Source organism: Lolium perenne, chromosome 4 (assembly GCF_019359855.2).
Source record: "Lolium perenne isolate Kyuss_39 chromosome 4, Kyuss_2.0, whole genome shotgun sequence".
Lineage (NCBI taxonomy): Eukaryota > Viridiplantae > Streptophyta > Magnoliopsida > Poales > Poaceae > Lolium > Lolium perenne.
The window spans coordinates 54,229,608-54,301,696 of record NC_067247.2 but is presented as its reverse complement, the minus strand read 5'-3'; the positions used below and the strand labels follow the sequence as shown (position 1 = coordinate 54,301,696).

At 46.0% G+C, this 72,089-nt stretch overlaps 1 protein-coding gene, 1 long non-coding RNA gene and 12 other non-coding genes across 14 annotated transcripts; all 14 read right to left on the bottom strand.

Annotated features, from left to right (window-relative positions):
- Positions 1-21,328: 21,328 nt before the first annotated feature.
- LOC127297697 (small nucleolar RNA SNORD18) lies at positions 21,329-21,408 on the bottom strand. The gene has a single exon (XR_007849390.1). It is a non-coding gene; the product is annotated as a small nucleolar RNA SNORD18 (small nucleolar RNA).
- Positions 21,409-21,488: 80 nt separating this feature from the next.
- LOC127297717 (small nucleolar RNA Z105) lies at positions 21,489-21,555 on the bottom strand. Its single transcript, XR_007849407.1, has one exon. It is a non-coding gene; the product is annotated as a small nucleolar RNA Z105 (small nucleolar RNA).
- A 59-nt stretch (positions 21,556-21,614) lies between these two features.
- Positions 21,615-21,701, bottom strand: LOC127297818 (small nucleolar RNA SNOR75). Its single transcript, XR_007849508.1, has one exon. It is a non-coding gene; the product is annotated as a small nucleolar RNA SNOR75 (small nucleolar RNA).
- A 75-nt stretch (positions 21,702-21,776) lies between these two features.
- On the bottom strand, positions 21,777-21,863 carry LOC127297817 (small nucleolar RNA SNOR75). The gene has a single exon (XR_007849507.1). It is a non-coding gene; the product is annotated as a small nucleolar RNA SNOR75 (small nucleolar RNA).
- A 121-nt stretch (positions 21,864-21,984) lies between these two features.
- Positions 21,985-22,073, bottom strand: LOC127297827 (small nucleolar RNA SNOR75). Its single transcript, XR_007849515.1, has one exon. It is a non-coding gene; the product is annotated as a small nucleolar RNA SNOR75 (small nucleolar RNA).
- Positions 22,074-44,754: 22,681 nt separating this feature from the next.
- Positions 44,755-45,387, bottom strand: LOC139838948 (uncharacterized). Its single transcript, XM_071828964.1, has one exon. It carries the CDS (start codon positions 45,385-45,387, stop codon positions 44,755-44,757), a length of 633 nt encoding a protein of 210 aa, XP_071685065.1.
- Positions 45,388-54,363: 8,976 nt separating this feature from the next.
- On the bottom strand, positions 54,364-56,278 carry LOC127292571 (uncharacterized). The gene is made up of 2 exons (XR_007845213.2): positions 56,143-56,278; positions 54,364-54,661 (listed from the first exon to the last, which is right to left on the bottom strand). It is a non-coding gene; the product is annotated as an uncharacterized lncRNA (long non-coding RNA).
- LOC127297696 (small nucleolar RNA SNORD18) lies at positions 54,783-54,862 on the bottom strand. Its single transcript, XR_007849389.1, has one exon. It is a non-coding gene; the product is annotated as a small nucleolar RNA SNORD18 (small nucleolar RNA).
- Positions 55,014-55,080, bottom strand: LOC127297715 (small nucleolar RNA Z105). Its single transcript, XR_007849406.1, has one exon. It is a non-coding gene; the product is annotated as a small nucleolar RNA Z105 (small nucleolar RNA).
- Positions 55,139-55,225, bottom strand: LOC127297816 (small nucleolar RNA SNOR75). The gene has a single exon (XR_007849506.1). It is a non-coding gene; the product is annotated as a small nucleolar RNA SNOR75 (small nucleolar RNA).
- On the bottom strand, positions 55,303-55,387 carry LOC127297819 (small nucleolar RNA SNOR75). The gene has a single exon (XR_007849509.1). It is a non-coding gene; the product is annotated as a small nucleolar RNA SNOR75 (small nucleolar RNA).
- LOC127297824 (small nucleolar RNA SNOR75) lies at positions 55,511-55,598 on the bottom strand. The gene has a single exon (XR_007849512.1). It is a non-coding gene; the product is annotated as a small nucleolar RNA SNOR75 (small nucleolar RNA).
- On the bottom strand, positions 55,680-55,767 carry LOC127297825 (small nucleolar RNA SNOR75). Its single transcript, XR_007849513.1, has one exon. It is a non-coding gene; the product is annotated as a small nucleolar RNA SNOR75 (small nucleolar RNA).
- On the bottom strand, positions 55,873-55,959 carry LOC127297814 (small nucleolar RNA SNOR75). Its single transcript, XR_007849503.1, has one exon. It is a non-coding gene; the product is annotated as a small nucleolar RNA SNOR75 (small nucleolar RNA).
- Positions 56,279-72,089: the final 15,811 nt, after the last annotated feature.

Below are 72,089 nucleotides of genomic sequence, written 5' to 3'. Positions count from 1 at the left end.
CTAAAAACTGAAGTACTTATCAGTTAAAACACGAGTACAGTTAGGTGCACACCACAGGTACAATCATAATATTATTGGAAGTACGAAAAAAATATATCTCCAAACCTATCAACATGGGATCTAGTTTTGAAGATCTCGACGCGAGGATCTCAAAAGTGAAAACGGTTCGCAATTTGGACTTACGGTTCTCAAGATATTTCATTTTGTAAAAACGAATCTAGAAGAAAAAGGGAAAAACTGACACAACCCAGTCTTCTCTCTTCTCCCCCATCCCCACATTGCTTCCCCTTGCGACACGTGGCGGGCAGGGAGACCACTTCCCAGGGATTTTCTGGCACCACAGCGCGCCACTTGTCGCGTGCGGAGCGAGTTGACTTCCTTTCGCGAAGGTCGGCCTTTTTTTAACGATTTCGGATTGGACCGTGCTGTCTGCAACAGCTCTTTTGCATCCAGGTTCGAGGAGTGTCACGTTGAAAATGTCATCACAACGTCGTCAGACCACTACGCCATTGTGTTAGATTTTGTTGCTGGGCCGGTGCGCTATTTTCAAACCCAGATTCAGCGGCCTTTCCACTACGAGGTTGCGTGGTGACGGGCGGATGATTACCATGACACTGTGAAGCAGGCCTGGCAGCAGGAACGAATTGGGTCGAATGCGCTTCAGTCCACCTGGGCCTCACTCAGTCATATAGCTGGTTCGCTCAAGAATTGGAGTCGTGATTCGTTTGGCTCTGTTCGCCGTCAGATTCAGCAGTTCGAGAAGAAGCTGAGGATGTTACGTGAAGCTCCTGTTTCTGCCGATGGTCTGGCCAAAGAAAAGGAGATCGAACAGAGTATGTGTGAACTTTTTGAGCGGGAGGAGATCATGGCCCATCAAAGATCCCGAGTTGAGTGGTTACGTGAGGGTGATCGCAACACGGATTTTTTCCATGTGAAGGCCTCTGCACGGAAGAAAACCAATCGTATAGACGTTCTGGTCCGGGACGATGGCTCCAAGTGCGAAGATCAAGATGGTATCAAACAGTTAGTTCACACTTTCTATGAGAGGTTGTTTTCCTCCGAGCCGTCGGTGTCTATGGATGAGGTCCTCGAAGCTATCCCGACCAAAGTGGATAGTCAGATGAATGAATCTTTGTGTGTTGGGTACTCGAATGAGGAGATCCGTGCAGCGTTGTTCCAGATGGGACCTACCAAGTCGCCGGGTCCTGATGGCTTCCCAGCGAGATTCGATGTTTTATCTGACTCGCGGGATTTGATTCAACAGGAAGTGTGTGATGCGGTCCGTGGCTTTTTGGGTGGTGAAGATATACCAGAGGGGTTTTGTGATTCTGTCATAGTTCTCATTTCGAAGGTATCAAGAGCCAAACATTTGTCTAAACTTAGACCGATCAGTTTATGCAATGTACTTTATAAACTAGCCGCCAAGGTCCTTGCAAATAGATTGAAAAATTTGCTCCCTGACATTATCTCGGAGTATCAGAGTGCTTTCGTTCCAGACCGGTTGATCACAGACAGTGCCTTTATTGCTTACGAGTGCCTTGACACTGTTCGCAAACAGAGGAATAACAGTCCTTTCTTCGTGCTGAAGATTGATATGATGAAGGCGTACGATCGCATCGAATGTGAGTATTTGCATGGTTGTCTATCTGGGCTGGGTTTTGCGGATATTTGGATCTCCTCGGTGATGAGATGTGTGACAACAGCTCGTTATGCTGTTAAGGTCAATGGGGAACTAACATCCCCGGTGGTGCCCTCCCGAGGTATTAGGCAGGGTGATCCGATCAGTCCCTATTTGTTTCTACTGTGTATGGAAGGGTTGTCGTGTTTGCTTCAGAAAATGGAGGATCTTGGTGTGCTACAAGGATTACGTAACGGAAAGCAAGGTCCTCCTATTTCCCATTTACTCTTCGCTGACGACAGCATTGTTTTCGCTTGTAGCGACGATAGGAGTGTGAGTACTCTAAAGGAGGTTCTCAATAAGTATTGTGATGCTTCTGGACAGAGGATAAATCTCCAAAAATATTATGTGTTCTTTGGTCACAAGTGTGTGGATCCAATAAAGCAAAGGGTCAAAGCATCATTAGAAGTTGGAAATGAGGTTCTCCAGGATTCTTACTTGGGTATGCCTACTGAGGTGGCTAGGGCTGCCTCGGCTTCTTTCAAATTTTTGCCTGATCGGGTTTGGAGGAGTGTGACGGGTTGATCTGATCGGCCAATGTCAAGGGCTGGCAAAGAGATAAAACTGAAGTCAGTGACTCAATCAATACCGAACCATGTGATGTCTTGTTTCCAAATTCCGATTGGTATATGCAACAAGATGAAACATAGTGTGGCCAACGACTGGCGGGGCATCGAAGATGGTAAAAAGAAGCTCCATTGGAGGTCTTGGAATTGGTTGACGACACCTAAGTTTCTGGGAGGGATGGGGTTCAGAGATTTTAGAATGTTTAACCATGCTATGCTCGGGAAGCAGTGCTGGCGGCTTGTGACTGATCCCAATTCTTTGTGTGCAAGAGTCTTAAAAGGTAGATACTTTCCGAACACTGACTTCCTCTCAGCGGTGAAGCCAAGATCATCCTCCTTTACGTGGAGATCTATTCTATTCTGTTCGGGAGGGATTTTCTAGTCCGGGGTCTTAGTTGGGGCATTGGAAATAGGGAGCATACCCGAATTTTGCAAGATGCTTGGGTACCTGGGTTTAAGCCTGGTACCTTCACTACACGGGAAGCTTTTCCTGCTAACTCCAAGGTGAAGTTCTTGTTTAATTCGAATGTTGATGGGTGGGACATGGACATGGTGCATCACTTCTTTTATGAGCCCATGGCTCTGGCTATTCAGAAGGTTCCGATCAGTAAATTTGGGGGCGATGATTTCGCCTCGTGGATTCTTGATAGGTTCGGTCAGTACACTGTCAAATCAGCATACAATTTGGCTAGAACTGAGAAGATCTTCACGAAGAGGTGCAGTAAAGGGAAGAGTGATTGCTCAGATCTCTCCTCTCAGGATAAGAGCTGGAAATCAATTTGGAAGATTATTTGCCCTAATAAGATGAAGATCACTATTTGGCGTATGGCCCATGATTTTTGGCAACGGGAGTTCAACTTCAGAGACGTAATATTCCAGGTGATGAACGTTGTGTGTTCTGTGCACGCATGGAGCATCGGTTCCTTTTCTGCCCGTTTCCAGTTCGGTCTGGACTGCTGTGAAGGACCATATACATATAAAGCTTGGTAAGAGCACCTTCTCGTGTATGAAAAATTGGATCTTCGAGTTTCTAGCCCGAGCCTCCGCGATTCAGGCCACCACTTTGGTGGTCACATGTTGGCTCCTGTGGGAAGCTCGCAATGATGCTCGAAATGGATGTGCGATCTTGCAACCTCAGCGTATCGCTAGAAAAATCGATGTCTATGTGGACAGTATCGTGCAACACTGTTTTAAATCTGGTTCGACTAACAGGTGTGTTTCCTCCTCCGTACCTCGTTGGAGTCCACCACCGGTTGATCTGGTATGTGTGATGTTGATGCTGCTATCTTTGAAAATAAGAACTGTATGGGCTGGGGTGTGGTGGTGCGTGATCACATTGGATCTCCGAAGTTGTCATGTAGCGAGGGGGTCAGTGGTGTTCTTCCACCTGAACTGGCTGAGGCCATTGCTATCCGGCGAGCCCTGGTGATCACGAAGGACAACGGCTTCAACCGAATTATTTTGGCTTCGGATTGTCTCTCGATGATCAAGAAAATCAATTCCTCCTCGAAAGATCGTTCGAGTATTGGTTCAGTGGTAGGCGATATCAGACGCCTAGCCTCTGGTTTCTCTTCTTGTGTTTTCATGCATGTTAGACGCAAGTTAAATGGCGCGGCTCATCTATTGACTAGGCGTAGTGAGTGTGATATTTGTAATATTTCCTTTGATGTTGTCCCAGATTATATCCTTGGAGTACTCTGTAATGATGTGTTTTAATCAATAAAGCGCCAATTTCCCTCAAAAAAATATATGCATCATTTGTGGCTGATATAGAGAATAACTGAATTCTCAAGCACCGCACCTTTAAAAGGCAGGTCGTACTCTGCCTACACCACGCCCTTGGCTCTTCCTTGTGCCTGTCTGAGCTCTACCTCCGACACGCACAACACCACACTCCGTTGTGTTCTGCCTACACCATGACTATTATTTTTTATTAATCAGAAAAGAGAAGATTGGATGAGGAAGGGTATTAGGAAGAACCTCCATTACCTCATTGGTTTATTCCTTCCTAACCTACATGATGTACAAACTCCAGCTACCGTGCAATATGAATGGAGTATTGTTTGATCTCTAGCTTGCATAGCAAAATTCTTGCGAAAACAACTGAACATAGGGCATAACACCGACAATTAATGCTTTGTCAAACCTAAATAAGAAACCTGCTGTCTCAAGCAAACATACCTTCAAGATGCCTAGTAGCATAGACTTTAGTTCATATTTTTCATTTCCTTGTATATTAAACAACAGAGAATAGTATAATGCCTGATCCTGGAATAACACAGATCAAATTTCATTGCTATGTGTCCCTGCTGGAAAGATCCTACGAACTATGGTTGCACAATGGTTTCTTTGCTTCATGGTGTTCAGGATGAAGGTGCTGTCTCTTGGCTGTTCGGATGTATTCGCAGGAGGTGGATGGCTACACTTCTGTTGCTGCTCCCCAGGTTTAACAGCGGAGACATCTGGAGTTTGAGCTCGGTGATGCAACTACAAGATCTACAACTCAGCTCATCTCATCCTTAAGTGCAAACGACAGGTCGTTGCCGGATGAGCCACAGGAGGGCCATCAACTGGTATGCAACAAAATGGAGGCCCTTGAAGATTGTAGATGCAGATTCTTCGAGTTTGAGTCATCGGACGGTCGATGCCTACTTGGCTCCATATACAATCTTCAGCTTCTTCTTCATGATTTTGCGCCATGTAGCTCAAAACTGTTGTATCTTGCTCTATGGTTTGTATTAGGGACTTCGAGTCCCTCTTGTACCAGATGTTATAATTAAAATGCAGGGAGTTTGTTTGCCAGAAAAGAGGAAGAACCTCCATTACCACATTGTGTATTTCTTCCTACCCTACATGATGTAAAAATGCCAGCTACCGTGCAATAAGAATGGAGATACATATTCTCTAAGCATAGAGAAATTCATGCAAAAACAACTGAATATAGGGCATAACACCGATAATTAGTGCTTTGACAGATGAGACCTAAATAAGAAACATATTGTTCAGATTCCTCATTTCGTTGTATAATTAGACAACAGTGAATAGTATATAATGCGTGATCCTGGACTAACACAGTTCAAATTTCATTGTCTCTTTACAATTTGTTCATGACAAGTTCTTCTATGTCTTACGAACATAGGAACATCGCGTGAATTAGAAAATACGCCCGCTACCGTAGTGTCCAACTGTACCAAACCTTTGGTGTCCACAACATGGTTATGAAACACAAGACGCCAGATGACAAAATGTACACATACAGTTGGCAGGAAGAAACAATAAACATGACAAACAGGGAGGTACATAACCAAAAAAAAAAAAAAAGTGCTAACTGCAGAAGTAACACAGCAACAACAATTCCAAGACAGTAAGACTAGCACAACAGCAGCTACATTGTAATTATTAAAACAACAAGCATATACAGTTTATACTTGGTGTTCATCACAAAATAACTTCAGACAATGCCAATACAACAGATAGATGGACATAATAGGGGCACAACAAACTTTGAGCATAGCAGAGTTGGTACAGATAGATATATAGATGTTGCACCAAATGAAACTACATAACAGATTAAGCTTTGAACCAAATGAAACTACATAAGGGATAGATAGACAGGGATGGAATAATAACTCGTTAGTCCTCCCATTCAGATTCATCGTATACGATTTTCTCGCTCTTTGCAAATTGTTCTCTGCCCCATGCTTCCAACTTGGTAAATCTGGCCACCGAGTCAGCATCAACCTCCTTGGCCTTGATGTAGCCGTTGTCCTTGAGTTCCTTGCGGAGCCGAGCCTGAAATAGTTCCATGTCATCATCAATCTGGTTGTAGAGTGCCACCCTCTCCTTGTGTTCCTGCCTTCTCTTCTCGATCCACTCGGGCGGGAATATGCCGGTGAGTTCGTCAAGGTGGTCGATGGTGGGGACTTCCCTCTTCAGCGACAGGAGGAAATTGACAAGGTTGGGGGATATCCGACGCTCGGACGGAGGTGCATCAGTGCACTTGGCCTGCTCCAGATGAATTCCCTGCACTTGCTCCTCCTTGACTGGCTGCTCCAGAAGAATCCTCTGCGCCTCCTGCTCAACCGATTCGTCTGACACCTCCTTGCCCTGAGAAGGAAGAAACGCCAATGGGTCTTCCGATGGCTCCGCCTCCTTCACCTTGCTTATGGCGGGGAACCGCTCGCTGCCGAACCGCCCCCAGCACCACGGACCCTCCACGGCGGTTACCTTCTCCTCCGCCGCCACCCGCTCGCTGCCGCACCTGCCCCAGCACCACGGGCCGTCCTCGCCGGTGGCCGCCGCCGTCATGTGCTTGGCGCAGGCCATGGCCGGAGTTGGATGGATTCTGGATACGCGGGGCACTACGGTGTCGATCTCGATCTATAAAGAGGAACCCTAGGCGTGTCGGCTCCGATAGGAAAAAGAGTCCCAAACGGAGACGGGAATGAATCAGGCCACAAGGCACGGAATCGGGCTATTTTTATACCAAAGCCTATGGCCGCAACTGCGTACAAGCCCAATCCGAACCTAGGCTCCCTAGGCCCATGTTGATTCACATACGGCCTACTCCGACCCAGACTAAGATTTTTGTTTTGTTTAGGGTTTAGGGATAATACTATAGAATATTAGTTGAAACCTCTGCTGCCTTCTAATTCCTACAAAATTTTATCCCCAATTCACTAGGTAGGGGTTGAGATCGAGAAAAATACACTAAAATTGAGAAAGAAAAAGAGGATAACCATGGATTAAACTCGTTCATACTCTAGCACCAAACGTGTGGGGATTTGAATTTTGGTGGGAATTATCCTCAGTAATCCCCACTACTGAAAATCAAGGTCTAAAGAGTACTCAGTTTTTTTTATGCTTTTATGTTTTTTTTTACTTTTTTGTTCCTTTTATCTGTTTTATGTTTCTATTTTATCTATCCCTTTTTTTCCCTTCTATTTCCCTTCTTCGGTTTCTGTTTCTCTTTTTATTTCAGCATTCATTTTGTATTTTTCTTTTTTTAAATAAACTAAACAAATATTTACGTGCTGGAAAAATGGTGTTATGGCTTCGCGTCTGTAGCAGCTGGTCTAGCTCCAGGTCTCTACTCTTAAGCCAATAGGTTCCCACTTACATACAACAATAGCATGCATATACAATGCAAATAGTACTGATTTCCATTATCACTTACCTTAGCATACATCATAATTATATTTAATAAATGAAACACGTTGGATTCTAGAGCTCCTTAGTCCTCGAAGTCCCAATCAGAGTATTCGATTTTCCCCCTATTTGCAAACTATTCCTTCGCCATGCTTCCAACTTTTTTTTTTGAGAATTAGGCTGCCATTTCATTACTCACGGGCACACTCGGATGCCAACAATTCTACAATCATGTTCGGTGGTTCTTCTACCCAGGTCCTATTACAATTATTCAAGCAGCCTTCCCTAGTAAAACATGTGGAATTCTGTTACCAGAGCGTCGCACGTGCTTCACCGTCGAATCGGTAAAACCTTTCAGCAAGTCCTTGACTTCTTCTACCAGCGGTCCATGAGACGATCTATCCATCTCTCCACTTGTCAGCTTAGCCACCGCCGCCAAGCAGTCTGTTTCAAGACACAACCGTTCAACTCCCGCGTCCGCAGCTGGCAGCAGCGCCTTCCTGCAGGCCAAGATTTCCGCTCTCTCCGGGTCCGTCGCGGCAGCCAAAAAACAGCTAGCTCCCCTGAGGAAACCGCCGTGGTGATTCCGTAGAACTACACCGATATCACTACTCCCCAACACCGGCAAGAAAGCTCCATCAGCATTAGCTTTGATCACTCCTTCATCAGGCGGACACCACTGCTCCACGACCTTGGGCATGTGAGGGGTTCCCGATGGCCTGCTCACCCACCATTCTTCCACTAAACCCACTGATCTTCTAACAATTGCATTGCATATCCTCAATCTGGTCCTGATCTCGCGCCTCATTCCGAGCAAGCCACATCTGGTAAATGAACATGAGGCCGAATGACAGTTCCTTCTCTGAGAGTTGTCCCATCCAGTCAAGAAGCCAGCCTTGCAATTCTCTCGGCCTGACAGAGTTTTCCACCGGAGAGACAAAAGCAAAACCCGTCAAAGTTCTTAGAGCTTCCCACACACATATGGAATGAGGACACTCCCAGAAACGATGCATCAGCGACTCAACTCGGTTACACACTAAGCATCTGACTCCTTCCTTGATGTGCCGCCGTTGCATCTCCTCCCCAACAGCAAGTCCATTTTTTATCAACCTCCACATGTGGATTTTCACCTTGCCCGGGACCATAGCTACCTAGAGAGCCAGCCATCCTCTATGCTCGTCCATGGATGATGAAGAGGAAGCAAAAGTAGCCGCACTCCTATCTAGTTGTGTTCTCAGGTGATACGCATATCTGACAGTGAACACCCCGTTTTTGGTGTAATTCCAAGCAATGTAATCATCGGTTCCAGCTCGACCAACGGGTATCTTGACAATATCTGCAACATCTACCTCAAAAAACACATCATTGAGTTTAGCCACATCCCATCCCCTACCATCTGGAAGAAGCAGTTCTTTGACAAAGGTAACATCAGCCCCCGGTTTGTGTCCCAGTGGACGTTTGAGGCCATCGCGAGGCATCCAGTTATCCTCCCATACACGCACCTTGGCTCCATCTCCTATGCGCCAAATAAGACCCTCCTTGAACAGCCCAAGCCCATGCATAATACTCTGCCACGTGAACGAAGCTCCTTTCGGACACTTTGCAGCAAGGATGTTTCCTCTTTTGACATACCGCGCCATCAGCACCCGAGAGCACAGGGACAATGGATTTGTCAGAATCCGCCAGGACTGTTTAGCCAACAAAGCCTGGTTGAAAGCTGAAAAATTCCTAAACCCCATTCCCACTTTTCTTCTTTGAGGCACTCATTTTGTTCCAGCTAAGCCAGTGGACCTTGCGCTTACCTTCCGCTTCACCCCACCAAAAATTCAAAGAGATACCCTGCAGATTAGTGCACATTTTCTTTGACAATTGAAAACACCCCATGGAGTAGGTCGGCACAGCTTGCAGGACAGCTTTGACAAGCGTTTCCTTTCCTTCCTTCGACATCCCTTGTCCCTTCCATCCCCTAACATTCCCCCAAGCTCTCTCTGGTAGGTGTTTGAACGCACCATCTTTGGATCTTCCAACAACAGTAGGGAGGCCCAGATATTTCTCTAACAAGGCTTCACAAGAAATACCCACAGCATCCTTTAATTCTTGCCGGGTCACCTCAGCGCAACCTTTCCCGAAAAATATAGAGGACCAAACGTGCGGGGATTTGAATTTTGGTGGGAATTATCCTCAGTAATCCCTACTACTGAAAATCAAGGCCTAAAGAGTACTCAGTTTTTATGCTTTTATGTTTTTATCTGTTCTATGTTTCTATTTTATCTATCCCTTTTTTCCTTCTATTTCCCTTCTTCGGTTTCTGTTTCTCTTTTTATTTCAGCATTCATTTTTTATTTTTCTCTTTTTAAATAAACTAAACAAATATTTATGTGCTGGAAAAAAATGGTGTTATGGCTTGGCGTCTATAGCAGCTGGTCTAGCTCCAGGTCTCTACTCTTAAAATCTGTAAACCGCAATTGGATAAATAATATATGCTTTATTATCAAAAAATGTGAGGAATTTGAATATGAAATAATTATGTTTTTATTCACTTATTATTATTGTTATTATCATCAAACAATATATGCATTATTCATATAATATGGCCAAATAATTAATATCTTTAAATCTGTAAACCATAATTGGACAAATAATATATGCTTTATTATGAGAAAAATTTGAGGAATATGAATATGAAATAATTATGTTTTTAGTCATTTATTATTATTATTATTATCAAATAATATATGCATTATTCATATAATATGGCCAAATAATTAATATCTTTAAATCTTTAAACCGAAATTGGACAAGTAATATATGCTTTAGTATGAGAAAAATGTGAGGAATTCGAATATAAAATAATTATTTTTTATTCATTTATTATTATTATTACCAAATAATATATGCATTATTCATATAATATGGCCAATTAATTAATATCTTTAAATTTGTAAACCACAATTGGATAAATAATATATGCTTTATTATGACAAAAATGTGAGGAATTTGAATATGAAATAATTATGTTTTTATTCATTTATTGAATACAAGAAACATGCTCCAGCAATGAGTGAATACATAGATGTAAAATACACAAGGAAATATGTCGCTAGTTCATACACATAGTTCGATATATATTGAAAGACACATAGTTCATACACATAGTTCGATATATATTGAAGATGATTTATAGAAAGATACATAGTTCAAACACATAGTTCTTTAAATGTTGAGACGATCAACATGGCTATTATAGCCAACTAGCTTCCAATAACTTCTAGCCATCTCGAAACCCAAACGAACGTCACTACAGGAATGGCGAGATACGCCGACGGCCGTGGCGTACGCCGACGGCCAAATGTCGGGGCCGTCGGCGTATGGCCCGGCATGGCCAGCCAGCCCGTCGACCCTCGGCGTATCATTGCCGTCGGCGTAGCGAAGTCTACGCCGAGGGCAGCCCTCGGCATATATTTGGCCCTAGGCGTAGACTGGGCTACGCCGACGGCCACCCTCGGCGTAGGCCATTTTTTAAATTTGTCTAATTTCTAAAAATCATAACTAATTCATATGATGTCAGAAAAATGCGCATGAGGTATCAAAATGTTCAGAAAAACATCCTCTATCCGTTTATGTCAAAATCATGCATATTTGAATCATGTACATTACCATTTTAATATAGAAACAATTCAATCACTTTCTTATATGTCCTCAGGTTCCCGTTTTAGCCAGATGGCAATTTAAACGAAGTCAGAAAATCTCGCGGAGCTGCATGACATCATTTTATGTGTCCTAGTAACCACTCCAAAAGATGGAATTGGGATACGGCAATTATTTTAGAAAACCCTTCACGAACAGGGCTATCAAGTCCGGAGTTCTATGGCTTTTAGGGCAAATGAGTAGGAAACGGCTCGTGACACCGCATAGTTTGTCGGAACGAGGCCATATTTGGTACGTGTGTGGTCCCTGGGATGGGAAGCAAGGCCCCGGGAGCGGATTTCCAATCCGACCCATGGGCGATGGTTTTTTCATTTTCAGGGTGCCAAAACGGGTTTTTTTTGTGAAGTAACTACATGGGACGCATTTTAGTATTGCGCGACACCTCCGCGTAGTGGTAAGACACCACCTTCGCACCACATATCACATGCCATATGTGCGCGCTAACTATCTGGGAATCCATGCGGCTTCCTACGGTGTCCCGCCGAATTCGCTGGAAAGTGATCGGATTTGAACCAGGGCTACACTTTTCGTCGCTCAATAAATTCCGGGAAAATTGTTATTAGGTCTATGACACATCACTGTATATGCGAATTTTTTTCCGTTTAGCGCGATGGCAAACGGGTGCACCAGCGCGCCCGGTACGGCCATACCGCATCTCCGTGGGGGCCCGTTTTGGCCAAATAGCAATTTGAACGAAGTCAGAAAATCCCGCGGAGCCGCATGGCGTCATTTTATGTGTCCTAGTAACCACTCCAAAAGTCGGAATTAGGATACGGCAATTATTTTGGAAAACTCTTCACAAACAGGGCTATCACGTCCGAAGTTCTATGGCTTTTAGGGCAAATGAGTAGGAAACGGCCAGTGACACCGCATAGTTTGTCGGAACGAGGCCATATTTGGCACATGCGTGGTCCCTGAGATGGGAAGCAAGGCACCGGGAGCGGATTTCCAATCCGACATGGGGGCGATGGTTTTTTCATTTTCGGGGTGCCAAAACGTGTTTTTTTTGTGAAGTAACTACATGGGGCGCATTTTAGTATTGCCCGAGACCTCCGCGTAGTGGTAGGACATCGCCTTCGTACCACATATCACATGTCATATGTGCGCGCTAGCTTCTGGGAATCGATGCGGCTTCCTGCGGTGTTCCGCCGAATCCGCTGAAAAGTGACCGGATTTGAACTAGGGCTACACTTTTCGTCGCTCAATAAATTCTGGGGAAAATGTTTTTAGGTCTATGACACTTCACTTTATGTGCGAATTTTTTTCCGTTTAGCGCGATGGAAAACGGGTGCACCAGCGCGCCCGGTACGGCCATATCGCATCTCCGTGGGGGGCGTTTTGGCCAAATGGCAATTTAAACGAAGTCAGAAAATCCCGCGGAGCCGCATGGCGTCATTTTATGTGTACTAGTAACCACTCCAAAAGTTGGAATTAGGATACGACAATTATTTTGGAAAACTCTTCACAAACAGGGCTATCACATCGGGAGTTCTATGGCTTTTAGGGCAAATGAGTAGGAAACGGCCCGTGACACCGCATAGTTTGTCGGAACGAGGCCATATTTGGCACGTGCGTGGTCCCTGGGATGGGAAGCAAGGCCCCGGGAGTGGATTTCCAATCCAACCCATGGGCGATGGTTTTTTCATTTTTGGGGTGCCAAAACGAGTTTTTTTTGTGAAGCAGCTACATGGGGTGCATTTTAGTATTGCGCGAGACCTCCGCGTAGTGGTAGGACACCGCCTCCGCACCACATATCACATGCCATATGTACGCGCTAGCTATCTGCGAATCCCTGCGGCTTTCTGCGGTGTCCCGCCGAATCCGCTAGAAACTGACCGGATTTGAACTAGGGGTACACTTTTCGTCGCTCAATAAATTCCGCAAAAAATGTTTTTAAGTCTATAACACATCACTTTATGTGCTAATTTTTGTCTGTTTAGCGTGTTGGCGAACGGTGCACCAGCGCGCCCGATACAACCATTTCGCATCTCCCGAGGGAGCCGTTTTGACCACATGGCAAATTGGGCATCATATTTAGATTCCTCTAATTTTTAGGTTCAAATGATGATATGGATGTTATATTTAGATTCCTCTCATTTTTCTGATCGATTTAGACATATTATTTGTGGAATTTTGATTTTCCGATTTAAAGATATTAATTATTCCATATTAAATATTAAATAGAAAAAGGACCAAAAAATAAAATCATTTTATTGTTATTTGAATTCAATATTATTATTACTTATATATTCATTGTTGTATACTTAAGTAATTGTTTGGGATTCAAAAATAAAGAGGTGTGCATCTCAGTTCAAGGGTTAATAGGGTTGATATGCTATTATTATCAGCAAGAGGTGTCAATTCTTTAATGGAAGCTCATCCGAATGGAACCAAGAAGTTAAGCGTGCTGAGTCTGGAGTAGTGTGAAGATGGGTGACCGACTGGGAAGTTTAACCATGATTGTAATTTGACCTAAGATTAAGTGTACTTAGAGTTAAATATGTATTGGGTGAAAGATAAACAAGTAAAAAAAAGAAAAAAAGAAAAAGAAAAGAAAAAAATTGTGTAAAAGAAATTAAAATTTTAAAAATTTTAAAAGTCTATGCCTAGGGTTTTACCGTCGGCATATAGAAAAATTATTTTTTTTTTGAATTTTTTTTTGAATTTTTTTTTGAAAAAAGGAAATTTGAAATTTTTAAAAATCTATGCCGAGGGTTTTGCCGTCGGCGTAGCGTGCTACGCCGAGGGCCGGGCTACGCCGACGGCGATAGTGGCTTTGCCGAGGGACTTATACGCCGAGGAGCTACGCCGAGGGTGGCCCTCGGCATAGCCTACGCCGACGGCCAAAGCAGGCTATGCCGAGGGTTCCTGGCCCTCGGCATATCGCCACATTCCTGTAGAGCGGCACCCATTCCAAATCTTTGCCTACTAAAAGAAGTAATGTTTCTTCCAAAAATTTCATCCGTTTTATTATTACTCGTATATTTATCAATTAAAATTACTCCACATGTCACCGCTTAAACGACGCATAACGTTTTCCCGAATTTTTTTGCTTTTGTCGTTGTTCCGCTCTGAACGCTCGCGCGAGCTGGGAAATCGCTAGCATTGCTTTATGCGGGCCGTCGGACGAATGGCCTAATTCACCAGCAAAGAATATATTGGCACGGAACGAATTATCTCTATGTTCAACACGTTAACGCATAATTTTTTATGTCGATAGTCCCACCTCGCTCCCGTATATGAAGTCCCACTGATTTATATGCTTAAGTTTACTGGTTTGTGATAGAGATTAGGATTGAGGCGCATATCATCATATGGTCTAAGATCTAATGTGGAAGCGAATTAAAACGATGAGTAGAATTTGCAGGGGACGTCGCTCCCAGCCACGCCCATAAATAAATAAATAAAAGTGCATGAAAATAAAAGTTTTCATTCAAATTTGATTATATTTTACCCATTGTCGCCTCCCCTCTGTCGCACCGCGCATCGTCGCTTGCCCTCCCCTGTTGCGCCACCTGGAGAAAGACCATGCGCAGGCGCTCCCGCTCTGCACGCCACCGCTCGCCCATCTTCCGTTGTGGCGGCGTCGAACACCGCTATGGTGTCCGCCAGCGCCGCCTTCTCCCACACTTCATTCTCCGCAACTTCCAGGTCGACGTCGAACTGCGGTAGTGGAGGGAACTGGCCGGCGTGGTTCATCATTGCGCAGGTGGTGTGTATGCGATGAAGGTTGTGCTTGCGGCTGAAAAAGGGGTGTCGGCGGCTGTGCTGGCTACCATTGTGTGGGGGAGGCCTTTTATAGACGACGGCGTCGCTAGAAGAGGCGGGAAGATAGCGCGGGAAGAAAGCGCGGGAAGGCATGCGTGGAGGTTGTGCAGCACCGACGAGACGTCTCGCCTATCTCTCGATCGCCATTAAAGGCAAAGCTGCGATACTTCGTTCGTGTGTTGCTGACGCATCGGGCCCACCACTCCCCGCCTCGCTTCTCGTTGTGTCCTGCGTGCCCGAATCATCTCGCCATTAAAGGAAATAACTGTTGGTGGATGAAATAAATTATGATAAAGCTCTGGCCAGCTCAGTGGTACATGTCAGGTTTAATGTTGTACGTCTATTGTCACACCGGACGGTGCCTGAGATATTCCATGAGTCTAATGACAAGCCAAATGGTGTGTTCTTCAATCTCGTTCCATGCATGTAACCATGTATGGGAAGCACATAAAAAATTAGTGTTTCAAATATGACCAGGTTCAAAAAACGAATGGGAGAAAGAACATACGCTTGGCACTTATAAATATTGTTTTCTTACGGACAACAATATATAAGAAACACCAATAGGCCTAGATAATGGCAACAAGAACTAGGACATGTATTGTATAACAAAGAAACGGGAAACATATATACTAGACAAGAAAAATCACCCCAAATACCACGAAAACCTGATCCAAATGCAACTCCGCTAAGAGAATACAACAAATGCGTTGCAATTGTTGTTGCAATATATAGTATGCAAACACAATGAAAATTGTACTGATTTTCAGCATCACTTAACATAACCATACATACCAATTATATTGATCAAATGGATCATGTGTGATTCTGAAACCTGCTTACTAATCTGATGTTCGGTGCCACATTCAGTGTGTTCTGTGTGCTTTGTGTGTTCATAGCCGTTAGGGTGGTAACACCATCAAGTTTGAAGTGGTAGCCGTAAGACAATTTTAGTACATAGCCAAACGCACTTTTTTCCCTCTAGATACCGGATTTATCTCCGGTGCGGACTATCAAACACTAGACGGAAACTGCACCGAAACACATTGTTGGGAACCAAACTGAGTGCATAAACAGGCCCAACGTCGGTTTTCTCTGATGCAGCAAATGGCGGGCCAAATCAGAAAAACGGGAAAAACCACGCAAGTAACCTAACAGGCTGCTGAGATCAATATAATTGGGAATTTGTGTTGTATGCAGTGTGCTAAGTTAAGCAAATTTGAGTCCGCGTACAATTGCAATTGCGATGCGGTTGTTATTCTGTTACTAGTAGAGTTGCTTTTGGATCAGATTTCGTGGTATTGGGGGTGATCTTCTCGTCTAGTCTACACATGTCCCTTTTCATTTATCTATGTCCCTCTTCTTGTTGCCCGTTCTCTATAAGTGCCTTTCAGTAGGTTGGTTTTAATTTATTACTGATGTAACTAAAAAAAATTACAAGTGACAAGCATTATTCCCATGCATTTTTTTTGACCCCGTACATATTCAAAATTATTTTTATTGTGCTTTATGTACACGGTTTAAGAACACACTATGTGGTTTGACATTACACTCATATAATATCTCAGGCACTATCATGTGTGGCGAGGGACAAGAAAGTGACAACATTTACTAGCTTGCATGCCAACATATTTAATAACTGGCATGTTCATTATCCTCTCACAACAGATTTCCTCCCCGCGTCGCCCTCCTCTGGCGACCAGGGGGAACCCTAGCCGCCGCCACCCCTAGGTTCCCATCCCCTCTCTTCCATGCCTCGCCGCCGCCGGAGGGGAGCCGGTAAAGCCGCGCGCTCCCCGGGGAAGGTGGTGGCGGGGCGGTTTCTTCCCTCCCGCGTCCCTGGTGAGAGGGAGCTCACTCGGGCGCGACGATGGACGGCTGGCGCGGCAGCGTAGGACGACGGGCACGGTTGGCTGCGGACGGCGCATGGTGGTCGTGCGGGGTCGTAGCGATGCTGATGGTGCCGGCGGGCGGAGCGGGCCATCCGGGTCCAATCTGGGCCGCGATGGGCGGAGCGGGCCATCCGGGTCCGATCTGGGCCGCGATGGGTGGAGCGGGCCATCCGGGCCCGATCTGGGCCGTGATGGGCGGCGCGTCGGAGTGGTGGTGGGCAAGTGCGGCGGCTGGGATGGCCGCATGGGCGGAGGAGTCTGCCGGAGGCCATGGCGGTGTTGCTGCTTCTGGTGGCTGCGGCGATGGGCGGGCCCCGATCTGGGCCTGTCGGGCCATGCGTGTCGCGACCGTTGTTTGGCGTTGGCGGCGTCTCCGTCATGGCGCTGGGGTGGCGCGATGCTGCCATGGTCTTGGGCCGGGTTGGCTGTGCGGTGGCGGCTTCGGGTGGTGCGGGGAGTTCATGTCTGCGGACTTCGGCGGTCGTCCTCGAGCCCCGTGTCGGTGTTGGTTGGCGTCCCCTCTATGTGGCGTTCCGGCGGCGCCCACGGTGATCTTCGGCGGTTCTCCGTTGGCTTCAGGATGTGCAGCCCTCTGCGCGTCGGCGGCTATAGGTTGGCCAGGTTGGCCAGGTGGTTGCTCAGCGGTGGCAGATGGTGGTTTGTGCCGCTCCTTGTTGGCGGGCGCGAGGTCTTGAAACTCTTCGCTGGTCGAAAGCTCTGTCTTGGCGGCCGGCCAGGACCGACGACGGTGACGCCTGTGGGCGCCGCATACTTCTTGAAGGCATCGTCGAAGCGGGTGTTTCTTGTTCTCCGCTCGGGCTCTCTGGGGGAAACCCTAGATCCCTCGCGGGATCGGGTGTGGGCGGCGCTCTTGCGTCGCTTTGCTTCTTGGGGCCTCGCTTTGGATGTCCACCGGACAAAGGGACTTGTGGAGTGTTTTGGTGGTTTTCGGCGGAGACGGGTTTGTCTTCGGCCAGGCGAGGCGCGGCCTCGGGGCCGGCGTGGTAGTTGGAGCGGTGGCTCTGGTCTTTCGCCTCCGCCTGTTGCATTGAGGTGTGGTGTCGACCTGGCTGGTCGTCGACCCGTGTGGAGCGCAGCCTCGGGGCTGGTGTGTGGTGTCGTGTTGTAACGGTTTTCGACCAGTTTTCCTCATAAACGGGCCAACTCTTTTCTCCTATATCAATGAAAGGCAAAGCTTTTGCCTCATTTCAAAAAATAACTGGCATGTTCAGCTGAGCTAGCTAGTGCCTTTAATAATCAAAATTTATGTTATCCACCAATTGAAAATTTTGCTCTACACGTATTCTATATATAACAATCAAATTGCTACTGAGTGCATGTATGACTAGCCATTGTGACATCTCCAGAATTCAACTGATCTATTTGATTCTACTATACACTGTTGGCATATGAAATTGCTAGACCACAGCCACAAGCAATGCTTTATCATGGTATATGGTTCAGAGTATATCCAGATTAATTGTAAGTTATTCGGATTGAGTGGTCCCGGGAGAACAACTGAAACGAATAAATAATCTCAGTCGATGTTGAGGAAAACTTTGGACTGCCGTATTGTCCTTATTCGCGCTCCCCTGGCTTGTTCTCTTCTCCGCTAGATATAATCACTTTTTTAAAGTAGTTTTGCTTTGCCCTCTAGCTTTGTTTCATGAACAGGGTCAAGTACTTCTAGCTCTTCTTTGGTATGTGTCGTATATAAGTCAACTCTCTCCAAAAGGTAAGCAAGACATTGTTCTTCCAAAAAAAGTATCTAAATAATAAATTGCTTACTAGGGACCGTGTCGGTTAGGAGCTCATTCACCCATATGAAAAGTAGCAACAAAATTAGTGTCTTACCATTGTACTTCGGGATTCGAATACATATTTTTTGGAAAAAGGATTTGAACATGTGAAGAGTAAACAAGTTGAAATAGGGTTCACAAAGCAGGAGGGTGACAGATAAGAGAATGAACATGGCGAAGAAAATTGATGACAGCATGGGATGGTGCAAGGATAATATCCGCAGGGAACTGAGTAAGAACAGATGTGTCCAGTTCTAGCAGGTCGACAGTGAGTAGTTGATCGAATGGTCCAAATTGGAAGCATGGGGCTAGAAGCAATTTGCAATGAGCAAAAGAATCGAATATGCAAATTCCAACTTCGAGGACTAACGAGCTCTAGAATCTAACTAATATAATGATTCATTTTGTCCATCTATATTATTGATCCATCCATGTCTTTATGTTGATTTATTGGTACTGCTATATTGAAAGACAACATGATTCATTTGGTCGGGTATCTATTTATCCGTTTATTCGTATGGTGATCTATGCTAGATTAGGTGATGATGAACACATGTATAGTTCACATTTTTCACGTGTTACTGCAATTGCAAATAAAATTGTTGGTGTGTTACTAGAGTTGTTCAACTAGGTTTTGATGGTGGTAATTAAGGATTTGATTTTCTCATCAGCTGTGCATGTATTTTTTGTTATCCATGCATTAGTTCTCGTTGTTGATCTTAATCCTATTGTTGGTTCTTATTAATTTTTCCATGTAGGAGCTAACTTTTCTTTACGAGGGCCAATTTTTTGTGATTTACACACCCAATCTTTGACCCATAAATAGTAAAACATTATTTACAATATGATTTGTGATACACGGTTACTGGAACGAGGCTGAAGAACACAGAAGCATTATTTGCGATATTGATAAACGGTCACCTAGGAATGAAATTACCTGGTATTGCAGTATAAACCACAAATAGTTTTAATCTAGTGTTGGGATGTCACACACTTCATCTATATGAAATATATCAAGGATTGTTTCTTAGACACGGTGTCGTGCTCACCATGTAACATGAACTTGGCTAGGCCACTTACCATGTGGTTTATCACTCGGACACCTTGTGTGTTGAGAGAGACGAGAGATAGAGGCGCACTACATTACCCACCTCGTACAGAAGCTTATATGTATAACTTTGAAATGTTCAGCAAGTGCTTTTAATAAACATAATTATGTATCTTTATATATGGCCATCCGAGCCCTTGTTGTTGTTGAACTGCGTACTCCTTTGAGCTCCTTGATCCTGGTGGACATCAGTTTGTTGGACGTGAGCTATATTCCACAAGCCATTCGCAATCATGATACGTGTCTCCTCGGATCGAAAGTGGATCCACCTTGTTCAGTTTATAAGTTATTCGGAATGGGTGGCATCGGTGGACCATTTACCACATCTTGTTCCATGTTGACAACAATCATGTCCCACAACACTCCCCAGATTACTTTCTCTACTAGATGTAAGTTTTTCTCCTTCAGTTTATCTCATATTCAGATTTTTAACCCTGATTAGCAGATACTACCACTGTCAGGATTTAATTGACTTCAATCAATACGTTATTTGTTCATTAGCCTTCTCTCCTCCGCATCGATTAAATAGGAATGGAGGGAGTAGATGCTAGCCAGTCTTTAGCAAACCAAGATCTAATTGTCAAATATTCAGTATGAAGATCCAGTATATACTGTGTACCCTTGCTATTAAAAACGTAATGTAGTTGTGTCAATTACTTCATTCCATAATTGTTGAATTTAAACTGAAACCACGAACAGGGAGAAAATTACTTACAAGTTTGCCACATAGGACAAGACGAGGAGGCAGGGTTTACAAAATTGTTAGGTCATGCTAAACCACTTTCAACAAGCACACTAAAAATATATGATGACATCTAGAAATATATTCAACTTCCAAAATAGCAAGACAACTAAATTAAAAAAACATCCATCAAAAATTCGGTTTTATTCATCTGCTATGCAGATTGTAGAACAAGACTGACACTCACAATCTACCTTACCAAAAGAGGCAGCATGCGTATAGGCAGATTGCAGAACGAGACTGACGATGCCAACCTGAAGAAACACAATACCCTCTGCCAGCTCCACATCTGCAGATGTGCTATGTTCATTCTGCTAGTTCTCAACATCTGTTATTGCACCATAGATTCCAAAGAATTTGAACTTTTGACAACTCAACGGACAAATGCAGTAGCAGTAGGGTGACATGTAAATACCACAAACTGATCGCCTAAACAATGCACATTGCAAATACTAGAACAGATGAGCACCACAAAATATTTATGCCACAGAACAACCACAGGCAAAGCAATCAACTTGAGGACAACAGGAAAGGTAGGAAAACAGAGTGTCAAATATTATTTCACAAACAGCACAAAATCCAGCCATTTAGGATAACAAATGATCATCCTCATATAACAAGGGTTCAGATCTCCTACATTCATAACCTACATATCAGGAATCAAAAGTCACCAACAAAGCACATCATGAATGAGAAGATCCCAATAGAAAGAGGCAATCTCCCTTGTTGTGCGCCTACTTCGATCGCTGCCTCATCTTTCGTCGCTTCCTCTTAAGCCTCCTCATTCTCTTCTTCTTCCACTGAAAGTTATAGTGGACGTACAGCGCATCAGTACACACAAAGAGAGTCGAGAACACACGTATAGATACCATAACAGCACAACCTCACGACAATAAACAGAAGCGACGACTAGACTTTCAGAATCAGAGAATTGAGTGTTTCATTGGAAATCATCACATGATATCAGAAACACGGACCAACTGTTCATCATCATATTCCAAACTATGTCAAAAAGAAAATTCAAAACGAAAGATAAATCTTGTGCTAAACAAAGCAAGTATGTACTGTCCATTTGACATTCAGAATGAGTAGGAGGATTATATCATCAAATAGGCCGGACAACAATTGTATTCCTCATCATGTCAACACAGAAATAAACCAGAAACAGCTACGAAAAAACTGGCAAAGGTACAGACTAGACAGTGCCCTCTCAGACAAATGCCTCGTTTGTCCACACGGTGTAATAGAATGGATTACATCAGACTCGCCATCTGCTTTCATCATCAAAGAGAACAACTAGCACAGAAATACCGACAATTTTACTAACAAAAGAAGCAGTCACAAATGATACATGAGACTAATAGTTAATCTCTCAGACAAATGCCTCGTTTGTCCACATGGTGTAACTGAATGGATTACATCGGACTCGTCATCTGTGTTGATCATCATAGAGAACAATAGCAGAGATTTGAGTGACACAGGCGGCCAAGCAAACCTGCTCCATCAAACACAGCAGAAACCTATATCTACACAGCATAAGCATTGCAGGGAAAAGGGAGATACAAAATAAACAGGTTCTCTCAGACAAATTGCCTCATGTTGTCCCCACGGTTGAATGGAATGGATTATATCGGACATCTAATCAGTATTGATCATCACCGAGAACCACGGAATCGTACCAGAAGGCTCTCGCGTGGTATTTATAGAGGATGGAAAATGAACCCTAACAGGACTGGACTGATGGACGGCTCAGATGGAGCCCTGCGCTGAGTTCTGATAAAGGCCTTATGGCCCATATACAGTTGTGGCAACAACAAGTCGGTGGCCTACTGGGTTCGTGACCATTTTATTACATTTGGTATTGGCCCACTGGTGCGTAACCACAGTAGTAGTACATTTGGTATTGGTATTCCACCTTCTCCCTATATAAAAGAGGTGTCAGATCAACTGTATGTCAATTTTGTGCTAGATAATATCGCATCTCGTTCATGGATGACCCATGGGTGCTCTCTACCTTGCGGGTACGCCCATCTCTAAACCGAAAATCAGTCACACTATTCCAAGTTGTTTTGACCTTATAGGCATGGGAGACATGAGGAATGGACAAGACACAAATCGGCTTGGAACTTCTACAAAATATGATTGTTCCACCATGTATGGTAGCCTCAGGCTTGCACGTCGAAATCGAACAACAACCAGCAACTCGTCAGATGCTTTTAGAGACGAGCGGGACCGTGCAGCAAATCCCCCTTCTACCTCACAAATGTGAATGCTATGTGGGCAACTTCATCAGATTGCAAAGGGTAGGAGAAGGTGTTCCTCCGCTTGAGCATGGTTCCCAACCTAGTCCTATCATATCTAGGCTGATGATACAATTTTTTTTATGGAACATGATATCGAAAAAGCAAAAAACCTGAAGTTAATTCTTTCAGCGTTCGAGCAATTATCGGGTCTGAAAACCAATTTTCATAAGAGCGATTTGTTTTGTTTTGGCGAGGCCCAAGATCAGGTTGCTCTTTATGCTGATTTATTTGGATGTGGATACTTGGAAATACCAATTCATTATCGAAGACTTACCAATGCAGAATGGAAATTGGTTTAGGAAAGACTACAAATTAGATTATATAGCTGGAAAGGAAAATTACTATCCCTAAGCGAAAGATCAGTTCTTATCAATGCAGTACTAAGTAATATGGTACTGTGTATGATATCTTTCTTCCAGCTACCTAATGGAGTCTTAAAATGATTGCATTATTTCCGATCAAGATTCTGGCAAGGGTATAGTGAGAAGCGTAAATATCGTCTGGCTAGATGGAATGTGCTTTGTCGCCCTAAAGAGCATGGTGGTCTTGGAATTCAAAACCTCCAGGTTAAGAATAGGGCCCTACTTGATAAATGGTTATTCAAGCTACTAACCGAAGATGACATTTGGTAAACACTCCTAAGGAGAAAGTATATTGGTTCGAAGGCGTTATCCCATATTTATTGGAAGCCTGGGGATTCACATTTCTGAGTTGTCCTTATGGCAATGAAGAGATTCTTCTTTCTATACGAAACTTTCTCTATTAGGGATGGGTCGGAAATTCGTTTCTGGGAAGATAAATGGCTAGGTAATGTCACGCTCCGAGAACAATATCTGGCATTGTATAATATTGTGCGTCACAAGTGCGACACTCTCTCTAAGGTGTTGGAAACTTTTCCACCGAATGTGGCGTTCAGAAGAAGTCCGACCTAGACAAGATTCATGGAATCACTTGTTACAACGTCTAGATTCGGTACATCTATCGCACGGGTCTGATGAGTTTCGCTGGAACCTTACTGGGAGTGGTTTATTCTCGGTGGCTTCTATGTACAATGCTCTAATCCAGCCGGATATTCATGTTGATAATAATTCAAAAATTTGAAAGACGAAGATACCACTCAAAACAAAATTGTTTACATGGTATCTTCGTCGTGGGGGCATTCTCACCAAAGATAACCTTGCTAAATGCAATTGGAATGGAAGTAAGAAGTGTCTCTTTTGTCATCACGATGAGATCATAAAACACTTAATCTTCTAGTGTAAATTAGCTAGATCTATATGGCCAGCCATCCAGATAGGTTCTACCTTGTACCCATCACTTAGTGTTGCGAATATTTTCGGAAACTGGCTCAATGGTGTGGATACCAGATTTAAGCATCTTATTATGATGGGAGCGATTGATGTTATTTGATCGCTATGGCTATGTAGAAATGACAAGGTTTTTAACAATGTATCTTCTTCTCTCATACAGGTCATATAGCGGTGCACGGCTACTCTACGTTCATGGTTGCCTCTTCAACGAGTGGAACATCGCGACCTCTTTACTGAGGTGTCTACATGATTAGAGAATACGGCGAGGGATATTTTTTCCCAACATGGGTGGCAGCGTGATGCCCGCCTAGATCCTTCGGTTTAGACCTTATGTTCGTTATATTTTTTACAGTGTTTTACTTTGATGTACACTTTGTTGATCGTGGTTGTAATAACTTTACTATTACGGCAGTGTGCATCCTAGCTATGCAGAGGCCGGGTTCTTTGCTTGCATAAGTAATAAAGTGCCTTTTAACGAGAAATTTTTTTACAGCTATGACAAAGCCAAATCAGGTCATGTCCCGCCCAAAATTTAAAATTTACACTGATAGTGGTTTACACCTTCAATGTGTGGCGTTAGACTGTCTCCAGGTGGTGGACAATATTCAAAGTGAATACGGTGGAAGCTATAGCATCATCATTAAAACAAAGCCTCAAATTCTGAATCTCATACGGTAGCCCGTAGTTTTGTTTCAAGTGTTGGCCGGCACGTTTGGCTACAACATGCCCCGTACGTTTTTGTATTCCGATGTCAATTAATGAATAAAGGGCTACTAAGTTCTATAAAAAAATGGTACACCGAACCGGAGGGAGTATTTACTACTCGTTGTCCTCACTTCCTATACAAACAAAAAAAAAATACTTCCTCCAATTTGTATAAAAGAGCTGCCAAATCACCTCTACATCCATTTTATACATAATCTGAAGATAAATGGATTGCTATCGATGCATTGAGTTGATCAACAGGAGAGAGTACATATAGGTACATCGAGTAGTGGAGCGAGAGGTGGCCGTGCAGAGGCCCACGCAGGGGCGTGCAGGCGTGGAAATAGGAACTATCTACCAGGTAGAACGTTGAGACTGGTTCGAAATCCCTGGAAAACGGCAGAAGGCAGTCCTTTTGTGAAGATGTCTACGTACTGAGTCAGTAGGCACATGAAGAACCCGAGCTTCACCAAGTGCGACACGATCACGCACGAAATGCAGGTCAATCTCAATGTGTTTGGTGCGTTGATGCTGAACTGGGTTGCTTGACAGATAGGTAGCGCTGATGTTGTCGCAGTAAACTATGGTCGCATTGGTCGGTGGCTGATGGAGCTCGCAGAGGAGTTGACGTAATCAGACAGACTCAGCAACACAGTTAGCAACAACACGGTATTCAGCTTCTGCACTCGAGCGGGAAACAGTGTTTTGGCGTTTGGATGATCAGGAGACCAGATTGTCGCCAAGGAACACCCCAAAACCTGAAGTGGACTTCCGTGTATCGGGGCATCCAGCCCAGTCTGCATCAGAGTAGGCCACTAATTCTGTCGAGCGACTGACGTGCAGTTGGAGTCCGAGGTGAGCAGTGCCTTTGACGTAGCGAAGGATCCTCTTAATCAGCTGTAGATGAGGCTCGCGCGGGTCATGCATAAATAGACAGACCTGCTGCACAGCATGAGAGAGATCCGGCCGTGTGAGAGTGAGGTATTGCAAAGCCCCGACCAAGCTGCGGTACAGGGAAGCATCGGACACAGGGCGGCCGTCTTGACTGGACAGCTTGCATTTGGTGTCAATTGGGGTTGAGATGGGGTTGCAATTTTTCATGTTGGCACGATCAAGGAGCTCGAGGGCATACTGCTGCTGTGAAAGGAAGAGACCACGGTCTGTCCGAAGGACATTGACACCCAAGAAGTGGTGGAGGGCACCCAGATCAGACATGGCGAATTCTTGATTCAGGAGGGTGATGATCTGTGCAAGGAGAGCAGAGGTGCTGGCAGTGAGTATGATGTCATCCACATATAGAAGGAGGTTGGCAGTTGTGTTGTGGCGGTGGAGAATGAATAGAGAGGAGTCGCCTTTGGATGAGACGAAACCAATGGTGTGAAGGAATTTGGTGAAGCGGAGGAACCACGTGCGCGGAGCTTGCTTTAGCCAGTACAGAGACTTTTTCAGTTTGCAGACATGCTCGGGGAGTGTTGGATCCACAAAACCAGATGGTTGAGAGCAGTAAACAGTCTCAGCCAGTTCACCGTGCAGAAAAGCGTTCTTCACGTCCAATTGGTGGATCGGCCATGACCTTGATGTTGCAATGCTCAAAACAACACAGACAGTTGCAGGTTTCACGACGGGGCTGAAAGTCTCACTGTAATCGATACCCTCTTGTTGAGTGAAACCACGGAGGACCCATCGAGCTTTGTAACGGGCCAAGGTTCCGTCGGAGTTGAGTTTGTGCCGGTATATCCATTTTCCACTGACCACGTTGACACCTGCAGGGCGAGGCACTAGAGACCAAGTATCATTCCGGATTAGTGCATCAAATTCATCACGCATAGCATCTAGCCAACGGGGGTCTTTGAGTGCCGCACGGTATGAGGAGGGAATGGGGGAAAAGGTGGTGGAAATGGCAAGGTTAAAGTGGCGACGAGGCATGTGATATCCAGTTTTGGCACGGGTGTGCATTTGGTGTAAGTTGTCGGGTGGCTATACCGCGATGGCATGGGGTGGGAGAGGGCGCGGACGTGGCAGGGTTGGATTGGGTGGAGTGGGAATTGGGGCGGTAGGAGGTGGGGTCGCAGGGGCTGGAGTGTGTCTGATTGGCGGAGAATGCGATGGAGGAGGGCAGGTGGGTGGGGTCGCTGGCGCGGGCAGGGCGCGAGTTTGAGCGGACGTGCGGTAGTGCACGTGGGGTAGGGTGGGACGTGGCGGAGGCTGGTAGGCAACAGGCTGGTACAAGGTAGGTGGGGAACAAGGCAATGAGTGGGGGTGGGGATCGAGGATGATCGGATCCGATCGTGTCGGGATTGGCGTGGGGCAGGAGGGATCGGGTGTGGGAGGTGTGGCTTGATGGGATACGTTGCATAGAAAACAAAAAATTTCCTACCGCGAACACGCAATCCAAGCCAAGATGCAATCTAGAAGACGGTAGCAACGAGGGGATTATCGAGTCTCACCCTTGAAGAGATTCCAAAGCCTACAAGATGAGGCTCTTGTTGCTGCGGTAGACGTTCACTTGCCGCTTGCAAAAGCGCGTAGAAGATCTTGATCACGGCGCCACGAACGGGCAGCACCTCCGTACTCGGTCACACGTTCGGTTGTTGATGAAGACGACGTCCACCTCCCCGTTCCAGCGGGCAGCGGAAGTAGTAGCTCCTCTTGAATCCGACAGCACGACGTCGTGGTGTCGGTGGCGGTGGAGAATCCCGGCGGAGCTTCGCTAAGCGTGCGGGGAAGAAGGAGGAGTGGGGCGGCTAGGGTTTGGGGAGAGGGGGGCGCCGGCCATCTAGGGGGTGCGGCCAGCTTGTGGTCTTGGGGTGGCCGGCCCCCTCCCCTTGGCCCCTCATTATATAGGTGGAAGCCCCAAGTGTTGGACTACAAGTCTCCGAATAAGACCCGAACCAAAAACCTTCCATGTGATAGGGAAACCTACCCAAGGTGGGAATCCCACTTGGGGTGGGATTCCCCCCTTCCATGTGGGGGGGTGGCCGGCCCCCTTAGGGGAGTCCACTTGGGACTCCTCCCCCTTAGGGTTGGCCGGCCATGGGAGGTGGAGTCCCTCCGGGACTCCGCCTTCCTTAGTGGTTTCTTCCAGACTTTTCTAGAACCTTCTAGAACCTTCCATAGAACCTCCCGGATCATTTTAAATCTTATAAAATGACTTCCTATATATGAATCTTTATTCTCCGGACCATTCCGGAACTCCTCGTGATGTCCGGGATCTCATCCGAGACTCCGAACAAATATTCGAACTCCATTCCATATTCAAGTTCTACCATTTCAACATCCAACTTTAAGTGTGTCACCCTACGGTTCGCGAACTATGCGAACATGGTTGAGTACTCACTCCGACCAATAACCAATAGCGGGATCTGGAGATCCATAATGGCTCCCACATATTCAACGATGACTTTTAGTGATCGAATGAACCATTCACATACGATACCAATTCCCTTTGTCACGCGATATTTTACTTGTCCGAGGTTTGATCATCGGTATCACTCTATACCTTGTTCAACCTCGTCTCCTGACAAGTACTCTTTAATCGTACCATGGTATGTGGTCTCTTATGAACTTATTCATATGCTTGCAAGACTTTAGACGACATTCCACCGAGAGGGCCCAGAGTATATCTATCCATCATCGGGATGGACAAATCCCACTATTGATCCATATGCCTCAACTCATACTTTCCGGATACTTAATCCCACCTTTATAACCACCCATTTACGCAGTGGCGTTTAATGTAATCAAAGTACCTTTCCGGTATAAGTGATTTACATGATCTCATGGTCGAAAGGACTAGGTAACTATGTATCGAAAGCTTATAGCAAATAACTTAATGACGTGATCTTATGCTACGCTTAATTGGGTGTGTCCATTACATCATTCATATAATGATATAACCTTGTTATTAATAACATCCAATGTTCATGATTATGAAACTAATCATCTATTAATCAACAAGCTAGTTAAGAGGCATACTAGGGACTCTTTGTTGTTTACATATCACACATGTATCAATGTTTCGGTTAATACAATTATAGCATGGTATATAAACATTTATCATAAACATAAAGATATATAATAACCACTTTTATTATTGCCTCTTGGGCATATCTCCAACAGTCTCCCACTTGCACTAGAGTCAATAATCTAGATTACATTGTAAGGTACCTAACACCCATGGCATTCTGGTGTTGGTCATGCTTTGCCCTAGGGAGAGCTTTAGTCAACGGATCTGCTACATTCAGATCAGTGTGTACTTTGCAAATCTTTACTTCTCCATCTTCGATGTACTCGCGAATCGAATGACAACGCAGCTTGATATGCTTCAGCCTCTTGTGTGACCTTGGTTCTTGTGCATTGGCGATGGCACCCATGTTGTCACAGTAGATGACTAGTGGGTCCAATGCACTAGGAACCACACCGAGCTCTATAATGAACCTCTTCATCCATACTGCTTCTGATGAAGCCTCTGAAGCCGCTATGTACTCCGATTCTGTTGAAGACTTCGCCACCGTGCACTGCTTTGAGCTTGCCCAGCTTACTGCAGCACCATTCAATATAAACACGTACCTGCATCGTGACTTAGAGTCATCAGGATCAGTGTTCCAACTTGCATCGGTGTAACTTGTTACAACGAGCTCTTGGTCACCTCCATAACAAAGAAACATATCCTTAGTTCTTTTCAAGTACTTCAGGATATTCTTGACCGCTGTCCAGTGTTCCATTCCTGGATCACTTTGATATCTGCTAGTCAAACTAACAGCATGTGCTATATCCGGTCTTGTACATAGCATGTCATACATGATAGAGCCTACTGCCGAAGCATAGGGGATCTGACTCATCCTTTCTCTTTCTTCTGCCGTAGCCGGACCTTGAGTCTTACTCAAGACCTTGCCTGGTAACATAGGTAAGAATCCTTTCTTACTTTCGTCCATTCTAAACTTCTTTAAAATCTTGTCCAGGTATGTACTCTGTGATAGCCCTATTAGGCGTCTTGATCTATCTCTATAAATCTTGATGCCTAATATATACGATGCTTCACCAAGGTCTTTCATTGAAAAACTATTATTCAAATAACCTTTTACACTGCTTAATAATTCTATATTATTCCCAATCAATAATATGTCATCTACATATAATATCAGGAATGCTACAGAGCTCCCACTCACTTTCTTGTAAATACAGGCCTCTCCATGACACTGTATAAACCCGAAGTCTTTGATCACCTTATCAAAGCGTCGGTTCCAACTTCTCGATGCTTGCTTCAGTCCATAGATTGAACGCTGAAGTTTGCATACTTTGTCAGCATTTTTAGGATCGACAAAACCTTTGGGTTGTACCATATACAACTCTTCCTCAATGTCTCCATTAAGGAACGCCGTTTTGACATCCATCTGTCAAATCTCATAATCGAAAAATGCAGCTATTGCTAACAAAATCCTCACAGATTTTAGCTTCGCTACAGGTGAGAAAGTCTCATCGTAGTCAACACCTTGAATTTGTCGGAAACCCTTTGCGACAAGTCGAGCTTTATAGACAGTAATATTACCATCAACATCTGTTTTTCTCTTGAAGATCCATTTATTCTCGACAGCCTTGCGGCTATCAGGTAAGTCTACCAAAGTCCACACTTTGTTATCATACATGGATCCCATTTCGGATTTCATGGCTTCTTGCCATTTGTTGGAATCTGGGCCCATCATCGCTTCTTCATACGTCGCAGGGTCTTCATCATTGTTGTCCACAATCATGACATTTAGACAAGGATCATACCAATCAGGAGTGGCACGTTCCCTTGTCGATCTGCGAGGTTCAGTAGCTATCTCATTTGAAGTTTCATGATCATTATCATTAGCTTCCTCTGTTGCCGGTGTAGGCGGCACAGGAACAACTTCCGGTACTGCGCTACTCTGATCAACAAGTAAAGATTCATCAATCTCATCGAGTTCTACTTTTCTTCCAGTCACTTCTTTAGTGAGAAATTCTTTCTCAAGAAAGGTTCCGTTCTTAGCAACAAAGATCTTGCCTTCGGATCTGTGATAGAAATTGTACCCTATAGTTTCCTTAGGGCATCCTATGAAGACGTATTTCTCCGCTTTGGGTTCTAGCTTGTCCGGTTGTAACTTCTTTACATAGGCTTCGCAACCCCAAACTTTTAGGAACGACAGCTTAGGTTTCTTATTAAACCATAATTCATACGGTGTCGTTTCAACGGATTTTGATGGTGCTCTATTTAAAGTGAATGCGGCTGTCTCTAATGCATAACTCCAAAATGATAAAGGTAAATCAGTAAGAGACATCATAGAACGAACCATATCTAAGAGGGTTCGATTACGACGTTCGGACACACCGTTTCGTTGAGATGTTCCCGGCGGTGTCAATTGTGAAAGTATTCCGCATTTCTTTAAATGCATGCCAAACTCATAACTCAGATATTCACCTCCGCAATCAGATCGTAGAAATTTAATCTTCTTGTTACGTTGATTTTCTACTTCACTTTGGAATTCCTTAAACTTCTCGAAAGTTTCGGATTTATGTTTCATGAAATAGATATACCCATATCTACTCAGATCATCTGTGAAGGTTAGAACATAACGATAACCACCGCGCGATGCTACACTCATTGGTCCGCACACATCGGTATGTATGATTTCCAATAAGTCAGTAGCTCGCTCCATAATACCAGAAAATGGAGTCTTAGTCATTTTTCCCATTAGACATGCTTCGCATCTATCAAGTGACTCAAAGTCAAGTGATTCAAGTAATCCATCGGTATGGAGTTTCTTCATGCGTTTCACTCCAATATGACCAAGATGACAGTGCCACATATAAGTAGAATTATCATTCAATTTAATTCGCTTAGCATCAATGTTATGTATATGTGTATCACTACTATCGAGATCTAACAGAAATAAGCCATTCTTTTCAGGTGCTCGACCATAAAAGATATTATTCATAAAAATAGAACAACCATTATTCTCAGACTTGAATGAATAACCGTCTTGCATTAAACAAGATCCAGATATAATGTTCATGCTCAACGCGGGTACAAAATAACAATTATTGAGGTTTAAAACTAATCCCGAAGGTAGATGTAGAGGAAGTGTGCCGACAGCGATCACATCGACTTTGGATCCATTTCCAACACGCATCATCACTTCATCCTTTAGTAGTCTTCATTTATTCTTTAGTTCCTGTTTCGAGTTACAAATATGAGCAACCGAACCAGTATCAAATACCCAGGTACTAGTGCGAGAACCAGTAAGATAAACATCTATAACATGTATATCATATATACCTTCTTTCTTCTTCTTGACAAGGCTGCTCTTCAGATCCGCCAAATACTTGGAGCAATTACGCTTCCAGTGACCCTTCTCCTTGTAGTAATAGCACTCAGCATCAGGCTTAGGCCAGTCTTAGGTTTCACAGGAGGCGTGGCAGCTTTCTTGCCACCCTTCTTGAATTTTCCCTTAGACTTGCCCTGTTTCTTGAAACTGGTGGTCTTGTTGACCATCAACACTTGGTGCTCTTTCTTGATCTCAATCTCAGCAGATTTTAGCATGGCGAAGAGTTCAGGTAACTCTTTGTTCATGTTCTGCATATTGTAGTTCATCACAAAGTTCTTGTAACTAGGTGGCAGTGATTGAAGGACACGATTAATCCCCAGTCTATTAGGAATCACTATTCCCAAGTCACTGAGTTTCTTCGCATGCCCAGTCATGGTGAGCATGTGCTCACTAATGGAGCTGCCTTCTTCCATCATGCAACTGAAGAAGTGTTTCGATGCTTCATAGCATTCCACGGCCACATGAGTTTCAAATATAGTTTTCAACTCATTGACCAACTCATGAGGATCGTGGTGCTCAAAACGTTTTTGAAGATCGGCTTCCAGACTGCATAGGATGGCACACTAAACTTGAGAGTACCGAGTTTTCCGAGTCGCGTAAACATTCTTTACTTCATCGGTTTCAGTTTCTGCAGGAGGGTCACCTAGCGGTGCATCAAGCACATATTGCAGGTTTCCACCATTGAGGAAGATCCTCACATGACGGAACCAGTCGGTGAAGTTGCTACCGTTGTTCTTAAGCTTTTCTTTCTCTAGGAACTGGTTAAAATTGATTGAGGACGCCATATCTACAACATATATTTGCAATAGTTTAGACTAAGTTTATGACAAATTGAGTTCAAATTTTAATTCAACATAATTAAAAAACTAGGTGAACTCCCACTCAAAACAATATCTCTCGCATTGTCTTAGTGATCACACGAACCAAATCCACTACACCTAAGTCCGATCATCACGAGACAAGGTGTAATTTCAATGGCGAACACTCAAAGTGTTCATCATATCAATCATATGATTCATGCTCTACCTTTCGGTATCACGTGTTCCGAGACCATGTCTGTACATGCTAGGCTCGTCAAGGTCACCTTAGTATCCGCATGTGCAAAACTGGCTTGCACCCGTTGTATGCACTTGTTGATTCTATCACACCCGATCATCGCGAGATGCTTCGAAACGACAAGTCTTGGCAACAGTGCTACTAAGGATGAACACTTTATTATCTTGATATTTTAGTGAGAGGGATCATCTTATAATGCTACCGTCGCGATCTAAGCAAAATAAGATGCATAAAAGGATTAACATCACATGCAGTTCATATGTGATATGATATGGCCCCTTTGTCTTTGCGCCTTTGATCTTCATCTCCAAAGCACGGACATTATCTCCATCATCAACGGGCATGATCTCCATCATCGTCGGCGTAGCGTCAAGGTCAATGGCGCCGTCTTCATGATTGTTCTCCCATGTAGCAACTATTACAACTTCTTTGAAATACTACTCAACATGAAATTTAAAGACAACCATAAGGCTCCTGCCGGTTGCCACAATACAATAATGATCATCTCATACATATTCATCATCACATTATGGCCATATCACATCACCAAACCCTGCAAAAACAAGTTAGATGTCTCTAATTTGGTTTGCATATTTTATGTGGTTTAGGGTTTTCGAGTGAGATCTAATCTACCTACGAACATGAACCACAACGGTGATACTAGTGTTGTCAATAGAAGAGTAAATTGAATCTTCACTATAGTAGGAGAGACAGACACCCGCAAAGCCACTTATGCAATACAAGTTGCATGTCGAGCGTGGAGCAAATCTCATGAACGCGGTCATGTAAAGTTAGCCCGAGCCGCTTCATCCCACTATGCCACAAAGATGCAAAGTACTCAAACTAAAGATAACAAAAACATCAACGCCCACAAAACCATTGTGTTCTACTCGTGCAACCATCTATGCATAGACCTGGCTCTGATACCACTGATGGGATACGTTGCATAGAAAACAAAAAATTTCCTACCGCGAACACGCAATCCAAGCCAAGATGCAATCTAGAAGACGGTAGCAACGAGGGGATTATCGAGTCTCACCCTTGAAGAGATTCCAAAGCCTATAAGATGAGGCTCTTGTTGCTGCGGTAGACGTTCACTTGCCGCTTGCAAAAGCGCGTAGAAGATTTTGATCACAGCGCCACGAACGGGCAGCACCTCCGTACTCGGTCACACGTTCGGTTGTTGATGAAGACGACGTCCACCTCCCCGTTCCAGCGGGCAGCGGAAGTAGTAGCTCCTCTTGAATCCGACAGCACGACGGCGTGGTGTCGGTGGCGGTGGAGAATCCCGGCGGAGCTTCGCTAAGCGTGCGGGGAAGAAGGAGGAGTGGGGCGGCTAGGGTTTGGGGAGAGGGGGGCGCCGGCCATCTAGGGGGTGCGGCCAGCTTGTGGTCTTGGGGTGGCCGGCCCCCTCCCCTTGGCCCCTCATTATATAGGTGGAAGCCCCAAGTGTTGGACTACAAGTCTCCGAATAAGACCCGAACCAAAAACCTTCCATGTGATAGGGAAACCTACCCAAGGTGGGAATCCCACTCCCCCTTCCAAGTGGGCGGGGGGGGGGGGGTGGCCGGCCCCCTTAGGGGAGTCCACTTGGGACTCCTCCCCCTTAGGGTTGGCCGGCCATGGGAGGTGGAGTCCCTCCGGGACTCCGCCTTCCTTAGTGGTTTCTTCCGGACTTTTCTAGAACCTTCTAGAACCTTCCATAGAACCTTCCGGATCATTTTAAATCTTATAAAATGACTTCCTATATATGAATCTTTATTCTCCGGACCATTCCGGAACTCCTCGTGATGTCCGGGATCTCATCCGTGACTCCGAACAAATATTCGAACTCCATTCCATATTCAAGTTCTACCATTTCAACATCCAACTTTAAGTGTGTCACCCTACGGTTCGCGAACTATGCGGACATGGTTGAGTACTCACTCCGAACAATAACCAATAGCGGGATCTGGAGATCCATAATGGCTCCCACATATTCAACGATGACTTTTAGTGATCGAATGAACCATTCACATATGATACCAATTCCCTTTGTCACGCGATATTTTACTTGTCCGAGGTTTGATCATCGGTATCACTCTATACCTTGTTCAACCTCGTCTCCTGACAAGTACTCTTTACTCGTACCGTGGTATGTGGTCTCTTATGAACTTATTCATATGCTTGCAAGACTTTAGACGACATTCCACCGAGAGGGCCCAGAGTATATCTATCCATCATCGGGATGGACAAATCCCACTATTGATCCATATGCCTCAACTCATACTTTCCGGATACTTAATCCCACCTTTATAACCACCCATTTACGCAGTGGCGTTTGATGTAATCAAAGTACCTTTCTGGTATAAGTGATTTACATGATCTCATGGTCGAAAGGACTAGGTAACTATGTATCGAAAGCTTATAGCAAATAACTTAATGACGTGATCTTATGCTACGCTTCATTGGGTGTGTCCATTACATCATTCATATAATGATATAACCTTGTTATTAATAACATCCAATGTTCATGATTATGAAACTAATCATCTATTAATCAACAAGCTAGTTAAGAGGCATACTAGGGACTCTTTGTTGTTTACATATCACACATGTATCAATGTTTCGGTTAATACAATTATAGCATGGTATATAAACATTTATCATAAACATAAAGATATATAATAACCACTTTTATTATTGCCTCTTGGGCATATCTCCAACATGGCTGTGGACGGCGGTGTGGCTGGTGAAAAGGGAAACGTGTGTTCGTCAAAAACCACATGACGCGAGATAAAAACTTTGTGTGTTGTAAGGTCAAAACAACGATAACCCTTGTGCTCCCTGGGATAACCAAGGAGGACGCAGCGAGCAGAGCGAGGGGAAAGTTTGTGCTCGACTGTGGGTGTGAGGTTGGGAAAACAGAGGCATCCGAACGTGCGTAAGTGATCGTAGGTGGGATGAATGTTGTAGAGGAGGAAGTAGGGCGTAAGATGGTTGATGGCACTGGAAGGACGTATGTTTAGAAGAAGGTTGGCTGTGTGTAGTGCCTCAACCCAAAAGGAGGGAGGCATGTGGGCTTGGAATAAGAGGGTGCGAACAACGTTGTTGGTGGTGCGGAGAAGACGTTCAGCACGGCCATTTTGTGGGGACGTATAGGGACAGGAGAGTCGGAGAGAAATGCCGTGCGTGGAGAGGAATGAGCGGAGGGTGGTGGTGAGGAACTCACCACCGTTGTCGCACTGGAGGCAGCAGAGGGTGGTGTGAAATTGGGTTTGGATGAACGAGAAGAAACGCAGTAGTGTGTCACACGTATCGGATTTAGCATGCAATGGGAAGACCCAAGAAAAATGAGAGAAATCATCAAGGATAACCAAATAATATTTATAACCGGAACAACTTACAACTGGAGATGTCCATAGGTCACAATGAATAAGATCAAAGGGAGCGGTAGCTCGAGAATGGGAAACAGAAAATGGTAGACGAGTGTGTTTTCCTAATTGGCAGGCGTCACACAACGCAGTGGTGGAGCCTTGTTTATTACATGATGAGAGGAAATCTAATGGCAAATGAGCTAAAGCGGCAGGACTGGGGTGACCAAGCCGTCGGTGCCAGACATCAATGGAGACAGTGAACGCCGAGGGTGTGGATGCGCCGCGATCGCCGTGGAACGGATAGAGGTCTCCAGAGCTATTGGAGCGTAGAAGAACTTCCTTGGTAGCTAGGTCCTTCAAGGTGAAACCAAATGGGTCAAATTCGACTGAGCATAAATTGTCGCGAGTAAATTTGCGAGTGCTAATTAGGTTTTGAATCAGATGTGGGGAGACAAGAACATTGTTGAGGTGGAAAGGGCGAGGGGGGAGATGGGTTGTACCGGTGGCGACGACAGGGAGACGTGACCCGTTTCCTACGATGATATGCGGAGAATTTGAGCCTAATGAGGGATGAGACGAGATCAAAGTACCTGGGTCGCTGGTGACATGCGAGGTGGCGCCAGAGTCCATCACCCAGTCGCCAACGTGGGTGAGGAAGGCACTGCCATAGCTGGGAGCAGATTGGTACCTCGTGGTGTAGTCCTACGCAGGCGCCTGGTGTTGCTGTGGTGGCGGAGATGGGTACTGCGGGAGCGGGAACGTGGGCGTGGGCGACGGAGTGTGCGCAGCTTGCGCAGCGACAGGAGCAGGAGTCGCCGGTGCGTACATGAGCAGGTACGCCTGCGTCGGCACGGTGATGCTGTCCAGGACTGGCGCGTAGTTGACGTGGGAGGTTTAATGGCGGTTGACGGGCTTGGTGGAGTGTCTTGATTCGTCCCCGGCAACGGCGCCAGAAAATAGCTTGATGTCTACGCCCCCTCCTTTTCCTGTAGACAGTGTTGGGCCTCCAAGAGTAGAGGTTTGTAGAACAGCAGCAAGTTTCCCTTAAGTGGATCACCCAAGGTTTATCGAACTCAGGGAGGAAGAGGTCAAAGATATCCCTCTCATGCAACCCTGCAACCACAAAGCAAGAAGTCTCTTGTGTCCCCAACACACCTAAGAGGTGCACTAGTTCGGCGAAGAGATAGTGACATACAGGTGGTATGAATAAGTATGACCAGTAGCAACGGTGCCAGAAAATAGCTTGCTGGCGTGTAGTTGATGGTGGTAGTATTGCAGCAGTAGTAACGCAGTAAAACAGTAAACAAGCAGCGATAGCAGTATTTAGGAACAAGGCCTAGGGATTACACTTTCACTAGTGGACACTCTCAACTTTGATCACATAACAGAATAGATAAATGCATACTCTACACTCTTGTTGGATGATGAACATATTGCGTAGGATTACACGAACCCTCAATGCCGGAGTTAACAAGCTCCACAATTCAATGTTCATATTTAAATAACCTTAGAGTGCATGAAAGATCAATAGACTAAACCAAGTACTAACGTAGCATGCACACTGTCACCTTCATGCTTATGTAGGAGGAATAGTACACATCAATACTATCATAGCAATAGTTAACTTCATAATCTACAAGAGATCATAATCATAGCATAAACCAAGTACTAACACGGGTGCACACACTGTCACCATTACACCGTGCAGGAGGAATAAAACTACTTTAATAACATTGCTAGAGTAGCACATAGATGAATAGTGATACAAAACACATTGCAATCATAAAGAGATATAAATAAGCACCTCACTATGCCATTCAACAGTGAATAAGTATTCTGTGAAATATAGCCTAAGAGACCCACACGGTGCACACACTGTCACCTTTACACACGTGGGACAAGGAGTCTCCGGAGATCACATGAGTAAAATTCACTTGACTAGCATAATGACATCTAGATTACAAGCATCATCATATGAATCTCAATCATGTAAGGCAGCTCATGAGATTATTGTATTGAAGCACATATGAGAGAGATGAACTACATAGCTACCGGTACAGCCCCGAGCCTCGATGGAGAACTACTCCCTCCTCATGGGAGCAGCAGCGGTGATGAAGATGGCGGTGGAGATGGCAGCGGTGTCGATGGAGAAGCCTTCCGGGGGCACTTCCCCGTTCCGGCGGCGTGCCGAAACAGAGACTCCTGTCCCCCAGATCTTGGCTTCGCGATGGCGGCGGCTCTGGAAGGTTTCTATGGGTTTCGTCGAACGTGATAGGGTTTTCGCGATGGAGGCTTTAAATAGGCGAAGAGGCGGCGCCAGAGGGTCGAAGGGGTGCCCACACCATAGGGTGGCGCGGGCCCCCCTTGGCCGCGCCGGCCTAGGGTTTGGTGGGCCTGTGCCCCCTCCCTGGTGGTTCTCGTGTGTTCTGGATGCTTCCGGGCAAAATAGGAACCTGGGCGTTGATTTCGTCCGATTCCGAGAATATTTCGTTACTAGGATTTCTGAAACCAAAAACAGCAGAAAACAGAACCTGCACTTCGGCATCTTGTTAATAGGTTAGTTCCAGAAAATGCACGAATATGACATAAAGTGTGCATAAAACATGTAGATAACATCAATAATGTGGCATGGAACATAAGAAATTATCGATACGTCGGAGACGTATCAGCATCCCCAAGCTTAGTTCTGCTCGTCCCGAGCAGGTAAAATGATAACAAAGATAATTTCTGGAGTGACATACCATCATAACCTTGATCATACTATTTGTAAGCATATGTAGTGAATGCAGCGATCAAAACAATGTAAATGACATGAGTAAACAAATGAATCATATAGCAAAGACTTTTCATGAATAGTACTTTCAAGACAAGCATCAATAAGTCTTGCATAAGAGTTAACTCATAAAGCAATAATTCAAAGTAAAGGCATTGAAGCAACACAAAGGAAGATGAAGTTTCAGCGGTTGCTTTCAACTTATAACATGTATATCTCATGGATAATTGTCAATGCAAAGCAATATAACAAATGCAATATGCAAATATGTAAGAATCAATGCAAAGTTCACACAAGTGTTTGCTTCTTGAGGTGGAGAGAAATAGGTGAACTGACTCAACAATAAAAGTAAAAGAATGGTCCTCCATAGAGGAAAAACATCGATTGCTATATTTGTGCTAGAGCTTTTATTTTGAAAACATAAAGAGAGCATAAAAATAAAGTTTTGAGAGGTGTATGTTGTTGTCAACGAATGGTAGCGGGTACTCTAACCCCCTTGCCAGACAAACCTTCAAAGAGCGGCTCCCATTTTATTTTATTTTTGGGTGGCACTCCTTCCAACCTTTCTTTCACAAACCATGGCTAACCGAATCCTCGGGTGCCTGCCAACAATCTCATACCATGAAGGAGTGCTTTTTTTATTTTAGTTTTATTATGATGACACTCCTCCCAACCTTTGCTTACACAAGCCATGGCTAACCGAATCCTTCGGGTGCCGTCCAACAATCACATACCATGGAGGAGTGTCTATTTTTGTTAATTAATTTGGGACTGGGAATCCCATTGCCAGCTCTTTTTGCAAAATTATTGGATAAGCGGATGAAGCCACTAGTCCATTGGTGAAAGTTGCCCAACAAGATTGAAAGATAAACACCACATACTTCCTCATGAGCTATAAAACATTGACACAAATCAGAGGTGATAAATTTTGAATTGTTTAAAGGTAGCACTCAAGCAATTTACTTTGGAATGGCAGGAAATACCATGTAGTAGGTAGGTATGGTGGACACAAATGGCATAGTGTTGTTTAGCTCAAGGATTTGGATGCATGAGAAGTATTCCCTCTCGATACAAGGTTTAGGCTAGCAAGGTTGTTTGAAGCAAACACAAGTATGAACTAGTACAGCAAAACTCACATAAAAGACATATTACAAGCATTATAAGACTATACATCGTCTTCCTTGTTGTTCAAACACCTTACTAGAAATTATCTAGACCTTAGAGAGACCAATTATGCAAACCAAATTTTAGCATGCTCTATGTATTTCTTCACTAATAGGTGCAAAGTATATGATGCAAGAGCTTAAACATGAGCACAACAATTGCCAAGTATCACATTACCCAAGACATTATAGCAATTACTACATGTAGCATTTTCCAATTCCAACCATATAACAATTTAACGAAGAGGAAACTTCGCCATGAATATTATGAGCTAAGAACACATGTGTTCATACGAACCAGCGGAGCGTGTCTCTCTCCCACACAAGCATGATGTAATCCAATTTATTCAAACACTAACAAAAACAAAAGCACACAGACGCTCCAAGTAAAGTACATAAGATGTGATGGAATAAAAATATAGTTTCAAGAGAAGGAACCTGATAATTTGTCGATGAAGAAGGGGATGCCTTGGGCATCCCCAAGCTTAGATGCTTGAGTCTTCTTGAAATATGCAGGGATGAACCACGGGGGCATCCCCAAGCTTAGACTCTTCACTCTTCTTGATCATAGTATATCATCCTCCTCTCTTGACCCTTGAAAACTTCCTCCACACCAAACTCAAAGCAAACTCATTAGAGGGTTAGTGCATAATCAAAAACTCACATGTTCAGAGGTGACACAATCATTCTTAACACTTCTGGACATTGCTCAAAGCTACTGGAAGGTAATGGAACAAAGAAATCCACCCAACACAGCGAAAGAAGCAATGCGAAATAAAAGGCAGAATCTGTCAAAACAGAACAGTCCGTAAAGACGAATTTTAAAATGGCACCAGACTTGCTCAGATGAAAATGCCCAAATTGAATGAAAGTTGCGTACATATCTGAGGATCACGCACGTAAATTTTCAGATTTTTCTGAGCTACCTACAGAGAGGCAGGTCGGAATTTGTGACAGCAAAGAAATCTGTTACTGCGCAGTAATCCAAATCTAGTATCAACCTTGCTATCAAAGACTTTACTTGGCACAACAAAACACAAAACTAAGATAAGGAGAGGTTGCTACAGTAGTAAACAACTTCCAAGACACAAATATAAAATAAAGTACTGTAGCAAAATAACACATGGGTTATCTCCCAAGAAGTTCTTTCTTTATAGCCATTAAGATGGGCTCAGCAGTTTTAATGATGCACTTGCAAGAAATAGTATTTGAAGCAAAAGAGAGCATCAAGAAGCAAATCCAAAACATATTTAAGTCTAACAAGCTTCCTATGCATAGGAATCTTGTAAGTAAACAAGTTCATGAAGCATAATGCAACAAGCATATAAAGATAAAACAAGTGTAGCTTCAAAAATTTCAGCACATAGAGAGGTGTTTTAGTAACATGAAAATTTCTACAACCATATTTTCCTCTCTCATAATAACTTTCAGTAGCATCATGAGCAAACTCAATAATATAACTATCAAATGAAACATTCTTATCATGAGTCTCATGCATAAAATTAGTACTACTCCCAACAAAAGCATAGTTATTCTTATTAATTGTAGTAGGAGCAAATTCAACAAAGTAGCTATCATTATTATTCTCATCAAGTGTAGGAGGCATAGTATAATCACAACAAAATTTACTCTCTATAGTAGGTGGCACCAAAAGACCACTATCATTATAATCATCATAAATAGGAGGCAAAGTATCATCAAAGAAAATTTTCTCCTCAATGCTTGGGGGACTAAAAAGATCATGAAAACCAGCTTCCCCAAGCTTAGAACTTTCTATATTATTATCAACAATGGTGTTCAAAGCGTTCATACTAATATTACTACCAGCATGCATATAAGATTCCATAGGTTTTTTAATTTTCGCATCAAACAATCCATGTTTTAAATCAGGAAATAGAATAAGAAGATCATTCTTGTCCATTATGCCAAACTAGTGTAAACAAGAAACAAAAAGATGCAATTGCAGGATCTAAAGGAAATAGCTTCGAGTACTTACAACGGCGAAAATAGCTTAGTAGCCGAGATCCGGAGTGTGAGTACCTTTTACCTTTCCTCCCCGGCAACGGCGCCAGAAAATACTTGATGCTGTCCAGGACTGGCGCGTAGTTGACGTGGGAGGTTTAATGGCGGTTGACGGGCTTGGTGGAGTGTCTTGATTCGTCCCCGGCAACGGCGCCAGAAAATAGCTTGATGTCTACGCCCCCTCCTTTTCCTGTAGACAGTGTTGGGCCTCCAAGAGCAGAGGTTTGTAGAACAGCAGCAAGTTTTCCTTAAGTGGATCACCCAAGGTTTATCGAACTCAGGGAGGAAGAGGTCAAAGATATCCCTCTCATGCAACCCTGCAACCACAAAGCAAGAAGTCTCTTGTGTCCACAACACACCTAAGAGGTGCACTAGTTCGGCGAAGAGATAGTGACATACAGGTGGTATGAATAAGTATGAGCAGTAGCAACGGTGCCAGAAAATAGCTTGCTGGCGTGTAGTTGATGGTGGTAGTATTGCAGCAGTAGTAACGCAGTAAAACAGTAAACAAGCAGCGATAGCAGTATTTAGGAACAAGGCCTAGGGATTACACTTTCACTAGTGGACACTCTCAACTTTGATCACATAACAGAATAGATAAATGCATACTCTACACTCTTGTTGGATGATGAACACATTGCGTAGGATTACACGAACCCTCAATGCCGGAGTTAACAAGCTCCACAATTCAATGTTCATATTTAAATAACCTTAGAGTGCATGAAAGATCAATAGACTAAACCAAGTACTAACGTAGCATGCACACTGTCACCTTCATGCTTATGTAGGAGGAATAGTACACATCAATACTATCATAGCAACAGTTAACTTCATAATCTACAAGAGATCATAATCATAGCATAAACCAAGTACTAACACGGGTGCACACACTGTCACCATTACACCATGCAGGAGGAATAAAACTACTTTAATAACATTGCTAGAGTAGCACATAGATGAATAGTGATACAAAACACATTGCAATCATAAAGAGATATAAATAAGCACCTCACTATGCCATTCAACAGTGAATAAGTATTCTGTGAAATATAGCCTAAGAGACCCACACGGTGCACACACTGTCACCTTTACACACGTGGGACAAGGAGTCTCCGGAGATCACATGAGTAAAATTCACTTGACTAGCATAATGACATCTAGATTACAAGCATCATCATATGAATCTCAATCATGTAAGGCAGCTCATGAGATTATTGTATTGAAGCACATATGAGAGAGATGAACTACATAGCTACCGGTACAGCCCCGAGCCTCGATGGAGAACTACTCCCTCCTCATGGGAGCAGCAGCGGTGATGAAGATGGCGGTGGAGATGGCAGCGGTGTCGATGGAGAAGCCTTCCGGGGGCACTTCCCCGTTCCGGCGGCGTGCCGGAACAGAGACTCCTGTCCCCCAGATCTTGGCTTCGCGATGGCGGCGGCTCTGGAAGGTTTCTATGGGTTTCGTCGAACGTGATAGGGTTTTCGCGACGGAGGCTTTAAATAGGCGAAGAGGCGGCGCCAGAGGGTCGAAGGGGTGCCCACACCATAGGGTGGCGCGGGCCCCCCCTTGGCCGCGCCGGCCTAGGGTTTGGTGGGCCTGTGCCCCCTCCCTGGTGGTTCTCGTGTGTTCTGGATGCTTCCGGGCAAAATAGGAACCTGGGCGTTGATTTCGTCCGATTCCGAGAATATTTCGTTACTAGGATTTCTGAAACCAAAAACAGCAGAAAACAGGAACTGGCACTTCGGCATCTTGTTAATAGGTTAGTTCCAGAAAATGCACGAATATGACATAAAGTGTGCATAAAACATGTAGATAACATCAATAATGTGGCATGGAACATAAGAAATTATCGATACGTCGGAGACGTATCACACGGCAGGGCGCGGGCCGTGGACGCTCGAAGCGTTTGGAGGGATCCTGGCCGCAGGTGGACGAGTAGGGAACGTCGTGCCCACGACAGCGAAGTAGCCCATCCAGGGTGTCTGGCCATTCCGCCCGGTGGTTTGTTCGCCAGGTCCGCGTCCTCCGGGTCCGCCACGACCACGCCCGCGGCTACCACCGCCACCGCCGTGGGGGTTGTTGGTCTGCCCGTGTACATACCCTGGAATAGGGTTCTTGCCACGATAGTTGGGGCTGATGTAGCCGGCGGGGCGAGGAGGAGGAGCGTGGCCGCCGGGAGCCGGGCCGCGGTCGCCACCATGGACGGCCAGGGCTTGTACGCCGGCGTGAGGATGCGGCGAGTCGGTGTCGAGCTCCGCGAGCTGGAGGCGGGAGCAGGCATCGGCGAACGTGGGGACGGGGCTGTTCTTCATGATGGTGGCCTCGAGTTTGAACTTCCGCCGACGCCGTCGAGGAACGCGAGAGCGAGGTCCCGGTCATCGACGGGTGGCTCGACGGCGGCCAGATCGTCGGCAATGCCTTGGAGTTTGGCGGCGTAGTCTGAAACGGAGAGATCGCCGCGGGGACAGTTATGAAATGCCTTGCTGAGGTAGAGATACCTGGATGAGCCGTGGTCGAGGAAGAAGCGACGGAGACGGGTCCAGGTCGAGCAGGCGTGTCCGTCAGATCCTTGCACCAGCCGATGGAGGTCATCGCTCAGGGTTGCGAGAAACCACAGAGAGACATGAATGTCGACGGCGAGCCAGACCGCGTCAGGAGCCGCCGGAGCGGCGCCCTCGGTGATGTGATCGATGGCCTGGTACATCGTGAGCAGCGAGGTGATGATCTGCCGCCACTTGGAGTAGTTGGTGCCGGCGGTGGTGACGGTGAATTTAACGTATTTGGAGATGTGGACGCTGAGAAGGGGGTGGGAGGGTGCGTTGTAGGCCATGGCGTTGTAGGTTGGTATGCCGCCGATGTTGGCTGCGACGGTGAGGGCGTCGGAGATGTTGCCTAGGTTGAAGGCGTCGGAATTGTGCGGCGTAGCCGGAGCACGAGGCATCACGGGCCGCTGGTGATTGGGGGTGTGGAGGAGGGTTGGGTCGATCGGATCTATTGGTGGAACGGTTGTTGGGACTGTGGCCGTCGTCGTGGAAGACGATGTCTCGGCCATTTTTTAGCCTAGTGCTTTGATACCATGAAGATAAATGGATTGCTATCGATGCATTGAGTTGATCAACAGGAGAGAGTACATATAGGTTCATCGAGTAGTGGAGCGAGAGGTGGCCGTGCAGAGGCCCACGCAGGGGCGTGCAGGCGTGGAAATAGGAACTACCCTAGACTAGTTCTACCAGGTACAGATAGGAGGAAGCCGTTATTCAACATAATCGAAGCCTTTTCAGAAATGACGAGTGAGACCGAGGGCGACGCGGAGGGCGCAGCGGAGGGCGCAGCGGAGGGCGCCGCAGGGGCGACGGCGGAGGGCGGCGTTGCTCGACCTCCGGAACCCCTTGCCCATCGTGCGCGCCACCACCGCACCGACGTCCTCTACTCCCGCCCGTCTCTCCCTGGCGGCGGCGTGAAGGGGCGCTTCTGGCAGCCGCTGTTGGAGGTTGAGGACGACGAGGCCGTCAGCGAGCGGAGTGCGGACGAGTCTTCTCCGCCTCCTTCCATCCGGCGAACGGCGACGCTGGGTGAGTTCCTGGACGCGGCCAACGAGCTTGGGGGCTCGCTGCGTTCCAGTGGCCGGCGAACTGCGTTCGCGCCGGGAGGGCGCGGATCCAGATTCCGTCGAGATGTCCGTCCGGGGTGGCCTGCGGCGGTGCCGGGGCGGCGGGGTCGTCCGCGTGACGGGCACCGCGCCGGGATCCGGCGACGCCTCGCCAGGTGCCGGCGGTCGTGGCGGCGCCGCCTGGCGGCGACCTCGAGGCGTGGCCGCCCTTGGGGCAGGGAGCCCTGGCGGAGACGACGCCCCTCCCGCTGTGGGCCGTCCCTGAGTTGGACCTGGGCCGGCGGCCTGCGGAGCCCATGGAGGCCCAGCCGGCTAGGGTTCCCCTGCTGGACCCAGCCCCAGCGCCGCTACCGGCCTTGGGCACGGAGGCCCAGGTAGGCCGAGGCCCAACATCGCAGCCCAACCGGTGGTGGTGGGTGCCGAAGGGGTTTTCTTCGCTTGCACTAGGGTTTCCCGCATCGCGAACAGACGTGCGGCGGCACAGGAAATCGGCCCGAACCATTGCTCTTGCTCAACCCCCACCCCCTCTCCTCCTCTCCTTTGCGGCGGCGGTGATGAGCGGACGCGGGGGAGCGCCGGCGGGCCAAGGCCACGGGCACGGTGGGCGCAACGGCAACGGCAAGCGGCCGGCCGTCGAGGATGCGCGGGCGGAGGCCAACGCCCGGTCCACCCTCCTCAACGGGGACCGCCCTCGCCGGCAAGGGAGCTCGAGCGGCGGCGGAGGTGGACAGCAGCAGCACCAACAGCCACAGTGGTGGCTCGAACGTGAGACAAAGCGGGAGGCCCGGCGCGCCGCGGCGGCGGCGCAACAGCCGGAGAACTCGGAGGTGGACCGCGGTAGGGGCCGTGGATCCACGCGCACGGCTGGGAAACCGCCGGCGCCTCCGGCCAGGAGGCAGCAGGGTGCTGCAGACCCGCCCGTTCCTGCTGGGGGCGGCGCGGGGGGCTCCGGCCTGGCGCAGGTGGAGTGTTTCAAGTGTGGGCGGCCCGGTCACTTCCAGGCCAGCTGCACGGCGGAGCCCATCTGCGTCATCTGCGGCAAGGAGGGCCACCACTCCGCCGCCTGTCCTTCCAAGGGCAAGGAACCGGAGCTCTCCATGATGGGCCATGCCATCTCCAGAGAGGGGTTCTTCTACGTCGACTTTGAGGAGGACGACGACGAGGAGGATGATCTGTCCAACTCGGCCATCATCACCTTCCCGGGGGTGGCTCTGACGGCCGCTGGTTTGGAGCAAGAACTGCGTCATCTGGTCGAGGGCGACTGGGATTGGCAAGTCCGCGTCTTGGGGGAGCGCGAGTTCGCGGTGGTGTTCCCGTCGAGGGACACACTCACCTTCAGCGCCCGGAGCGGCAAGCTGTACCTCACCCTCTGCGGCACGGTGGTGGACATCAAGCTTGCCGATGCGGACCCGGCGCCGGCGGAGAAGCTCCAGGAGGTCTGGGTGCGCGTCTCCGGGCTGCCGAGGTGCATGCGCCGCACCAGGAGGCTCTTGGTGGGCATGCGCATGTTGGGCCGGCCTCTCGAGGTGGATCTCAGCACCCTCAAGGCTAGGGGTCCGGTGAGACTGCGCGTGGCGTGCCGCAACCCCTCCAAGCTGAACGGGGCGGTGCAGTTCTTCCACAAAAGCCTCGGCTACAATGTGGGCATCCGCGTCGAGGAGCCTCGGGGGGTGTCCTCGGCGCCGCGGCCGCCTTCTCCTCCACATCAGGATGATGATATGGATGACGATGACGTCGACGCCAACTCCCCCTCGGAGGACGAGTGGAGGGCCCTGGGAGACAAGGACAGGGCCAAGGCGGCGGAGCGCAGCAAGTCGCTGCCGGCTACCACGCAGGGCAGGGAGCCTGCTGAGGAGGTGGCCGGTGAGCCGGCGGAGCCTGTGGAGGTCATCACGGCCAGGGGTGCCAGTGAGCCGCCGGCTCTCCGTGGCCAGGTGGAGTTGCGGATTGATCAGTATGGGTCCAATCTGAGCAAGTCCGCACCCTGGCCGGTTCCTTTGGTGGTTCTGGAGCAGTCCAGGGCGGCCGAGGGAGCGCGGAGGGAGCTCCCTCCCTCTCTCCCGCCTTCGGCGATCAGGGCGGACCCGCCGGGATCTCCGCCGGTTGACTCCTCCACGCTTCTCACCACCGGGTCGGACTACGACTCCGAGGACTCGTTGGGGTCTCCGGCGACACACAAGGGTTCTGGTCACACGGCGGAGGCGGAGGAGGAAGGAGGAGTGGTGGACGACACGGACGACGTCGCGCGCAGGCCGGCGCTCAGCGGGGTGACGGTGCCGCGGGCTCGACGCATGCGGGCTGTGCCAGTTGGCCCGGCGCGCAAGAGTGCCCAGCTCCAGGGCCCTGCGTCGGCGGTCCCCATCCTGCAGCGCGCCAAGGAGTTCACCGCGGCGAAGAACCTCGACCCGGCAGGTACGATCCCACCCCCTCCTTCTGCCTCCGAGTTCGTGGTTTTGCGCAAGGTGTCGGATGAGCACCTGGAGACGGTGGCGCACGATGCTGGGCTGGCCTTCTCCGTTGAAGCGGGGATGGCCACGGACGTTATCGCGTTTATCCGTGCCAAGGAAGAGGCTCAAGCGGCATTGGCGTTGGCTGGCGCCCGCCGGGCCCATAGTGAGGCCGGCGAGGCTTCCCGGTTGGGGGAGGCTCCTGCTGAGTCGCGTGAGGCCGCTCAGGCAGAGGTTGTCGTCGTGAGTGGGGAGGTTTCTGCCGACCCTTCACACGACAGGGATGCTGCCCCCCATGCCAATGCAAGGGGCAGGAGCAAGACCAGGTTGGCCACCCGTCGCGGACGGAGATGCCCAGGAGCGCCATGAGAGCGGGCTTCTGGAACATTCGTGGCTATCACGCGCCGGGGCGCCAGCCACAGATCCGGGAACTCTTAACCCGAGAGCGGCTTGACATTGTGGGTCTACAGGAGACGATTAAATGCGAGTTCTCGCAGACGGACCTGAGATCGATTGACCCACAAGGGAAATTTGCTTGGCATTCCCTTCCAGCGTTGGGGCACTCGGGAGGGATCCTCGTGGGGGTTAACGAGGACACGTTCGAGGCAATCGCCTGGACGGAGGGGAGGTTCTTCCTTAGGGTGGATACCCTCCAATTAGCCACTAACTGTATGTGGACGGTTTTCGTGGTGTATGGCCCGGCGGATCACCGCTTCTCCGACGAATTCTTGGGGGAATTGTCGCTTGCCGTCAACGCCTGCCCCTTTCCGCTGGTGGTTGGCGGCGACTTTAACCTGATTAGGGGATCAGAGGACAAGTCCAATGACAACATCCACTGGCCGCGGGTGCACAGGTTCAACGAATGTATCGCTGACCTTGCACTTCGCGAGATCCGCAGGGGCGGAGCCAGATACACCTGGACTAACAAACAGCTGAACCCGGTAAGGAGTGTCCTTGATAGGGTGTTGGTCTCCACTGACTGGGAGATGTTATTTCCCCTTTGCTCCCTTACTGGTTTGACGATCATCGGATCGGACCATGCCCCACTGATCCTGGATTCTGGGGAGGATGCTAGGCGTCGTGCCACTCGCTTCTACTTTGAGAAGGGTTGGCTGCAACGCGCGGATTTTGGGGAGTTGGTCACGGCTAAGTGGCATAGCTTGGAGGGACTAGGGGGCCCCTTCTTTGACCCCATCGATGCCTGGCAGCACGTTTCCGGGGGTCTGAGGCAATTCCTCAAGGGCTGGGAAGCCAACATTGGGAAGGCGGAGCGGGCCTTGAAGGAGGACATCCTTGGGAGGATTCAGGCCCTGGATACACGTGCAGACACCACGGGTCTGGATGACGAGGGCTGGGCGCTGAGGTATCATTTGGAAGGCCAACTCACGCACCTGCTCAAAATGGAGCAGGAGTATTGGAGACAGCGCGGTCGTCAGGCCTGGCTCCTCCACGGGGATGCGAATACGGCGTACTTCCATGCGATTGCCAATGGGCGCAGACGTAAATGCACCATCGCCCGTCTGGTGACTGATCAGGGGATCATCACTGAGAGCAGGGACCTGCAGAAGCACATCTATGACTTCTACCGTAACCTTATGGGGGCGGAAGGGGAGAACAGGCTGTTCTCCCTGGCGCAGGATACCTGGGTGGCGGACCGACGGGTTTCGGACGCCGAGAATGAGGACCTTATGCTATCCTTCTCAGGGGAGGAGGTGGACGGGGTGCTCAAGGCTATGAAGGTTGACACGGCTCCCGGCCCGGACAGGTTCCCGGTCATTTTCTTCAAGAGATTTTGGGCCTTGGTCAAGCCCTACATCTTGGCCATCCTTAACGGCTTTGCACTGGGACGTGTGGTTATCGCGAGGCTTAACTTTGGGGTGCTTACGCTCATCCCCAAGGTTCAGGGGGCGGAGGATATTCGCCAATTCCGCCCGATTGCTCTGATCAATGTTATCTTTAAATTTGTTGCTAAAGCGTTTGCGATCAGGCTCTCCCCCATAGCTAACAGTTGCATTGGTAGAACCCAGACGGCCTTCATTAAGGGTAGACTTATTCATGAAGGGATTATTTCCCTTCAGGAGATCATTCATGAGACGAAATCCAAGAGACTTAGGGGAGTCTTCTTGAAACTTGACTTTGAGAAAGCCTACGACCGAGTCAATTGGTCTTTTCTCCGGGAGGTGCTCCTCCGGAAGGGGTTTAACCCAGGGTGGGTCCACCGGGTGCTCAGTTTGGTCTCGGGGGGCCAAACTGCGATCAGCATTAACGGTGAGGTAGGAAACTACTTTAGGAATGGGCGAGGCGTGCGTCAAGGGGACCCGCTCTCTCCCCTCCTCTTCGATTTCGTGGCTGAGGCGTTGGCCGCGATTTTGGACAAAGCCCTGGCGGCGGGACACATTGAGGGTGTTATCCCGCACATCATACCAGGAGGGGTTTCACATCTCCAGTATGCGGATGACACGATCATCATGATCCAGCCAGAGGACCTGGCTATCACCAACTTGAAATTCCTCCTTCTCTGTTTTGAGAACATGTCGGGGCTCCGCATTAACTTCCATAAGAGTGAGGTCATGGTCATGGGGACCTCGGACCGGGAGAAACAGAGGATTGCCAACATGCTTAACTGCAAGCAAGGGTCCTTTCCCTTCACATATCTTGGCCTTCCTATCTCCGACCATGCCATTACGGCCGCGGATTGGGGTCCGCTAACAGCAAAGGTGGCTAAACGGGCAGACCCGTGGATGGGTAAATTCATGTCCTCGGCGGCACGCCTCATCCTGGTGAACGCTTGCCTGTCGAGCCTGCCCTTGCACGCCATGGGGGTGTGCATGCTGGGGGACGGCATACACGACGTCCTTCGCAAACACCGCGCGAGATTCTTTTGGGAGGCTAACGGCCCAAAGAAGAAATACCATTGGGTCAGGTGGGACGCGGTTTGTATGCCCAAGTCCATGGGGGGACTTGGCATCATGGACACCAAACTCATGAACGTTTGTCTCATGGCAAAATGGGTTTGGAAACTCTTGTCTGGCGCCCAGGGTTTGTGGGCGGACATCATCCGCGGCAAATACCTGAACGGTAGAGATATCTGGGTAGACTCGCACCCAAGGGGATCACAATTCTGGAACACGCTTCAGAGGATCAAGCGAGTGCTTTGTTTGGGGACAAAGCATCATGTGGTTAGCGGGACATCGACCCGGTTCTGGCACGATTGGTGGTTAGGACCGAGACCCTTTCGGGAGAGATTCCCAGGCCTTTTTGCCATCACGGCAGACCCGGAGGCCTCGGTGGCGCAAGCCGCAGCCGGCTGGTTTTGGGACATCCCCTTGCGCAGGGAGCTTGGCAGGCTTGAGCACGTGGAGCTCTCTGACATCCGGAGGGAACTCCAGACAGTGGATTTGAGGGCCGGACGGGATGTGATCCGATGGTCTCTCGAACCCTCTGGAGAGTTCTCTGTTCGATCCCTATATCTTAGGCTTTGCCAGGGCACGCCACGGAAGCACTATGGGGTGCTGTGGAGGATCGCTGTTCCTCTCAAGATCAGGATCTTCCTCTGGCAGCTAGTGCGCAAACGCCTTCCCTCTAATGACAATATTCGTAGGAGGAGGGGGCCATCTTCGGGGAGATGTGCCCTTTGTGGAGAGATGAAGGATACAAACCACATCTTCTTCACCTGCGTCTTAGCCAGATTCATGTGGAGTGCGGTTAGAGAATTGCTGCATTGTTCTTGGAACCCCACGTGCTTGGCGGACGTTTATAGGCTGCTTCATCCGTATATAGGCCAAACTAAACGGGTCTACTGGATTAGCTGTGCGGCGCTGTGCTGGACCCTGTGGAACATTAGAAACAAATTTACCATTGAGGGGCGCTTCCCTAGTCAACCTGCTGATTGCATATACAAAATGTCTCTCTATCTACAGGTGTGGAAGCAAGTGGCTAGGAGACAGGACCGTGAGGCTGTGGAGCTGACCATTGACAGACTGCGCACGCTCCACACTTCCTCCAGGATGCAGACATAGCATTCTTCGCTGTCTTTATCTTATCTTCTATGTATCTGGACTATGCTGTGTCTGTGTGTTTGTGTTCTCCAAATGTTGGGGCATTTGGATGTGTTAGTTTGTGAACTGTTACCTTCGGGTTATCGGTGTGAGTTGTATCGCGATCCTTCGGTTGTATGGTGTTGCTTTATTAATTTAAAGCCGGGCTCTGCTCGAGCCTTCAGTCTAAAAAAATTCAACATAATCTCCACCACTGGTTTGAGCTATAGGCATGGAAAACACGAGGAATGGATGAGACACCCCTTGACAAAATGTATATACGAACTCTGTACAATCCACCATGTATGGTGGTCTCAGGTTTACACGTGGAACAATATACTTGTCCCAACAAACACATGCTTGTATAGATGAGCAAGAGCATGTAGCAGAACTTGTCTCCTGCCTCACTTATGTGATCTGGGCTGCACCATCCGGTGTAAGTATCATTTTCTCCCAACTTTCGGAACTCCCCAGAGCATGATGGAGAAGAACCGCAAACGAGAGTAGGGCGCGTTTGGTAGGCTGTGAGGGCCTTTTTTTTGCATGGGCTAGGACGTAGAACGGGTCGTTTTGTTGCCTGTGAGCCGCCGCGTTCTTGCACGAACCGGGTTTTAAAGCACCCCGGGACAGGTTCTGGAGGAATGCTCGGGATGGTAGTTTCTGTGAAGCCAGGCCCGTTGTCGCGAGAAGGTTGCACGCGTGGGGAAGGGCGGTAACACGCGCCATAACTAGCCTCACTGTCCCCCCTCTCCTTCGTCTCACTCCTGACCTCATTCTCACCCCCCCCCCCCCCCCCCCCTCCTCCAAACTGTCACATCACCAGGCGGTTCCCCTCTCGCCGACCAATCCGCCGCACCGTCGGAGGAGCACTGGTACCGGAGGAGGAGACGGCGGCGAGCAGCACCGTGACATCGGCTGCAACCTGCTCCGCAGCCTTCATTGGAATGAGTGGCTTCAGGAGAACATCTAACACAATTTAATACATGATCACAACCAGCTTTTCCATATGCACTCTCCTCCTTGTCTTCTACAGTAGACATAAGTACTTATCTCTTCAAATGTTTCTCGTCTCCGGTTTGTTACCCCTGGTTAGTTATTAATGATAGCCAATCTTTGGCAGACCTCGGACAACACCAAGTTGTGTTGCTAGTTTTATTTTGTTTCCAATAGGTCTTCTTCCTAATGTGTATTCAGTATTTCACCCAAAGCCAATTCTCCATTTAAAACAGGTTCTTTTTCAGATTGATATGGTTTTCATCTTATTTGTTATGCTCGATTTGTCGTTCCACAAACCTTGAAAAGGCATGCACTTGCAGACTCCCCAATAATTACGAAGTGTCTGCTTATATTTTGGAAGGAGTGTCTTGCTAAAGAGTAGGTTCTGCCTGACAACGGGTACCTGGAAGAAACTTGCCCGAAACGTTGGTCGTCAATCCAAGGACCCTCGCCATGCATGCCTTGGGCTCCATCCTATCATCTTGCTCCTATGTCCACATTTTGCACTATGAGATCCCTTGTGGCGTGAGGTTTCTAGCCACAATTGATGATTACTTTGGCTCGACCATGAATCTCCGGCTACCACAGCCGGTAAGCCTGATATCCCTAGACCGATCAACCACACGTCGATGAATTAAATCAAATTTCCCCGTCAGAGTGCACTGAGATGGCAGGGAATTGAGTGGTCGGATCAGTCAACAAAATTGTAGAATGGGCCAAGTTGGAAGCATGGGGTGACAGATAAGAGAATTACAACAACCTGAGCAAGATGAATACACTCCACAAAACAACAGGCAGAGCAACCAACCAATTAACTAGGCAGGACCAGAGGAAGTAAAGTATATTTAGAGTCTAATATTTCATAAACAGCACAAGATCCAGCAATAAAGTAAAGCATATGATAATCCTCATATTACAAGGGTTCAGATCTCCTACATTCATAAACTACATATCAGGAATCAATAGGCCCCAACAAAGCACCATTAGGAATGACAAGACACCATCATCCCAATAAAACAACAATCATGCAGGTCTACACTTCCCCTTCTTTTTTCCCGCCTACTTTGATCGCTGCCTCATCTTTCGTCGCTTCCTCTTGAGCCTCCTCATTCTCTTCTTCTTCCACTGAAAGTCAATGGAGGACATAACAGGTCATCAGTACACAGGAAAAAAGTTGACTGCACATATATAAATACCATAACAGCACAACCTCACGACAATAAACAGAAGCGACGACTACACTTTCAGAATCAGAGAATTGAGTGTTTCATTGGAAATCATCACATGATATCAGAAACACGGACCAATTGTTCATCATCATTTTCCAAACTATGACAAATCCTTTCAAAACAAGAATATAACAAACAGCAAGAGGCACAAGTGTACATCATGTAGCGGACATGACAAGGAAAACAGTACTGTAAGATAAACCTTGTACAAAACAAAGCAAGTACGCACTAAAGAGTCCATTTGACATTCAGAATGAGTAGGAGGATTTTATCATCAAATAGGTCGGACAACAATTGCATTCCTCATCATGTCAACTACAAAGAATTAAACCAAAAACTGCTACAAGAAAGCTGGCAAAGGTAAAGACTAGCATCCTCTCAGACAAATGCCTCGTTTGTCCACATGGTGTAATAGAATGGATTACATCAGACTCGTCATCTGTTTTCATCATCATAGAGAACAGCTAGCACATCAAAACCAACTATTTACCTAACGAAAGAAGCAAGACAGACAATACAGGAGACACTAATAGTTAATTCTCAGACAAATGCCTCGTTTGTCCACATGGTGTAACTGAATGGATTACATCGGACTCATCATCTGTGATGATCATCAAAGAGAACGATATCAGAGATTTGAGTGACACAGGCGGCCAAGCAAACCTACTCCATCAAACACACAAGCAATACCCTATATCTACAGGGCAGAAACATCACAAGAAAAAGGCAGACACAAATAAACAGGTTCTCTCAGACAAATGCCTCGTGTTGTCCCCACGGTTGAATGGAATGGATTGTATCGGACATCTAATCAGTGTTGATCATCACCGAGAACCACATTAACAATAATCAGCAAAAACGCAAGAATAGCCCTAGATGAGCACCCCTAGGAGTACACTACATCTGCACCAATGTTCTCTCAGACAAATGCCTCATGTTGTCCCCACGGTTGAATGGAATGGATTGAATCGGACATCTAATCAGTGTTGATCATCACCGAGAACAAACAGAAACGAGCAGCAAAAACAAAAGAATTTGGCGTGTACAAGAACAACTAGTGAACTAAAAACTGCAAGGGCGGACTACAACATCTACAGAAAATAAAAGTTCTCTCAGACAAATGCCTCGTTTGTCCACATGGTTTAATTGAATGGATTTCTTCAGACTCGTCATCTGTTTTCATCATCACCGAGAACAATACGCACGCACAGCACGCAGAAACATGACCAAATCGCGTACACATACACATGTAATCATCTAGTACTATCGAGAACGCGAAGCAGCACGGTAAATCTGAATAACGGCAGCATCGCGCGAGTAAGCAGACATCATGCGGTGGGATCTACAAGGCAGAGGTGAGCTGAACCGGGAACGAACCTTGGCCCTCATCGCGGAGGTGGTGGCGCAGCACGCGTTCTAGGTCTACGTCTCGGCTTGCTGCGGCGGCGGAAATGTAACAGAGGGCTCTCGCGTGGTACTTATAGAGATTGGAAAATGAACCCTAATAGCGCTGGACTGATGGACGGCTCAGATGGAGCCCTGCACCGAGTTCTGTATTCCGGTTGATGGCCCAATAAAGGCCTTATGGCCCATATGCAGTCGTGGCAACAAGAAATCGATGGCCTACTGGGTTTTATTCGTATTCATCATTTTATTTTTACATTTCGTATTTATTTATTACTCCACCCAACTCCACCTTCTCCCCTCTATATAAAGTAGGTGCCAAAATCAATTGTATATCCATCCATTTGTAGATAATAACAGTATCATATCACGTTCATGGATGATCCACGGGTGCTCTCTACCTTGCCCATCTTTAACCTGAAATCGTTCACACTATTTCACGTTGTTTTGACCTTATAGGCATGGGAGACATGAGGAATGGACACGACACACATCAGGTTTCAACTTCTACAAAATCTGCTTGTTCAACCATGTACGGTAGCCCTAGACTTGCATGTCGAACAACAACCACCAGCAGCTCGTCCCAATAAGCAGACGCTTATATAGCCGAGCGGGAGCATGCATCAAAATTCCCCTCGTGCCTCACAAATGGTATGTGGGCTATTTCATGCGATGTAGGTGCTATATTCATCCAAGTTCCTAAACTCCCCAGAGCGTGATGGAGGAAAAACTTGAAGGACAGGAGAAGGTGTGACCCCGCTTGAGCAAGCTCCTCAACCTTGTCTGATCATATCTTTACTAGTACTAAATTACTATTAAATGGGACTTCATACGTTGCTAAAAATATTTGACATCAAGCATTCCCAGGCCGTCACGCAACACTCGCTCAACATCTAATTGAATTCCAATTCCTCAATTCTAGACCTAATTCACTGCATCCAAACACATGGTTAGATCATTTTGCCGGTACATGGCCTCCACCCACCATGAATAGCACTACGAGATCTCCTCGTTAAGTATGCAATCAATCAAATCCTTACTTGCCAAAATAATTTGCACCCAGTCCTGATCTCTATCTCCTCCATCTCTGTGTGTGCCAGTATGTGAGTCAAATGACCGCTGCTTCCATAGAATTGTTCAAAAAATCATCTTGATTCGCCTCATCTCAATTCCATCTTCTCCATTCCTCTTTCTTCCTGATGTCGTCGAAGCAAGCGCCTCCCTCACTCTAAAAGCATTGCCCCCTTGGCGATGGAATTCGTTTATGGTACATTCTCTGCTGATGTTCTAGACTTCTGGTTCACCCCGTTGGATCTCCGCCATCCTTCCTGCCAGACTTTCATCGTCGATGTCCATGCTAAGACGTTGCTTGCCGGATCTCCAATGCCTCCACCCCGTCCGTTCGAGCTCTGTTGCCCTGCTTGTCCGAGCTTCAAGTCATCATTGTGTGGTATGTCTCTGTCCGTCTGCCTCGAGGCCCAGGTCACCGCCATGTGTGGTTCATCTATGGTTGTTCGTTCCGACTCCCAAGTCACCATGCATCTATCATGAGCTCCATGGCAGACCAGTCTTGCTGTAGCACCGTCTAGCCCTTACTTTGCATTTCGTCGATGCCATATTGGGACAATAGGTGGAAGAACATAATTGCATCAACTTCTAATTGTTTATGATTAACGTTGTTTTATTCTACCAAGTTTCACTATTGTTTTGGGTTCGGAAATTATTCTGAATTAGGAAAATTGTAATTGGATTATTAGAATGAAATTACGGGTATCTATCATTGTCTGCAGTATGTAATTGTGCTGAAACGGTTACTGGTACTATGCATGGGAGACTCATTCTCAGCAATGTGGGAAGCATCAACAGTGAGCATGTATCAGCTGCGATTAGGCTTCAGCCGTGAACGCGCATCAGCAGAGGACATTTCAGTCCTAACAGCATGTAAGTAGAGCAACTTCCACCGAACAATATTGATCATGCATCACAGTGATGTATTGGGCAAATTTCTAAATACTCTTAGTAGCATGTATGGGGTGTACATGTTTCACAGATGTAATCGTACTGTAAAGAAAACAAATCATGTAAGAGACACTAATTAATGGTGAGATGCCATGTTATTTTAGACATTTCACACATGATTTTAGGAAGCTGAATTAGGAAAGTAAGGTGTAATAAGTGTCGTGGTTCCCTTATCCCACGGAGTGTTGCACTCAATTGGAGTAAATTAAATTCAGATTTCAAAAAAATTAATCACTTATCCAAATTTTGCTCGATTTTATGAAATTAAATCAGGAAACAAGGTGGCAATGGTGTCACACTTTCCTCCTCCAATGCAGTGTTGCTCTTGACTTACGAAACTAAATTAGGAAACTAAGTTTGGATTTAAAGGAAATTAATTACTCTTCAAAGTGGTGGCTATCTTATCGATTTCATTCGATTTTTTTATTGTGCTTCGATAGTTCGATAGAACAAGCTGAGTCGTGGTCAAGTAAAACATTCCCTGTCCACATATTCTTGTTTGAGGCCATGCGCTCCTGCATGCAAAAATGCGGCTAGTGTCTACAAATGGTGTGACATCAATTAATATTTTTTTACTGCCTTGTCATATAGAAATTATGTGTTGAGTTGGTCTCCCACTCCCATACCGCTCTAATGATAGTCATCTCCTTGCGACTATGAAGTTAGGGCATCTCCAACGCGGGTACCCAAACGGACGCGTTGTGTTGTCCGTTTTGGCCCGTTTGGGTGACCACGCGGGCAGCTAAATCTGAATAATAGCAGCATCTCGCGAAGAACCTCTAGACGGCATCGTGCAGCGCGATCTATATAAGGCAAAGATGTGAGCTGAACGGGATCGAACCTTGGCCCTCATCGCGGAGGTGGTGGCGCAACACACATTCTAGGTCTCAGTCTCAGCTTGTTACGGCGGCAGGAGAGTAGAAGAGAGCTCACGCGTGGTACTTATAGAGGTTGGAAAAGGAACCCTAATTGGACTGGACTGATGATGGCTCAGATCGAACCCGGCTGCCTGCACCGAGTTCGTTCGGGTTCTTATAAGGCCTTCTTTTCTTAACTCTATCTGTGGGCCTTGTGCATTTGTGCCAATAAGAATTTGATGGCCTCCTGGATTTGGTTCGTATAGCATTTTACAAGTTCCGATTGGTATTTACTACTCGGCAGCCTCTCTCTCACCCACTTCCCATACCTACATAAAAGAAACCACTTCCTCCTCTGTGTATAAAATAGCTATTAGATCACCTCTACATCCATTATATACACAATATCATATCTCGTTCATGGATGATCCATGGGCGCTCTATACTTTGAGGGCACACCCATCTCCAATCGGTCACACTATTTCACTACTGTTGTGACCTATAGGCATGGGAGACACGAGGAATGTATGAGACACCGGCTGGTAGAATGTTTCTACACATTCGGCACAGTACACCATATGTTGTAGCCTAGGGTTTACACGTCGAATAGTACCTAGCGGTTCGTCCCAACAAGAAGTTGATTGTAGAGCCGAGCAAGAGCATGTAGCGGAACTTGCCTCCTGCGTCACACACGGGATATGGGCAATGCGATCTGGTGTGAGTACCAATTTTTTCCAAGTTTCTAAACTCCCCAAAGCATGATGAAGAAGAAATGCCTAAAAGAGTAGAAGGCGTGTCTGGGCTCGAGTATGCTGCGCAAACCTAGTTCGGTCATATCTAGGATAGATGTTAAGCTATGACGAAGCCAAACCGGGTCACGACCCGCCCAACTTTTTAAATTTACACCAATAGAGGCCTATATATGTGTCCATTAGCATATAAAATATCTTCACTGCATCTAATGACCCACCCTACAATTAAATAGAAGCTCCCCCACAGATCTAAGATGCCTAACGTCGAAAACAGGAGAAAGATGCCACCTTGGACGATGAAAAACAAGAAGCTGAGCTCCATCACGTACCAACAGGTAGCTCCCTAGCAATGCTATGATTGCCCGATGAGAATTGGGAAGCCCCTTGAACGAGCACCAGCCAGTGCAACGGCAAGATGGTGTGGTTCTGCTAGCTAGCTCGAGGGGCACTAAGAGCAACTCTACCAGACCTCTCAAACCGTAAACGTGCGCTTACGGGTTGAAAAAATCCTGATTTACAGGACGAAAAATACCTCCGTTGAGCAGACCTCGTAAAAGAAGACCGTAAAATAGCATATTTGAGCATCTTTCTCTTCTCCTACCTACAGCCACGACCGGTCGTGTTGCCCTGCCCTCCGGCCCGCACCGGCCTGCTCCCGCCGCCCCGCCATCCGCCCCAGTGTGATGTTTTCCCCGCCCTCCATGCGAGGGCTGCTCGCCTTGCGCCCCCTGCGCGCCGCCATCCGTCGTGCGGCCCCTGTGCGCCGCCGCATGTGCCCTCCGTGCGGCTCCAGCCTCTCTATCGTCGACCGCGCATGCTTGCGCGCCGCCCAACTGCACCTCAACCGCCTGTGCGCGCCGCTCGACCCCTGAAACTGCTTGCCGCTCCGCAGCTCTACCCATGCATGTGTTGGAGATATGCCCAAGAGGTAATAATAAAAGTGTTTATTGGTATATCTTAGTGTTCATGATAAATGTTTACATCTCATGCTATAATTGTATTAACGGGAAACATTAATACTTGTGTGTTTTGTAAACATAAAAGAGTCCCTACTAAACCTCTTGTTAAACCAGCTTGTTGATTAATAGATGATGATTTCCTGATCATGAACATTGGATGTTATTAACATATCATTAGGTGAATGATGTGATGGACATACACCCATAGAAAGTGTAGCATATGATCAAGTCATTAAGTTCGTTTTGCTTCAAGATACATAGTAACCTAATCCTTCGAGCATGAGATCATGTTAATCACCTACACCGGATGGATACTTTTATGACGTCAAACACTACTTCGTAAATGGGTAGTTATAAAGGTGGCATTAAGTGTTCGGGAAGTATAGGTTGAAGCACGTGGATTGATGGCGTGTAACTCACACGTTCGTTGGGAACCCCAAGAGGAAGGTATGATGCGCACAGCAGCAAGTTTTCCCTCAGAAAGAAACCAAGGTTTATCGAACCAGTAGGAGTCAAGAAGCACGTTGAAGGTTGATGGCGGCGGGATGTAGTGCGGCGCAACACCAGAGATTCCGGCGCCAACGTGGAACCTGCACAACACAACCAAAATACTTTGCCCCAACGAAATAGTGAGGTTGTCAATCTCACCGGCTTGCTGTAACAAAGGATTAACCGTATTGTGTGGAAGATGATTGTTTGCGTAAAACAAGAGAACAAGATTGCAAGAGATTGTATTTCAAGATAGAGAATTGGACCGGGGTCCACAGTTCACTAGAGGTGTCTCTCCCATAAGATAAACAGCATGTTGGGTGAACAAATTACAGTTGGGCAATTGACAAATAAAGAGGGCATGACCATGCACATACATATTATGATGAGTATTGTGAGATTTAATTGGGCATTACGACAAAGTACATAGACCGCTATCCAGCATGCATCTATGCCTAAAAAGTCCACCTTCAGGTTATCATCCGAACCCCCTCCAGTATTAAGTTGCTAACAACAGACAATTGCATTAAGTATTGCGCGTAATGTAATCAGTGACTACATCCTTGAACATAGCACCAATGTTTTATCCCTAGTGGCAACAGCACATCCATAATCTTAGAGATTTCTGTCACTTCCCCAGATTCACGGAGACATGAACCCACTATCGAGCATAAATACTCCCTCTTGGAGTTACAAGCATCTACTTGGCCAGAGCATCTACTAGTAACGGAGAGCATGCAAGATCATAAACAACACATAGACATAACTTTGATAATCAACATAACAAGTATTCTCTATTCATCGGATCCCAACAAACGCAACATATAGAATTACATATAGATGATCTTGATCATGTTAGGCAGCTCACAAGATCCGACAATTAAGCACAATGGGGAGAAGACAACCATGTAGCTACTGCTATGGACCCATAGTCCAGGGGTAGACTACTCACACATCACTCCGGAGGCGACCATGGCGGCGTAGAGTCCTCCGGGAGATGAATCCCCTCTCCGGCAGGGTGCCGGAGGCGATCTCCAGAATCCCCCGAGATGGGATTGGCGGCGGCGGCGTCTCAGTAAGGTTTTCCGTATCGTGGCTCTCGGTACTGGGGGTTTCGCGACGGAGGCTTGAAGTAGGCGGAAGAGATAGGTCAAGGGGCGTCACGAGGGGCCCACACCATAGGGCCGCGCGGCCAGGGCAGGGGCCGCGCCGCCCTATGCTCTGGCTGCCTCGTGGCCCCACTTCGTCTCCTCTTCGGTCTTCTGGAAGCTTCGTGGCAAAATAGGACCCTGGGCGTTGATTTCGTCCAATTCCGAGAATATTTCGTTACTAGGATTTCTGAAACCAAAAACAGCAGAAAACAGCAAGAATCGGCACTTCGGCATCTTGTTAATAGGTTAGTTCCGTAAAATGCACGAATATGACATAAAGTGTGCATAAAACATGTAGATAACATCAATAATGTGGCATGGAACATAAGAAATTATCGATACGTTGGAGACGTATCAGCATCCCTGTGCTTAGTTCTGCTCGTCCCGAGCAGGTAAAACGATAACACAGATAATTTCTGGAGTGACATGCCATCATAACCTTGATCATACTATTTGTAAAGCATATGTAGTGAATGCAGCGATCAAAACAATGTATATGACATGAGTAAACAAGTGAATCATATAGCAAAGACTTTTCATGAATAGTACTTCAAGACAAGCATCAATAAGTCTTGCATAAGAGTTAACTCATAAAGCAATAATTCAAAGTAAAGGCATTGAAGCAACACAAAGGAAGATTAAGTTTCAGCGGTTGCTTTCAACTTATAACATGTATATCTCATGGATATTGTCAACATAGAGTAATATAATAAGTGCAATATGCAAGTATGTAGGAATCAATGCACAGTTCACACAAGTGTTTGCTTCTTGAGGTGGAGAGAAATAGGTGAACTGACTCAACAATGAAAGTAAAAGAATGGTCCTCCATAGAGGAAAAGCATCGATTGCTATATTTGTGCTAGAGCTTTGATTTTGAAAACATGAAACAATTTTGTCAACGGTAGTAATAAAGCATATGTATCATGTAAATTATATCTTACAAGTTGCAAGCCTCATGCATAGTATACTAATAGTGCCCGCACCTTGTCCTAATTAGCTTGGACTACCGGATCATCACAATGCACATGTTTTAACCAAGTGTCACAAAGGGGTACCTCTATGCCGCCTGTACAAAGGTCTAAGGAGAAAGCTCGCATTGGATTTCTCGGTATTGATTATTCTCAACTTAGACATCCATACCGGGACAACATAGACAATAGATAATGGACTCCTCTTTTATGCATAAGCATATAACAACAATTAATAATTTTCTCATATGAGATTGAGGATATTGTCCAAAACTGAAACTTCCACCATGGATCATGGCTTTAGTTAGCGGCCCAATGTTCTTCTCTAACAATATGCATGCTTAACCATAAGGTGGTAGATCTCTCTTACTTCAGACAAGACGAACATGCATAGCAACTCACATGAAATTCAACAAAGAGTAGTTGATGGCGTCCCCAATGAACATGGTTATCGCACAACAAGCAACTTAATAAGAGATAAAGTGCATAAGTGCATATTCAATACTACAATAGTTTTTAAGCTATTTGTCCCATGAGCTATATATTGCAAAGGTGAATGATGGAATTTTAAAGGTAGCACTCAAGCAATTTACTTTGGAATGGCGGAAAATACCATGTAGTAGGTAGGTATGGTGGACACAAATGGCATAGTAGTTGGCTCAAGTATTTTGGATGCATGAGAGGTATTCCCTCTCGATACAAGGTTTAGGCTAGTGATACGTCTCCGACGTATCGATAATTTCTTATGTTCCATGCCACATTATTGATGTTATCTACATGTTTTATGCACACTTTATGTCATATTCGTGCATTTTCTGGAACTAACCTATTAACAAGATGCCGAAGTGCCAGTTGCTGTTTTCTGCTGTTTTTGGTTTCAGAAATCCTAGTAAGGAAATATTCTCGGAATTGGACGAAATCAAAGCCCAGGGGCCTATTTTCTCACGAAGCTTCCAGAAGTCCGAAGGAGAGACGAAGAGGGGCCACGGAGGGGCCACACCATAGGGCGGCGCGGCCCCCCCCCTTGGCCGCGCGGCCCTGTGGTGTGGGGCCCCCGTGCCGCCTCTTGACCTGCCCTTCCGCCTATAAAAAGTCTCCGTGACGAAACCCCCAGTACCGAGAGCCACGATACGGAAAACCTTCCAGAGACGCCGCCGCCGCCGATCCCATCTCGGGGGATCCAGGAGATCGCCTCCGGCACCCTGCCGGAGAGGGGAATCATCTCCCGGAGGACTCTACGCCGCCATGGTCGCCTCCGGTGTGATGTGTGAGTAGTCTACCCCTGGACTATGGGTCCATAGCAGTAGCTAGATGGTTGTCTTCTCCCCATTGTGCTATCATTGTCGGATCTTGTGAGCTGCCTAACATGATCAAGATCATCTATCTGTAATTCTATATGTTGCGTTTGTTGGGATCCGATGAATAGAGAATACTTGTTATGTTGATTATCAAAGTTATATCTATGTGTTGTTTATGATCTTGCATGCTCTCCGTTATTAGTAGATGCTCTGGCCAAGTTGATGCTAGTAACTCCAAGAGGGAGTATTTATGCTCGATAGTGGGTTCATGTCTCCGTGAATCTGGAGGGGTGACAAGAACCTCTAAGGTTATGGATGTGCTGTTGCCACTAGGGATAAAACATTAGTGCTATGTTCAAGGATGTAGTCACTAGTTACATTACGCGCAATACTTAATGCAATTGTCTGTTGTTAGCAACTTAATACTGGAGGGGGTTCGGATGATAACCCGAAGGTGGACTTTTTAGGCATAGATGCGGATTGGATGACGGTCTATGTACTTTGTCGTAATGCCCAATTAAATCTCACTATACTCATCATGATATGTATGTGCATGGTCATGCTCTCTTTATTTGTCAATTGCCCAACTGTAATTTGTTCACCCAACATGTTGTTCGTCTTATGGGAGAGACACCTCTAGTGAACTGTGGACCCCGGTCCAATTCTCTTTACTGAAATACAATCTACTGCAATCGTTTCTACTGTTTTCTCGTAAACAATCATCTTCCACACAATACGGTTAACTCTTTGTTACAGCAAGCCGGTGAGATTGACAACCTCACTGTTTCGTTGGGGCAAAGTACTTTGGTTGTGTTGTGCAGGTTCCACGTTGGCGCCGGAATCACTGGTGTTGCGCCGCACTACATCTCGCCGCCATCAACCTTCAACGTGCTTCTTGACTCCTACTGGTCCGATTAAACCTTGGTTTCTTACTGAGGGAAACTTGCCGCTGTGCGCATCACACCTTCCTCTTGGGGTTCCCAACGGACGTGCCAACCACACGCATCAAGCAAATTTCTGGCGCCGTTGCCGGGGAGATCAAGACACGCTGCAAGGGGAGTCTCCACTTCTCAATCTCTTTACTTTGTTTTTGTCTTGCTTAGTTTTATTTACTACTTTGTTTGCTGCACTAAATCAAAATACAAAAAATTAGTTGCTAGTTTTACTTTATTTGCCATCTTGTTTGCTATATCGAAAACACAAAAAAATTAGTTTACTTGCATCTACTTTATCTAGTTTGCTTTATTTACTACTACTAAAATGAGTAATCCTGAAGTTGAAGTTCGCACGTTTAAGCAACGAGGGGGAGAATGTTTGAGAGATGCTTGGTATAGAATTAGCGATGCTCATAATAGATACACTAAGAAGCACTCCACCATTATTTTACTCAGGAATTTTTATGTTGGTATCTCTAGCTGGAATAGATATGTTCTTGATAGTCTCGCAAAAGGTGACTTCCTAAGTACTCCTGCATTAGAAGCTAGTTGCATTATTGAGAGCTTATTTGGAATACCCCCTGTTGATAAAGTTAAAACTGAAATCTCTCTTGAAGATGTTATGAAAAAATTGGAAACCATAGAGAAAAATTTTCCAAGTATTGAAGCTAAATTGGAAATATTACTTGATAAAACTGATGAACTTGATAAATCCTTAGGAGGAATTGATGAAAGAATTAGTGTCCTAGGAACTAATGCTGTCCATGATGATCAAATCAATAGGATTGACGAACTTGAAAAAGCTATGGGAACCTTGGGTTCAACATTTTCTTCTCTTAAATATAAGGAGAAAGCTTATGTGGGTAAGGAGCAAAAGTTTATGTATGTCTCTAAAGTGCCTAAACCAAAGAAGTATTATTATAGGCCTAAAATTGACAAAGCCCTTAGTACCACTATGGATGGGGGAGCTCATGATAACAATGCACCGTCTCTTGATAATACTTGATACACACTTTCTGCGCCTAGCTGAAAGGCGTTAAAGAAAAGCGCTTATGGGAGACAACCCATGTTTTTACCTACAGTACTTTGTTTTTTTTTTGTGTCTTGGAAGTTGTTTACTACTGTAGCAACCTCTCCTTATCTTAGTTTTGTGTTTTGTTGTGCCAAGTTAAGCCGTTGATAGAAAAGTAAGTACTAGATTTGGATTACTGCACAGTTCCAGATTTCTTTGCTGTCACGAATCTGAGTCCACCTCCCTGTAGGTAGCTCAGAAAATTAAGCCAATTTACGTGCATGATCCTCAGATATGTACGCAACTTTCATTCAATTTGAGCATTTTCATTTGAGCAAGTCTGGTGCCATTTTAAAATTCGTCAATACGAACTGTTCTGTTTTGACAGATTCTGCCTTTTATTTCGCATTGCCTCTTTCGCTATGTTGGATGAATTTCTTTGATCCATTAATGTCCAGTAGCATTATGCAATGTCCAGAAGTGTTAAGAATGATTGTGTCACCTCTGAATATGTCAATTTATATTGTGCACTAACCCTCTAATGAGTTGTTTCGAGTTTGGTGTGGAGGAAGTTTTCAAGGATCAAGAGAGGAGTATGATGCAACATGATCAAGGAGAGTGAAAGCTCTAAGCTTGGGGATGCACCCGGTGGTTCACCCCTGCATATTCTAAGAAGACTCAAGCGTCTAAGCTTGGGGATGCCCAAGGCATCCCCTTCTTCATCGACAACATTATCAGGTTCCTCCCCTGAAACTATATTTTTATTCCATCACATCTTATGTGCTTTTTCTTGGAGCGTCGGTTTGTTTTTGTTTTTGTTTTTGTTTTGTTTGAATAAAATGGATCCTAGCATTCACTTTATGGGAGAGAGACACGCTCCGCTGTAGCATATGGACAAGTATGTCCTTGGTTTCTACTCATAGTATTCATGGCGAAGTTTCTCCTTCGTTAAATTGTTATATGGTTGGAATTGGAAAATGATACATGTAGTAATTGCTATAAATGTCTTGGGTAATGTGATACTTGGCAATTGTTGTGCTCATGTTTAAGCTCTTGCATCATATGCTTTGCACCCATTAATGAAGAAATACATAGAGCATGCTAAAATTTGGTTTGCATATTTGGTTTCTCTAAGGTCTAGATAATTTCTAGTTTTGAGTTTGAACAACAAGGAAGACGGTGTAGAGTCTTATAATGTTTTCAATATGTCTTTTATGTGAGTTTTGCTGCACCGGTTCATCCTTGTGTTTGTTTCAAATAAGCCTTGCTAGCCTAAACCTTGTATCGAGAGGGAATACTTCTCATGCATCCAAAATACTTGAGCCAACCACTATTGCCATTTGTGTCCACCATACCTACCTACTACATGGTATTTTCCGCCATTCCAAAGTAAATTGCTTGAGTGCTACCTTTAAAATTCCATCATTCACCTTTGCAATATATAGCTCATGGGACAAATAGCTTAAAAACTATTGTGGTATTGAATATGTAATTATGCACTTTATCTCTTATTAAGTTGCTTGTTGTGCGATAACCATGTTCACTGGGGACGCCATCAACTTTTCATTGTTGAATTTCATGTGAGTTGCTATGCATGTCCGTCTTGTCTGAAGTAAGAGAGATCTACCACCATATGGTTAAGCATGCATATATTAGAGAAGAACATTGGGCCGCTAACTAAAGCCATGCTCCATGGTGGAAGTTTCAGTTTTGGACAACAATCCTCAAATCTCAAATGAGAAAATTATTAATTGTTGGTATATGCTTATGCATAAAAGAGGAGTCCATTATCTGTTGTCTATGTTGTCCCGGTATGGATGTCTAAGTTGAAGAATAATCAATAGCGAGAAATCCAATGTGAGCTTTCTCCTTAGACCTTTGTACAGGCGGCATAGAGGTACCCCTTTGTGACACTTGGTAAAAACAATGCATTGTGATGACCCGGTAGTCCAAGCTAATTAGGACAAGGTGCGGGCACTATTAGTACGCTATGCATGAGGCTTGCAACTTATAAGATATAATTTACATGATGCATATGCTTTATTACTACCGTTGACAAAATTGTTTCATGTTTTCAAAATCAAAGCTCTAGCACAAATATAGCAATCGATGCTTTTCCTCTATGGAGGACCATTCTTTTACTTTCAATGTTGAGTCAGTTCACCTATTTCTCTCCACCTCAAGAAGCAAACACTTGTGTGAACTGTGCATTGATTCCTACATACTTGCTTATTGCACTTATTATATTACTCTATGTTGAAAATATCCATGAGATATACATGTTACAAGTTGAAAGCAACCGCTGAAACTTAATCTTCTTTTGTGTTGCTTCAATGCCTTTACTTTGAATTATTGCTTTATGAGTTAACTCTTATGCAAGACTTATTGATGCTTGTCTTGAAGTGCTATTCATGAAAAGTCTTTGCTATATGATTCACTTGTTTACTCATGTCATATACATTGTTTCGATCGCTGCATTCACTACATATGCTTTACAAATAGTATGATCAAGATTATGATGGCATGTCACTCCAGAAATTATCTGTGTTATCGTTTTACCTGCTCGGGACGAGCAGAACTAAGCTTGGGGATGCTGATACGTCTCCGACGTATCGATAATTTCTTATGTTCCATGCCACATTATTGATGTTATCTACATGTTTTATGCACACTTTATGTCATATTCGTGCATTTTCTGGAACTAACCTATTAACAAGATGCCGAAGTGCCGATTCTTTGTTTCATTGTTTTTGGTTTCAGAAATCCTAGTAAGGAAATATTCTCGGAATTGGACGAAATCAAAGCCCGGGGGCCTATTTTCTCACGAAGCTTCCGGAAGTCCGAAGGAGAGACGAAGAGGGGCCACGGAGGGGCCACACCATAGGCGGCGCGGCCCCCTTGGCCGCGCGGCCCTGTGGTGTGGGGCCCCGTGCCGCCTCTTGACCTGCCCTTCCGCCTATAAAAAGTCTCCGTGACGAAACCCCCGGATCGAGAGCCACGATACGGAAAACCTTCCGGAGACGCCGCCGCCGCCGATCCCATCTCGGGGGATCCAGAGATCGCCTCCGGCACCGCCGGAGAGGGGAATCATCTCCCGGAGGACTCTACGCCGCCATGGTCGCCTCCGGTGTGATGTGTGAGTAGTCTACCCCTGGACTATGGGTCCATAGCAGTAGCTAGATGGTTGTCTTCTCCCCATTGTGCTATCATTGTCGGATCTTGTGAGCTGCCTAACATGATCAAGATCATCTATCTGTAATTCTATATGTTGCGTTTGTTGGGATCCGATGAATAGAGAATACTTGTTATGTTGATTATCAAAGTTATATATATGTGTTGTTTATGATCTTGCATGCTCTCCGTTATTAGTAGATGCTCTGGCCAAGTTGATGCTAGTAACTCCAAGAGGGAGTATTTATGCTCGATAGTGGGTTCATGTCTCCGTGAATCTGGAGGGGTGACAAGAACCTCTAAGGTTATGGATGTGCTGTTGCCACTAGGGATAAAACATTAGTGCTATGTTCAAGGATGTAGTCACTAGTTACATTACGCGCAATACTTAATGCAATTGTCTGTTGTTAGCAACTTAATACTGGAGGGGGTTCGGATGATAACCTGAAGGTGGACTTTTTAGGCATAGATGCAGTTGGATGACGGTTTATGTACTTTGTCGTAATGCCCAATTAAATCTCACTATACTCATCATGATATGTATGTGCATGGTCATGCTCTCTTTATTTGTCAATTGCCCAACTGTAATTTGTTCACCCAACATGCTGTTCGTCTTATGGGAGAGACACCTCTAGTGAACTGTGGACCCCGGTCCAATTCTCTTTACTGAAATACAATCTACTGCAATACTGTTCTACTGTTTTCTGCAAACAATTATCTTCCACACAATACGGTTAACTCTTTGTTACAGCAAGCCGGTGAGATTGACAACCTCACTGTTTCGTTGGGGCAAAGTACTTTGGTTGTGTTGTGCAGGTTCCACGTTGGCGCCGGAATCACTGGTGTTGCGCCGCACTACATCTCGCCGCCATCAACCTTCAACGTGCTTCTTGACTCCTACTTGTCCGATTAAACCTTGGTTTCTTACTGAGGGAAACTTGCCGCTGTGCGCATCACACCTTCCTCTTGGGGTTCCCAACGGACGTGCCAACCACACGCATCAGCTAGCAAGGCTTATTTGAAACAAACACAAGGATGAACCGGTGCAGCAAAACTCACATAAAAGACATATTGTAAACATTATAAGACTCTACACCGTCTTCCTTGTTGTTCAAACTCAATACTAGAAATTATCTAGACCTTAGAGAGACCAAATATGCAAACCAAATTTTAGCATGCTCTATGTATTTCTTCATTAATGGGTGCAAAGCATATGATGCAAGAGCTTAAACATGAGCACAACAATTGCCAAGTATCACATTACCCAAGACATTTATAGCAATTACTACATGTATCATTTTCCAATTCCAACCATATAACAATTTAACGAAGAAGAAACTTCGCCATGAATACTATGAGTAGAGCCTAAGGACATACTTGTCCATATGCTACAGCGGAGCGTGTCTCTCTCCCATAAAGTGAATGCTAGGATCCATTTTATTCAAACAAAACAAAAAACAAAAACAAACCGACGCTCCAAGCAAAGCACATAAGATGTGATGGAATAAAAATATAGTTTCAGGGGAGGAACCTGATAATGTTGTGGATGAAGAAGGGGATGCCTTGGGCATCCCCAAGCTTAGACGCTTGAGTCTTCTTAGAATATGCAGGGGTGAACCACCGGGGCATCCCCAAGCTTAGAGCTTTCACTCTCCTTGATCATGTTGCATCATACTCCTCTCTTGATCCTTGAAAACTTCCTCCACACCAAACTTAGAACAACTCATTAGAGGGTTAGCGACAATAAAAATTAACATGTTCAGAGGTGACACAATCATTCTTAACACTTCTGGACATTGCATAAAGCTACTGGACATTCATGGATCAAAGAAATTCATCCAACATAGCAAAAGAGGCAATGCGAAATAAAAGGCAGAATCTGTCAAAACAGAACAGTTCGTATTGACGAATTTTATCGAGGTACCAGACTTGCTCAAATGAAAATGCTCAAATTGAATGAAAGTTGCGTACATATCTGAGGATCACTCACGTAAATTGGCATAATTTTCTGGGTTACCTACAGAGAAAACAGCCCAGATTCGTGACATCAAAGAAATCTGTTTCTGCGCAGTAATCCAAATCTAGTATGAACTTTTCTATCAACGACTTTACTTGGCACAACAAAACACTAAACTAAGATAAGGAGAGGTTGCTACAGTAGTAAACAACTTCCAAGACACAAAATAAAAACAAAGTACTGTAGGTAAAAACCATGGGTTGTCTCCCATAAGCGTTTTTCTTTAACGCCTTTCAGCTAGGCGCAGAAAGTGTGTATCAAGTATTATCAAGAGACGAAGCATCAACATCAT

Coding starts and splice junctions, on each gene's coding strand:
- LOC139838948 (XM_071828964.1), bottom strand. CDS start 45,387: ATGCCTCGTGCTCCGGCTACGCCGCACAATTCCGACGCCTTCAACCTA.